We start from the raw sequence: 72089 nt of genomic DNA on the forward strand, positions 1-72089 counted from the left end.
AGCGGGAGTGCGCGCAGCTGGCCGGGGGAGGTCAGCTTCAGAGCGCGCGGCCAAGGGACGCTGGCTCGGGTCGGTTCCGCCCGCTGGCTTGCGCGGACGGTGAAATATTGCGCGGGTGGCGGCCGTCGGGGAGTCACCTCGTGGGCGACCCTCAGCCCCCGAGGGGCCGTGGTGGGGTGGGAATCGGAAGGAAAGTTCTGTGCCGGAACCGCGCGCAGCCAGGCGTTGGAGGCCCGCTGGCTCCGCAGGCGCCAGGTTGCAGGCTTTGAAAACTTTCTGAACCGCGGTGATAAAGAACTTTAGTATCCCAAACCACCCAACTTCAAACGCGGGGCAAGAATTCAGCAGGGTGCGCCGCCTCTTGACTCAACTTTCCGCAGCAACCGGTTATGGTTTCCTGGGAGTTCGGCTCCTCTGTCCCTACCCCAGACGAGCCACTTTGCGGAAAAGAAGAGGCGAGATCAGCTTTGGATGGATTTGGACAATGAAGTAAGTGTAACTGAGTGATCGATCTGCTTCACGTTGACGTTTGATTTCAAAAAATCGGTAGCCAGAAAGTGCAACTGATAATTATAGTAACGGGTTAACGACCAAACTCTTTCCTAAAATGACGGTGAATGTGGCTTTAATAGTTATTCAAAGAAAAAAGGAAAGACAGAAAGAACATTTTCTTAAACCTAACGTCCTCAACTCATATTCATATTCAAAATGACTTTCGCACTCACTTTTCGTCCAGGAAACTTTTCCCTAGCCTCCCTCTCCTTGTTTCTTTCTCCTTTCGCTCCCCTGACCTTTCTCCAGTTATTTGGGAAGCAGGAAAGATTCTTCCTAAGGACAGTTTACACCGATCCCAACTCCCCCGCAGACCGAGAGAAATCAACTCCGGGCAAGGAATAAAAAAGAAACACTTAAAAAAAAAAAAAGTTGATAATGATTTCCAAACATGCTTTCTCCCAAACTTCCTAAACCGGTTCCTGTCCTGGAAGGGCTCCCCTGCGAGTTTCTGGTGGGCTCCGGGGCTGTACGCATCTGTCTAGACTCTGGGTCTTCCAACTTCCCACCACACGCGCGCGCGCACACTCACACACACACGCGCGCGCGCACACACATTACAAGTTCTCCCGCACAACCTCTGAATGGGAACTCAGGGCTTGCTATCTGGGCAACCTCAGCCAAAACTGGCCTCCGGGGAGTGAGTACGGAAATGCGCGCGCGGGTGACCGAGCGCCACACTTGCTGGGGTCGGACCTCTCCCAGCACTGGGTCACTACAGCATCCTTATCGCCATCTGCTCCTGTCACCAGCCGCCGGCTCCTCCCCCCTGAGCCCACCCCTAGAACTTCGCCCAATAAAAACTCAGGACCGCTCTCCACCGCCCCGAACCCTTTCCACACCCCCACGTTCCGGGAGCCGGTTGGTTGCTGAACCCTTAGCTAAGCGCTGGCATTTGCATGATGCTCCCGTTTTCTGGTAGGTGGAGCGACCCGTCACTCCGGAAGGCCGGGCCCGCCCACCCCACCTCGGGCCGCGGCGCTCTTCCTGCGCAGTTCTCCCTCGCAGCCTCCGCGGGGAAGTGCCAAGGCTGCTCTCTCCAGGCTCCGCTCTCCACTGCGCGGAGGCAGTCCCGGCGAGCGGCGGTGCGCCCCGTCTAGCGTGGCCAGGGCGCGGAGCGCAGCCTTCTCCTGGCGCCGCGCAGGTCGCCCCCCCGGAGGAGTCGTCTCTTGGCCCGCAGTTGCCGCCGCCCCGACTTTCCGTTCTAGTTGCAGCTCCTCCCGGGCAACATGTCAAAAGCCGCCTCCTCTACAGCTGCGGCCTCCACCTGGGGAAGAGCAGCCGCGGCGGCGGCCGCGGCCGCCCAGGGCCAATAAACCGAACCATCCAGGCGTCCAGCGGGCTAGGGACCTCTCGGCGCTCCCTGCCGCGGCGGGGCCCGCCATGTGCTGAGACATGCCCCTCGCCGCGCCCGCCCGCCGCGCATGGGGCAGCGCCTGAGCGGCGACCGATCCAGTCTCGATGTCCCGGGTCGGCTCCTGCCGCAGCAGCCGCCGCCCACGCCAGCGGTGAGGAGGAAGCTCGCGCTGCTCTTCGCCATGCTCTGCGTCTGGCTCTACATGTTCCTGTACTCGTGCGCCGGCTCGTGCGCCGCGGCGCCGGGGCTGCTGCTGCTGGGCTCGGGGTCCCGCACCGCCCACGCGTCGCCGGCCCTGGCCCCCGGCTCGGAGGGGACTCCTCCTAGGCTGCCGTTCCAAGCCGCGCCAGCCGCCACCTTGGCGGAGGGTAAGGAGGCGGCGGAGGGCGCCGCGAGTCTGGAGGAGCAAAGTCCCGAGGCGCCGGACTCCCCCAGCCCCATCTCTAGCTTCTTTAGTGGGTCTGGGAGCAAACAGCTGCCGCAGGCCATCATCATCGGCGTGAAGAAGGGCGGCACGCGGGCGCTGCTCGAGTTCCTGCGCGTGCACCCCGACGTGCGCGCCGTGGGCGCGGAACCCCACTTCTTCGACCGCAGCTACGACAAGGGCCTCGCCTGGTACCGGTGAGTTTCCCCTCCGTAGCCAGGGGCACGGGTCCCCGCCGCCGTCCGGACCGCGGGAGGACGGGGGCTTGGCATGTGCTGAGAAGTGCAGGGGGTGCAGCCCAGGACCGCCGGGCCGGGGAGGGGCGGAGGAGCCGGCGCGCGGAGGTTCCTGGCTAGCGGAGCCCAGGATCCCGCCCCGGCGCTGTGCTAGGTGCGCGCAGCTTCTCTCGCGCCACGGCCCATAGAAACATTTCGAGGAGCTCTGGCGCGAACGTGGACCACGGTGGCACTTGAATTAATCGAGCAAGTTCTCCTTAACGAAGGGGGTCAGCGAGCGGGACTGGGGCGGTGCTCAGGGAAACGCAGGACCCTTTCTCTTAACTGTGGCCACGTCCCGAAAGTATCAGATTTTCCTTTTGCAGCCCGGGACGTTCTGCGCCTGGTTGGTCGCGGTCTCAGCGCTAGACCAACTCACAGAACAGCTTCTGGTCCCCAGATGGGGATGGGGGGTGGGAGCGCCGGCGTCTCGCCCATGCCGCGGGGAGGCTGCTAAGTTTTGGGGAACAGCCCTCCTTTTCCTGGAGCGGGAGGAGGCTCAGAACGACTTCCCTAGCAATTAGTTTGGGTCCTGGAGTGTGCGCTGGGCGGGTGGCCCGGCGCCTCGGTCTGGCCGGCGGGCGCGCGGAGCGTGGAGCGGTGCTGGTCCCTGTCGGGCAAAGGCGCGCACTGCAGCCGGCAGGAGCGGCTCGACGCTTTGAAGGCTTCTCTGCGCCCGGGGCGCGGCCCTCCGGTTTCCGCCTTCCAGACCTGGGTGCGGGAAGAGCGAGGGCCAGGAACGCCTGTTTCCACCGGCTCTTTGCACGTTGGGGCCCAGAGACCATTGGGCCCGTTGATTGAGAAATGCAGGTTGGGGCTTTCGGAAACTCGGTTCTTGGGTCGGTGTGTGAGTCCCGGTGCAAAGGGTCTACGCCTTCGGGGTCATAATCACGACTTCTGGCCAAGATTTCCCTGGTGGCCTTTGGGGTGAAATGTTGGTTGACCAAACTTGGCGTGAATGGCTGGTGGGCTGGGAGTCCTGACTCTGGCATTGTGGAAACTGGGGCAGGCCACCGACTCCCCTGCGTTCCCTCCTGTCACCCCACCACCACCTCCAGAATGACTTCCTCAAGTCCCTCATCCAGGCCTAGTTAGCCTCCAAGGGGCTGAAGACTTAAGAAAACAAAAGCAGCGGAGAGTGGAACCGAATCCCTCTCCCTGCCCCCCTTCCACCCCACCCCCTTTTGGGACTGGAGAGGGTGGAAGGTAAAAGGGGACAGCCCCAGCGGATTGAAACCGCTTGCTTCTCAGCCTCCCTCCCCCCCTCCCCTTTGTCCTTAATGTTTTCATTGTCAGGAGTCGCCCGAGTCTCTAGGTTTAGCCAGCGGCGACAGACACTCTCCCCAAAGTTCCCCATCGCAGACACCGGTTTTTAAGAACCGGGGCTCTGAAGGCTGAGCAGTAGACTCGCCTTCTGGCTCTGGCAGCTGACTCGCTGGGACCTCGGTGCTTCCATCTGTGCAGTGGGGTGGTGTGGGTCTTTGCTGGGCGGAGAGAAAGAACGTGCTGGTGTGGCCAGGTGCCTGGCAGGCACGTGGGGCGTCCCTAATTGTCACCATTGTCATCCGTTGTATTGTTATTACTTCTGCCACCACCCCTCCTCTTCCTGGATGGTTCCGGGGCCCAGATGGCAGGCTCTAACCAGCGCCCTTCTAGGTGCAACTCACCAGAGGCCGGAGGCAGCCGGGATTTTCTGAGATCAGACACACTAGGGGCCGGGCTGGGAGGAACTGGCAGGAAAATAACTGAATCCTTAATGTCGGGCGGTTTTAGAAGCGCCTGGGGCTGGCGGTGGAAATCCCCACAGGAAGATTCACGCAGTCTTTTAGGCGGCTGCCCTCCACCTGCCACGTTCTTTTTGATCGACTCAGAAACACAGAATAACCAAGTGGCCCTGGAAAGCCTCCCCGCGCGCCTGCTGCGGGGGGGGGGGGGGGGGGCGCAGCCCGGGAGCTTCGGGCGGGACAGGCTCCAGGAGACCCTTTGCCAGCGGCCGCTCCGGGGACGGACTGGACTTGGGGGTCGCAGGGGGGTAGCTGGGGAGTGCGGAGCGGAAACCTGGTCATTCTCCAGAGCCTCGTCCCTAAACTGAAGAGCGGGCTGTGGGGCCTGGAGGCCCAGGACCCGCGCAGTGACCCGGCCGGCCGACCCCGCGATGGAGGAGCAGACTGCAAACCCCGCAGCTTGCCCCGCGCGGAGTTCCCGGGCGGCTGCTGCAGCGCCGGGCGTGGCCTCATAGTTAGTAGGTATTTTGAAGGGGGCAAAAAAAAAAAAAAAACCTCTTTCAAATGCCATCTGTTTAAAAAATTTTAATTAATGAGGAATATTCTGGATGTCTGGGCAAATTATGGACTTTATTATTTTGAAGGTGGTCATTTTAACTTTAAACAAACCACACCGGGACATGACTAACCCTGAATGCTCTTCCCTAAATCTGGCGCCTCGGGTACACCCTTCGCCCAGGCTGGAGCTCTCACCCGCTCACCTAAGCCTGCTGCCAGAGATGTGCTCCATGCTTATCTTCCGCCCCATGCGTGCAATCTGGCAGCAGTTTGCAGAAGGGTATAAATAATAATTAACCAGAGAATTACAGTTCAGAAACGTGGTTAAAACAGGTCCTTAAAACTAGAAGATCGGAGAGAGGAGGCTTTTTGAAGGCATTTCGGCCTTTTGAAAACATTTTTAAAAATGTTTTCAAGTCACGCATGGTTGACTTGAGAGTCAGCATGGTAATCGGCTGGAGAATGAGATATTGGCCATCTGAGCAAGTGGTTAATGGGTTCAATCGGTTGAGACACTCCTGCTAGTGGCCAACCAGTAGCCCAGGGCCTGGATGAATTTGCATGATGTCCCGGAATTTTATTGTAGTTCTTTCATTTGGCAGAATTAGACACTGTCTGCCTTAACCCTGGAGATCTTGGTGGGACCCAGCCCATCCGAGTGGCCAAGCGGAGCTGACCTCCCAACAGCGGGGAGAGCAGATTTTCTGCTGCCTTATCTGCAGTGAAAAATCAAATGTGCTAATATTAAATGTTCCCCATCTGCCCTGAACCTGAGTTTGGTTTAGCCTGTGATTAAGGCTCTTGTAGGTTTACTTTTCTAGTTCATTATCCAGCTCCCTCTCAAGTCAGGTCTCCCCAACTTGGCAGGTGCTTGTGAGGACCCCACAAAGTGACTTAACAGAACTTTTGGTGAAACTGGCCTTTCTGTTCTGTGGGTTGATGGGCTTGGCTGTCACCGAGAAACTTCAACGTGCTAAAGTGGAGGAAGCACCCATCCCATCCATGTGGGCTCTGATTTAAACTTTAAATGGTGGAAAATCAAATATATACATACTCTCATAAGAGAATGTATTTTTTGCTTTGGCTAAAATTTGGTATTTTCATGAATTTTAATGACTTCGGTGAACCAAATATTGTGATTTTTATTTTTATATAGAAATGTTCCTTAGACTTTACAGTGCCAGGAACAACTCCCCCATCTTGACCCTTCTCCCCATTGTTGGATGTATACGCTGACACTGTACTGATGTCACCACATAAAAAAAAATTGTGTGTGGTTTAATAATGTTGGTAGCTAGCAGTTCCTGAAACTTTTCCCTATGTATCAGAAACTGTTTCAAGTTGTACAGGATTAGCAAATTTAATCCTCATTATAATCCTACAAAGTAGGTAGTTTTACAGATGAGGAACCACAGGCAGAGAAGAGGTTTACCAACTTACCTCACGGTCTCACTTTCTAGTGGCAAAGCTAAAATACCAACCCAGGCAGTTCTGATGGAGAGGTTGCTCTGTGCATGCTCCTTCCCTTAAGTGGGCAGAATATGAGGTTGGTCACAGACCATGAGTTCCAAACTGGTCTTCCTTTAAAAGAGTTTGAATTTTCTGATGTACAGATAGCTTGGAAACTGGAGTGAGGACAATTACACCACCACAGCAGAGGCAGTTTTATTTCTCTGTTGTACGGGACACTTAAGAGGCAAAGGAGTCAAAGTATTTCTCAGGTAAAAAGGCTGAGAACACATCGGGAGTGTCCCTGCTGAGAACAGATTTGCTCTTTCATTGCCCTTTTGAAGGTTGGGAAGGGTGTTGGGGTGGGGGGGCGTAGAGGGGTGGAGGGAGAACACAGGTTATGTGAGATGTTCCAGAACTTATTAGGATTCATGAATGTATTCATTTAAAACAACTACAGTCCCCCCAAATTAAAATTGAGAATTTGTGCTTAGTAACCAAAAAATAATCATAACTAACTCTTGAGCAGTTTTCTTTAGAATTCGATCTGAAGACCAAGTAACTGGAAATTGCTCAAAAGCTTCAAAGTAGGATATAATGAGCTTCCCTCCATTTTTAATTTAACAAATGCAGAGACCACGAACTTCTTCCCTATTTTCCTACTCTATTTCTAAAAAAAAAAAAAAAAAAAAAAATGTGGTGGCAAAGATAGCTTCTGTCTTTACTGCAGGAAGTTTAAGATAAGATCTGATTGGGGCTAATCCTTTTTGAAGTAATTGCACTTTCTTAGTCCCGGAGTTTAAACCAAGTATGTAGCTTGCTTCTGGCTGCTAGGTGAAGATCAGAAATCTACATTTATATGCAACAATTTGAAATACAAACCATCATGTTACAAAGCTGTCAAGATTTATTAGCAAGACAGTGTAGCATGTGTTGAGCTCTGTTTTTAATTAGGCACCTAAATTAGACCATAAAATGGTTGATTAATCTTTTACAAGTTGAGGAGAAAATATAACATAAATTAACCTAATCATAAGTGTTTTCCCAGATGCTCTGAGTTAATAAAATAGCCAATATTTAATAGTAATCTACTTGTTTTAGATAAATAAAATTTGAAATATATGAGTTAAATTGAACTTATTATCTTCCAAATGATATGATATTGTTGAATAGGTTTCTAAAATTCAGATTACAGCCCATGTCTTAAAAAATATTTATCAAAATGGAATATTACAATTAGGAATTAAATCTGACTACTGCAATTAGGAATTAAGAACTGACTAAATTAGATTTTGCCTATTTAATGGAGCCTGATCATTAAACATTTATAATTTAACATAGACTATAATTATAAAGACATTTTTCCCAGCTAAAGTTGTATTGTTTGAAATTTTAAAGTGACAACCTCCCCCCTCCCCCTTTGGTGTTTTATTTTGTTTGAAGAAAAACCTTTAATTTTTTTCCACGATTCAGTATCTCACAAAACCTCATTCCAACTATGTCAGATTTTTTACCTTTTTGTTTAAAACATTGCAGGACATAAGGTTTTCTAATTATATAAGATAACCCTCTGAATCACTGAAATTATTTATAATTAAAAGTACGCTGGGAGCTCAAAAAGGAAACCAAACCCACTGGTCAGCTAATGTTATGAATCAGGGAACTGGCATTTATTTAAAGTTCCAGGACTGAAATACGTGACTAAGTCTGACGGCTTTCTATGTCAGTAGTTTTTGAATACTTTATGTTCTCACTCTATGAACATGGAAATTAAGTTGATTGACAGAAACACAAAATGTCCACTCTAAAGGCAGAGCATAATGAGCATTTCTTTTGCTGTGAATGGAGTTAGTTTCCAAATAGGGCGCTACCTCTCTCATTTAAACAGTCCACGGTTTCAGACAGTAAGGGAAATTTCAGTCCTAGGCTGTTGAACTAGTCAGGAATCCCAGCAAAATGAATTCCCCAAATATGTGGCGTATTTTCAAGAGTAATGAGTACAATATGCTGCCTACCTCAAATGAAAACATTTACCATGACGGAAAAGAAATGAGATACTGGTATCTTTGAAAACTACTTGTAAGTAGAGCATGGAACTTTTAAAAAATATTTAAAACATTACCTTGTTAGAATTCTCATATAAGTAACATCGAATAAAACTGACATTAGTATATATTGATCTTTCTTTCTAATTTTAGATTTGGAGGAAAGTTAGGATGTGAGGAGCAATTGCCAGCATAATAACATGGCAATAATTTTCACTGCAGCAAGGGACTATGCGTTAAAATATTCCTAATGCTAATAAAACCCACCATTCATTTTCTATGCACCTAGAGGATTTTCCTTATATTTATATCTTAAATTCCTTTATATATACATTTCTGTGACTTGAAAAATATTAAAAACAGCAAAAGTTACGAGATCATTCAAAAAATTGACTTCTCACTGTGTTGATGAAACATATTTAAATAGAAAAGCAATTCAGCAGTTTTGTTCACCTCCAAAAGAGCTGTTTTGTTTGTTTTAAGGACTGATTCTGTGAGACAGGGATTCTTAAAGAGTCCTTTCAGAGAGAAATTTATATTTTCCACCTGTACCAAAATATTAAGTATGTGCATATGCATACCCACACATATATTCACTGTGACTTAAGTTGATGCATGTTAAAGCACAGATAAACTCTGGAATAAAATATTTTCTAAGTCCATCAAATGTGTTAAAATAAGACTGTGGTATAACATTAAGTTGCTTGTATTTCAGCTCAGCCTGTTTCTTGCCTAGAAGGTTAAAACTTTCAAACACCTTTGACTAGAATGTGAACATTACCAGTTGAGTTACCAATACATCAACCTGGGGAGGGGGCATTTGATTCAGAATCCCAAATCTTTGCTCCGCATTACTTAACAGGGTTACTTACACCTGCTTAGAAACTCAAAAGATACTGAAAGATTGTTCTGGGCAATATGAGACATGGGCAACAAATGGAGTGGAAAAAAAAATAACATTGGGAAGAGAAGTGGTAAGAAGCAGATTTTTCACACACACGTTGTAGTGAATGGGGGGCAAGAGGGAAGGTCTGATGACAGAAGTGTCCAATAAGGCCCCCGGGCAGGGCATGGCCGCTGCCACGTGTCTGCTCCCCTCTGGCAGCTGAAGGGGCATTCTCATAGACCTTCCCTCCTGGAACGGTGGCCGAGAAAATGGCTCCGCGGCCGGTCAGGCTCGGGGATCAGTCAGTACGGTCCCTGCGTCGCGTGGGATCAAGCATCTGGTCGGATGACCGCTGAGCTCCGGGGACAGATGGCAGCGCTTCCCCGAGTTGAGGGCGGGGCCGGCGGCCTGGCCGGGGGCTGCCCCTGCACCCTGCGGGTCGCGGGCCGAAGCCACGTGACCAGCCCCGGCGCGGAGCCGGGTCCTCACCTGTTGGGTTGAGCCTGCAGGAGCTGAGCTCAGTCGCCCAAGTTCGCAGTGGGCGGAGCCGGCGGGCCCAGGCCCCATGATGATTGGTCGGAGGGGCTACCTAGCGACCAATGGCGTCCCGCCCACGCGACGGCCCCGCCCAGAGGGGCGGGCGGAGGAGGAGCGGCCCGCCCCCGCGAGGGCCGGCTGGCTGGCCGCGCTGCTCCGCTCCCACCCCGGGAGTTGAATTGGTGCTGAACCGCCGCAGCTTTCAGATTAGAGCTTATCAGCTGATCTATTGTGCGTCCTTCCTTTCTTTTCTCTCGCTTTCTCTTTTCTAAACCCTCTAGCACAACTTGCTCTGCCCTTCGGAGGGGAGCTGTCTCTTCCCGGCGTGTGCCTCTGTTGGGCTAGAGCAGGGTGGTGTTGGGGGCCTGGGGCAGGCAGGGCTTGCACACGAGGGCCTGAGTCAGTTTCAACTTTAACGTTTCTTTTTACTTCACTTCTCCCCACTCTTGCCTCTACGGGGAAAAGAAGTAGAAAATCTTCAGTCACCCTCCTTTGAAAACGCGACTCAGCACATCGAGTTGTGAAGGAAAATAACTTCATTTCTATTAGGTGGTACTTTAAATGGCAGGATGAAAAGAAAAAGTGGGGAAGACTCAGAGGGAGAGAAGGGGGAAGTAATTCTCAAGTCTCCTTCCAATTCCTGAATCTCCACTGGACTGAGATCAAGTGGCCTGACCACCCCCCCACCCCCAGGCCTGCCCCTCTGCTCCCTAAGTAGCCCTGGAGGACACCCCTTCCCTGGTCACTCTCCTGCGCTCCGTGCCACTGTCTGCAGCTGTTCTGCTTACCTCTGCCCCCCTAGGGGAGGGATGATTCCTTTTGGACTATCTGGAAGTCATCTTTCTGCTCCTTCAGCTGTAGGGGAGGGGTCTTCCTCCTCCTGTGCTGTGGAAGTTGGACTCACGGCTAAAAAAACCATCCCCTCAGGATGGGGTTTACACTGCACACTGAGAAGTCATTCTGCTGTGGATGTGTGTGAGGCAATTGTGTCTTGTGGAAGTTTTTGTGGCCGTGCAGATGACATGTGTTAAAAGGGCAGGAAGCTCATATATAATATTGCTCCTTGTGCAGGAGATGCTGAAGAAATGCAGGATTTGGTCCATATGTTCACTGAGCCAACAATGGGAGAATAGTCATTCAGTCTCCAGATCATTCCTGGTGCCTTCCCCCTTGAAAGGCCTCTCTGGCTGGGAGCTAGTCCTGGCTCAGCCCAGCCATTCCTCTTGATGTGTGCTGTTCTTAGGGTCCCTGGTGCCCTCCTGTCTGATTGTTCCAGAGTCTCCAGGCACTTAGCATATGCTAGTGCTGCCAGTTAACACACATACACAAAGAAGTAAACATCCTGTTCCCAGCGAAGAGCTTTTACAGAAGCCCCAAGTGGGTGAGTGGATGTGCATGGGGAGGGGTTGGGGAGGGAATGGTAAGGTAGGGGAAGCTGATCTCCACTTTGGCCTTGACTTACAATACTTAATGGAGGAAGCAAAAGGTGATCATTTTAAGTCTTTTTTTATAGTACATGAATAATACATTCTTATAAATCATGTTGACATATTTTTTTTCACTTAGCAAGGATTTATTGAGCACTTATACTTTAAAAAATATGTGGACTCTTTTTTAGAGCAGTTTTAGGTTCACAGCAAAGTTGATCACAAAGACAGCGTTCCCAAATAATTCCTGCCCGTGTGCAGGCAGCATTCCTGACTTCCCCTCCGTATCACCATCCCCCCTCAAGAATAGTACATTTGCTCCCATTTGTGAACTTACATTGACACGTCATAATTATCCAAAATCCATGGTTTACTTTGGGTTCACTCTTGATGTTGTGTATTTCACGCCTTTTGACAAATGTATATTGACATGTACCCAACGTTATAGTTTCTTGCAGAGTACTTTTACTGCTCTAAAAATGCCCTGTTTAGCACTTAACTCTTATCAAGTGCTGGTAACACTTAAAGTACTTAGTACAGAAATATGAACTTGAACTTGCCCTTGAGGGGCCTTTTCCAGTTAGTGAACGAAAATCCATCGCCTGGGAGAGATCGCAGAGCAATTTGAACAATGGGTTTTGTTTAAAAAAAAATTAGTACTTCCAAATCACTAATAAATCTAAACATATTAAGGAGAAGGGGGAACATGCGATAAATTAGTACACACAAAGAAATATGATTTTGTATTTTACTTTCCCAGGAGTTTTCTAAAGACAGCAAAGGAGGGAATAAGGAGAGGGATTGTCAGTTACTATGTGATGTAACAGGAAACAAATACTTCAGCCTTAGAGAGCGAGAGCCCGCTGTGTGCAGGCAAATGGCCGGTGCTTATTTAATATTAGCAGTGATACTTCCTGAGTGATTTCCTGCATTTTGCAGAGGAGAAAGGGAAAGTCACAGAGGTTGCCTAAGGTCAGACAGCTGTATATTAGGTGGCTCAGCCTCCACAACCCAAGCAAGAAGGAAATACCTCTCTGACGGTCCTTCCAACGTGAAGTTCTATACACAGCTGAGCTTCTATGTGATGTTCCTTGTGGACAAGTTCAGCAATCTCTATTGTGGTATTTTCTCTCCAAAGATACAAACTTTTCTGCATGAAAGAACCCGTAAGACTAAAAATTTTTCTCTCCTTTTCTATTCATGTACCCACATTTTCTTTTGTCTCCTACACTCACTCCCCAGCACCTCTGGTTGCAAGGACATCTGCACTGAGAGTGGCAGTTCATGCATGTACCCAAGCACCAACTTGTCACTTTCCCAACATCCCTGTTGCCCAGGTTCCAATGCTAAAATTGTGAACTTGACACCCCTTTTATGACTGCAGCTTCCTCTCTTTCCCCAGCCCACCTCTTCTCTTTCACCTGGACCTGGGAGCTGCTTATTGGGATCTTGGGTCTTGGGCGCTTAATTGTCAAGATCACATGGAAACTCACCCTACTTACCCCTGGGACCAGTTGCTCCCCTGCTGAGTTATCTGACACCCGCCTGTGTGGATGTCCTATTTCGTGCTGCACAGAAGCGATGTAGGAGAAGCTTTTATCACAGAACAGACCCGGTGCTCCCTAGTTATGTTTTCACTCAAGAACTTGATCCAGGCTCTACAAGTGGCTGGTCCTGCTGGTCACCATGCCTTTCCCAGGCTGACATCCACATGCACGCTGCTCCTCTCCCTTCAAGCACCTGCACACATACCTCCCTCCACACCGGGAGAAACTCAAGAGAGATGGCAGCTCTGCAGAATCCCACTCGCTTAGCCCTTCTCAACATGGCTTCTCTTCTGCTTTCTCCAAGACTTCCCTCTGTCATTTCTAGGAAGTGCCATGCACTCTCTTTTCTGAATCATTAAAAGAAAATCCCATATATCATATTATTTTACCTATAAACCTAGCCTATGGTTTTTGGTGTGGTTTTTTTTTTTTTGTTCTTGTTGTTGTTGCAATTTTTAAATTCCTATACCTATACAAAAAATGTCCAGGGCCTCCCCAGTGGCACAGTGGGTTGAGCACAGTGCTGTGAAGCTGTCCGCAGCCTCTGCAATGCGGGTTCAATCCCGGCCGGCTGGTGAGAATCCCACAGGGTGCAGTAGACCTCTTCTGTCTCGCCCGCTGCTCCCTTCACCAGTGTATTTCGTCATTCTGCCTGTTCTGTTCCCCGCTCTGTCTCTGGTGAATCCTCTCTCACCCTCCCGTGCCTCTGACTATACCCCAGTTCTTGTATAAATAAATCTTGAAAAAAAAAAAGTCCAGATTAGAAGTGTACCGCCTGACAAATTTTCACAAAGTGAACTCAATACAGGACACCAATTCAGAACCCCAAATCCATCCTCATGTTCTCTTCTGTTCACTACCCTTGGTCCCCAAAATAACCACTATCCTATCTATCACTTCCACAGATTAGTTTTGCCTTTTGTTGAACTTGATGCAAATGAAATCCTAGAGTGAATATTTGCAGGTTTTCAGAACATGTAAATTCACTGCCAATGTTGACAGATTGGGAGATTTCACATACAAATGCAGATTTTCTCCTTTTACAAAGCATCTAACAGTACTAGGTCTGCATTTCTCTTAGTGACAACTGTCTGGAGCTGGAGAGCAGCTGCTCCTGTAGACAGGGGACCTAGGCCCCACTGCTCCTTATTGTCTCACTCTTGGCCAGCTTGACTCGTTTGTCACCTGTCTGGTTCCAGGTCAAGGTTTAAAGCCAGACAGAGCAGTCAGCTACAGACTAGTTCCTCTCTTTTTAGATATGCACTATTCCAGAGTTGAATTTCCTCAGTCTAGTTTATCATGGACATTCTGGTTAGGTTTCACCATTCGCTCTTTTTCGAATTGCCTTAGTTTTAATTTTACACCTCTGTGGGGATCCTGGGAGAGGCTGCATGGAGGTCTGCTAGCTGGTTGCCATTTAAAATCAGAATCAGTGGGGCCTCCCTGGTGGTGCAAGGAGTTAAGACATAACCTAAGAAGCTATCCGCAGCCACTGCAGCACGAGTTCTATCCCCGGCCAGGGAGCTACCCACATGGCGCAGCAGACCTCCCCTATCTCGCCTGCTGCTCCCCTCAGCAGTGTATTTAAGTCATTCTGCCTGTTCTCTTCCCTGCTCTGTCTCTGATGAGTCTTCTCACCCCCCATACCTCTGGCCTGTACCCCAGTTCTTGTATGCATAAATAATCTTAAAAAAATAAAATAAAATGAGAATCACCATCATATAATCATCTTTGGTGACACGCTTCTCCTATCAAAGATATTTTTTGGTTCTTTAACTGGTTATTCTTCCATATGCCTCCTTCCACCCCATTGGCAACCCTTAGAGTGAGCCCTTTTTTATGGATACTTTATCACCTTCAGCAAGTCATTGCATCTCTTTCCTGTCAGTATCCCCACTAGTGCAATGAAGTGGACCTAGTCTAGTGCTCAACAGACTCTGGTGTGGGCCACGTTTTCCCCCAATCTACATGCACCTCACCATGTGTGACTAGCTGCCTCACCATGTGTGACTAGTGCAGTGCCTCTTGCCAGGAGATCTGCAACCTCCTCACTGCTCTACCCCTGTGCAGTGAGTACCTTGGTCAGGGCCTTGGATACTGCACAACGTCAAATGATTTATAATAGCTCTAAGTGATTACGCTCACTCTTTGTATTTATCTCCTGGAGGACAGTTTGCAGGTAGACCACACTTCATTCAGTGAACAGAGGATCTTGAAAGGCTTAATGGGTGATGTGTCTGATGATCCCCCACATTTAGCCAAGATCAAACAAAACAAAAATCGGTTCAACTTCAGTGAACTTAGCATTTCCTCTTGAGCACAGTCTCCTCTTTCACTCAATACCTACAACTATCACGAGGAGTGGTATTCATTCCCGGCCAGCAGGTGCACATGGAGCAGGCAAGGTCTCCAGGATCTCAGGCAGTTCAATTTGTCCCTGGACCTGGTACTCTCTGTCCACCTTGCCCCCAGGAACAGAGCACTCCTTGTGGCCCGAGTCTACCCTTCTCCCACGTGCGACGGCGCCTCCTAACTGATGGGCCTGCACCCCCTTTGCTCCTGGATGAAGAGTGAGAACAAGAAGGGGAGTCACAGTAAATCAGGAACCCTGGACAGAAAGTTTCTGAACTGAGGTGGGGAAGGAGACCGGCTGCTGGGATTCAAGTCTGGTCTTGCCACAGGCAGGCTCCCTTGCTAGGCCTTCCCTCGCTGCTGCTCTTCCGTAAGCAGCCTAATTGCTGGTTCAGCTTTCCTCCAAGAAGCTTGTGTCTGTTTTCAGAGGTATGTGCTCTGTCTCCAGGGTGTTTACAGAGCAAGGTGTGTGATGGTGTTGGTTTGGGGAGGCTTTTTTCCACCCTGCCTGGCACAGCAGGGCCTGGTGGTGTGTGTGTTTAATCACAGTGCAGGGATGATTGTTCACCCCTGGACCGAAGGCCGAGGTCTCCGTAAAGTAACATGAATGCCACATACAAACATTGGCAGGCTGGAGCTGGAAACAAAGCCAGTCACTTTCCTGGTAAGCATGCATTTTCCCTTTTGGTGTCTGGGGCCAAGGGGGAACACTTAAAGTCTCTTTAGTCACGCAGCACCGGAAATGAAGGCACGTTTCAGATTAGGTGTCACTGGGAAAGGAGTCGAGTGGAACTTTCACAGAGGGAGGCGGGGGATTAATTTACCTGTTTGCACTAAACTTAAGTTACAAGAATATCTAGATTTCCCCTCCAAGCTCTCTAAATGTGCCATAATGGCCTTGCTATCTCCTGATACACTTCCTACAGACGCCTCGTATTGGGTGAAACGCTCACACCTGTTTAGATGTCCGCTCCCCTCTGCCCTGTGCTCTGGCTTACGGGAGGGGTTTGGGAAGGGCGCATCCGGGGGCCTGGAGTGAACCGTTTCACACCAGAGTGGGGTCCTCTCTTGCATGTACCTGACTAGCCTCTCATTCTTATCGCACTTCCCCACCTATAAAGTTACGTATCTTTTACGGGCTATTTAATACCGTCCTTCTCTTTCTACAGAGCCTTGTGAAAATCGAGCCATAACGACACTGCCCTATTGCCAAGTCATGACCGGAGCGTCTAGATGGCATGACTGATGGAATAAGGTGGTGTCTACCCATGACTCATGATAGGATTTCACCCACCAGATAGTTGGGGAATGCTTTGAATGGGTGAAGCAGTCGGAAAGTATTTGGGAAAATAGAAAGTTAAGCTCTTGTCAGGGGCCTTAAAGAGCTCGTGACGTTGGTGATGACAGATAATACAAAACAAAGTGAGAAATGCTGTGGGAGCAGAAAAAGAGGCCCAAAGGACAGGCCACCGCTGAGTTGGATTTGATGTATGGATAGGAGTTTGCCATTTTATTTGTTCCAGAAAACAGATAAAAGGGTGCAGGATAGAGCAGCACTGTGGGAAAGGCCCAGAAAGAGTTGTGGTCCACCCTGGGGCATTGAGTGGAGCAGAGGGAGCGGCAGAGGTTAGGGGCAGGGCTGGGAGGCTGACTCAGAAATGGATTGCTGCCTTGAGGGGGAGGACTTCATCTCACGGCCAAAGGGGTTTTCAGGCCACGAGAGCTGCCCCTAGGAAAAAAAGTCACAGACTTTGAGTGAATTATGCATTTGATTATTTTAACATATTTTTGAGGAAAAAGAAGGGATTCAGCAGAGAAAGCAAGAACATGTATAGGTGGTTTTCTAAGAAGAACAGCACTTCGAGCTGCTGGCTGATTGTGTGTGGGTCTCTGAGTTCCCAGAACAAGCATTTGCTGCCGCCTGTGTTCAGGAGAAGGGTCTCTCATTACAAAATTCACACGTCCCTCTCCCCGTTGCCTCTCTGGAAAACTTGTAGGACTGTCCCAAAGGACCTTCCCTTTGTGGTGTGAAGTTTTTGGGAAGAGATCCATCCTTCCCCAACTCCTGACTCAGTTCCAAGCACCAGCCTCTTCGGCCTGCAGCTGTGCCCTAAGGTGGAGAAGCAGATGGTCAGTAAACCTGCAGCCGGCCCTGCCCGCCCCCTCCTGTCCTAACCAGTTCTGCTACTGGAGACCCGTCACTCACAGGAGCATGTTCTGAGCAAGAAGAGAAAGCAGGGGTGGCCACCGCGCTCCAGTGCAGCAGGGCAGGGCTGTGGCGAAACTTCGCCTGCTGGCTGGCTCAGAATCCAGAACAAGTAGAGTGACATCAGGCCTGGTTCCTGGTTGGCAGCTTTCCCTAGGTGATCTAGTCCTCTTCCCATCACTCACAGTGGAGGAACTCCATTGTCTGGGAACCTTCTGTGTTAACGTACAAACAACATTGCAGTTGTTGATCAGATCTGGTTTAGACGTGCATCTCCCTGTCCCAGAGTCTATTTCTGTTTTGAAGAGAGACTGGAATCTGAGAGGTGGGCTCAGGAGAGCAGAGCCAGGGGCTCTTGGTTAAGGGGCTGCCAGCCTGAGTGGGGTGGCCCCTGTGTGCAGCCCCTGTGTCCTCCCCACCTGTCTCTTCTGATTGACTGATTAGTCATTCACAGTTATTTTTAGGACTGAGATTTTTTCCCCCAAACCCCAGCTGGAAGCAAAGGATAAGACAGGCTCATGACTTATTTTCTGTAGAAAGAGCATTTGTCAGGAGAACATAAGCTGGTTTCCTCAAGACTTAGCTTTCATTCATTTTGGGGACTTTGATCAGATTTACCTCATCTCACCCAGATCATAGTGTCTTTTGGGGATGTCAGTTTGAGGGGATGGGAAGTTCAGGAAAGGAGCTTGTCATCTAGGGGTATACTGTCTTCTGTAGTTGCTCAGCCCACATCCTCCCTGCCATAGCCGTGTGGCTAATGGATAGTAGTTTCTGGAAGCTCAAGGTGTGTGGGTGGATCTAGCACTTACAGACAGCAGCTGTCTGGCTATATGTAAAGACACTGCCCACGTAATTGTATCTTTTAAGTTTAGCGCTTATATTTAACATGTGACTGTCTTAAAGGACTTGTCAGCTATTGGTTGCTTGTCAGTTACATTCTAATTTGGACTTGGTGCCGTGTTATCCCAGTTGTAGGATCCTCTGGCTTCCCTGCTCAGTGGAATGTGTTGAGGGGGTGGTGGGGAGGAAGCCAGCATTAGGCGATTATGTTCACTGGATACCAGCAAAGGGGGCAGAGAACTGGGGAGGAAGTGGTTGATTTCACGTAACTCGTTTCTGTACTCCAAAGTCCGCGATGTCAGTTTAACTCCTTATAGATGCCTATCTATTTTATCAACTTACTGAGTATCTATTCTGTGTAGGGCTCTGACGATGCACAGATTTACTCATTTCAGGAATATAATTGAGGCCCTGTTTTACTAGCACTGATCTTGCCCTCATCTAGCTTCTATTCCAGTAGGGAGGTGGGCAGGAAACAAATAAACTAATAACAATGGGTCACTTGGTGATAAGACCCATGAAGAGAAATAGAACAGTGAGAGGATGGAGAATCATAGGCGAGAGGATGATGGGAAAGGGTTATTTTAGGTGGGGGATCTTTTCAGAGGTGATAGTGAGTAGAGGCTTAAATGAAGAGAAAGGATATCTGGGGCCCAGGGGGTGGTAATATGTCTCCCTAGAAGGCATTATGGCCAGAGTGAAGAGATCAAAGGAAGAGCAAGAGGGGAGAGGAAGCTCTTTGTATTCTTAGTGTGTTCCTAGTGTAGACTAGGCCAGTGGGGGGCTCTGTGGAGGGAGGGACAAGGCCTGACCTAGTGGAGACTGACTGTAGAGAGTGACAGTAAAGGCAGGAGGTGAGATGGCTAAATACAGGGTCATGACAAAAGCAGAAACAGAAGGATGTGCAAGCACAGAAATCCTGCAGAGGATAGAGTGATTCAATCTGTCTAGGGAGGGAAGAATCTTCCCTGGGAAGACCTCAGAGAAGAGGTGACACTCTCAAGATTCTGACGAATGAATTGTTCATGTGCAGACCAAGTGGGGAAGGAAGTCTTGGCAGAAGGAATACCTGTGGACAGGCAGGAGGGTGGTGTAGGGTAAGTAAATGATATTAGGCTTTTCTGCCCTCCTGCCACTAGGATAGATGATGGATCCTTGTGGTCCTGAATGCATGCCTGATGGCGGGCGCCTGGAGTAGGGTGTGGGCATGAGTAGATGGGACTCACCTGGGCTGAGAGACTGGGCTTATACGGGCGGTGTCATGGGGACGCTAGCAGAACCACGAGAGAAGCAGAGAGAATATGAGAGAAGGCCAGAGAGCCCAGAAAGAGTGAAGACTTGCTGGGGGCTGGAAGGCCTGCCAGCCTCCCGGCCCCCCAGCACCCCTGCCTGCCGTGTGCCTGGTAAATCCCAGTAAAAGCCTGCAAAAGCCACTGAGGGCTCCAGGACTCTCTCTTCCTTTACCCCGTCTGCTCATGTCATGGAGAACCTGCTCTGTGTCCTCCTGCCCCTACTGGGGGGTCTACATGAAGAAGTGTGATGGATATAGAGGAGAAATGGAGACCAGGGAGGGCACAGAGGGAAGGAGTTGATGTCTTTTGTGAGCTTTAAGTCATGACTTCAAAGGGTAACTAGTATGGTTTTCCTTGTATTTTCTTTTTTCTCCTCTCAAGTATTTCAGCTTGGAAGTGGGATTTATGGGATGCTGCTGCACAGCTTTAAACAGGAATTGCTCTTGCTGGTGAACAGAAAAGCAGCCACCCAGGAAAAACAAGGAGCAGGGGCCTCCCTGGTGGCACAAGGGTTAAGATGCCACCTATGAAGCTATTCGCAGCCACTGTAGCACAAGTTTGATCTCCGGCCAGGGGGCTACCCACATGGCACAGCAGACCTCTGCTGACTCGCCTGCTGTTCCACTCAGCCGTGTATTTCAGTCCATCTGCCTCTTCTGCTCCCCACTCTGTCTCTGGTGAATCCTCTCACCCCCCACACACACCTCTGGCCTGCACCCAGGTTCTTGTATGCATAAATAAATAAATCTTTAAAAAAAAAACAGGGAAGCACTAAAGACCTTCTCAGGAGGTGTTCCGGGACCCATGTCCTCTAAGCTGGTTGCTTTTTGCTTGCCTGGATGGAACCTTTCATTAGGGGAAAGTCTAAAGCCATGTAATTAGAAATTCCACTTCTCAGCTCTTCGGACCTACAGCAGGAACATCCCCGTGGACCCTTGATTCAACATTCTTAGAAGCTGAGCAAGGGCCAGCCTGCCTGTGCCAGATGCCCAACCTGGTAATTAGGCGGTGGCTTTGCAGGCACACACCTGTTCCGAGGTGCAATTAGTGCCTGCTGCCCCTCTAACTGGGGCTTACCCCTCTGCACACACCATTTGTGGGGGTGTTAGGGTGTAGGTATGTGCTTATTCCTCCCGCCCCCCCCTTCTTGTTTTTTTTCCTTGAATGTTAAATTTCTGACCTTCAAGCCTCATGAAGCCATCTCTTTAGTTATCTTACCACGAGTAACCCTGGTTTCCTGTGCTTTTATCTGAAGGGCAAAGAAGTCTTGCTCCTTTTGCTACTTCCTACCCCCCCCCCCCCACTTATTGTTTAGAAGAGAAGTTGCAAAGAAGGGACCAGACTGGATGGAGGGAGAGAGGATGGCGTTTGTGAGGGAGGCGCAGGACAGCTCATGAGGTGCTCTCTGCTCTGCATTCCCGGTTTATAGCCAGGCTAATTCAATTTCCAGCTGAGAGGCTACTCCCCATATGATGGTAATCTCAGATAGTTAATGAGCTAGAAGAGGAGGCAGCCTATGGGATGGATTCTGGAGCTCGGCTGAGTGCCTTTGCAGTGCTAATTTATTAGCCTGTTTGTTTCTTGGGTCGAGAGGCTGGTTCACCCTGCCACAGCTCCCTGTTTCTCCCTTCTTCTGAAGCAGGAGTAAGCCGTGACTTCTGGCCCCTGGACATTCAGAGCTAGTTCATTTTTCCTTCGACTCACCTGGCTTATTTATTTAAAGGGGAGAAGGAGAGTAGAGGGAAGAGCTGCAGGTCAGTTCCTCTGCCCACGTAAAGTACATTGTGAAATCTGATTTTCTCCTGCGCTCCGGCTGAGTGCACAGCCTTCTGAGCCAGCTGCATCGGGCAATCCTGCTCTGTAAATCTTGCTCTTAGGACTTGTTTTCCTCCCCTAGAATATTGACACCATCCAAATAATAAATAAATAAAATAAGGCTAAAGTATGCGATACAGCATAGGAAGAGTGACAGCAGAATTAAGGCCGTGGTTGGGGAAGCTAATCTGATTATTTTCAGTTTTGTGATCATTTGTTTCGGGAGGGTTCAGTGAAAAATGGACTCTTAAAGGCCTAAGGGCAGAAGTGCAGGGTGCCAGTAAGATTTCACTCCCACTTTTTAAATTAATCTCTCTGTCTCTTTCTTTACACAACCCCACCCCGCCCCATACATACTCAGGTAAGTATGTTTCTTTCATTATAATTTATACCCCTTATCATTCCCAAAAAATAGACAACCAAACCTTTGCTTTTTTTGTTGTCAGAAGGGATGAGGAAAGCTCTGTAGGAAGGTAACAGTAAGTGGGTTCCATGGGTCTGGAGGGAAGTTACTGCATTTATGCATGTTAATGATGGAGGTTCTTAGCAATGAAAAGAGGATGAGCATGAAATTCAGAGTGGAACAGTCTGGAGTCCAGGTCCTTGCTTGCCAGTTGCCCAGTATCTGATTTGGAACAACTCTGCCTAATCTCCATCGGTCTCACGCCTCCATCTCTAAAATGGAGCAGACAGCCCTTGAGGAGGTTGTTACAATGAGCCAGCGGGAACGTGGACGCCCAATACTTTCTCATGGATAAAGTGTTAGGGGGCTTAGAATTGACCTCATTATGGCCAAGCAAGACAGAGCCAGCTTCTGGTAGAAAGGAGGCACAATGAGTCTTCCCTATAGGAGGACTTATTTTCCTTTTGCACGAATTTTGAGTATTCTGACGTGCACCATCTTTGTGGCTTTTATAAGACCATATACAGACCGGTTATTATGTTGGTTCATCTTGTCCGTGCTTACTAAAGTGTAGAGGCAGTTCAAGCAGAGTATTTGGGGTGAGCACAGCTCCTGGGGCCTAAATGGGGTGTTGACCTTGTACATGGACAGGGAAGGCCATGCCGACTCTGCTCTGTGCCTTGACCTAAGACACCATCTCAGCCAGGCTTCGGGCCAGAGGGTACCTGACTCACAGTTGGTGGATTGCAACTGGACTGCTTTAATGGCTCTTAGCCTGGGCACGCGGATGGACCTTTGGGGGGGAGGGTGTGGGGGGTCTGTATGTCCCAGAAACTGAGTACTGAAGTATATGCATATGTTGTGTGCTGCTGCACAGACAGCTCATCCCTTTTCTTAAATTCTCTGCAACTCCTTAAAGTGGAAGAGCCCTGCTCCCGGGCGCTGCTCGGTGGGATTTGCAGGGCTGTTTTGCTGCCAGCTAGGGTAACAAGCCCCATTCCCATGCTGAATAAGAGGAGAACCATTTCTCTATATAGAGGAAGAGCGGCCCAGGAAAGGGTTTTCTTCCTTCAACAGACACCATATTTGTCTCATAAAGAAATCTCAGCATTTGGGGCCTCCCTGGTGGTTCAAGGGGTTACGTATCAGCGCTGTGAAGCTATCGGCAGCCACTGCAGCATAAGCTTGATTCCCGGCCAGGGAGCTACCCACATGCGCAGCAGACCTCCCCTGTCTCACCCACTGCTCCCCTCAGCAGTGTATTTCAGTAGATCTGCCTGTTCTGCTCCCACTCTCGTTAATCCTCTCACCCCCACCCGCACCTCTGGCCTACACCCAGCTCCCAGCTCTTGTATGCATAAATAAATAAAATAAATCTTTAAATCCTCTCACCTCCATACCTCTGGCTTACACCCCAGCGCTCAGCTCTTGTATACATAAATAAATAAAAAAAAAATCTTTAAAAAAAAAAAAAAGCTCAGCATTCAGTGTCATGGGTGCCTTAGGATGGTTAGGACACCAGTTTTAGGGCATCTTCTTACAGTCAATTGATTCTATCCTCCGTCCGTCTTTCCTCCCGGCTTCCAAGTGACAAGTTAATCTATGTGCATTTAGCAAGCCAGGAAAACAGTGTCCTTGGAGAGGTTTGAGCTTGATTAATTTCTCAAACGTGCTAATGGGGCAGGAGAGAGAGTGTCTCTTGTTCTCTCCTGTAGGCGGTGTTTGCTCATGGGCTTAGTGCTGTGTGTTCCCATCCTTGGGATTTGGAAGTGGATTCATTTGGGAAAGTAGCTGTTTGAAAGTGATTATCTGGTTTTGTCAGCAAATGGAGAGCATTTAGGTAGAGGTGCCCCACCGCTGGCCACTGGAGACGCCCAGCCCAGCCCAGCCCGGCTGACCTGTCAGCCCAGAACTGGCCTTTCTGCACCCAGGGTAACTTATGGCTTAGAATCTGAGGTCATACTCACTTCTCAATTTCTATCTTTTATTTTTTTGGTGCATGGACATAAGACTCTAAATTCTCATTTGTTTATAAAATTTCCTGGATGAGCACCGAAATTCTGTTGCTAAGGGCCATTGGGAAGTTACAACTCAAGGGGCAGATTCAAACACATTAGTCACTCCCTCCATCAGGCTTGCTTAAAAACAGAAGGTGACACTTCAGTAGATGTAGGTGACCCTAATTCCTTCATCATCGCTAACCTGTTACCAGTTTTTCTTTTTTCCTTCTTTGACAGTGTTTCTTATTTTGCTGCCTTTTCTTTTTCATTCTCACCATCTTCTTCCCATTCAAATCTACAGAATTTCATTTATTTTATATCCAACTTTTTGAAAACATAACTTATGATTTTTTTGAATGATGCATCAAAGGTCACAAACACATCAAATATATGAGGAAGTAAAAGAGACTCTTAGTGGGACCATGATGTGGGGCCAGGAACTCACCTAAGAAATGACTCCCCCACAGCGAAGCACTTGGTCCGTGACTTGCAACTGTCCTTCATCAAATCACAAAACGCACACACATCACCGAAGCAAGCTGTTTGCTCGCATGTGGCTGGTCTTGGTGCTAAGATGGGAGCTTTGCATAATGAAGATGCTGTGGGGTAACAGACATGGACAGGGCAGTCCCCTTATGAGGAACACACAGGTAATTTAGCATTTTTGGGTAAAGGGGAAATTTCTAAAACAAAAGGAAAATCAGACTTTCATCCAGATAAAATCCTAAGGATTATTATTCCTAATGATCACATTAGGGATTTTGTTTCACTCATTATTAACAGGAGAACCTGGCAGATGTCACCATTGATTCAAAGGAGAAGTCAGAAGAACACAGGCTTACCAAAAATATGAAGAGAGACTCCCGTGTTCACTGCAGCACTATTTACAGCACCAGGAGATGGGAAGCACCTGACAGTCCGCTGACAGATGATTGGTAGGGAGGATGTGGCAATAGTACAGTGGAGTAGTACTTGGCTGGAAAAAAAAAAAGACAAAAGATGCCATTTGCAACCACATGGACAGACCTGGAGGGGATTATGCTAAGTGAAGTAAGCCAGATGGAGAACAAATACCACTTGATTTCACTCATATGTGGCACATAATGAAACAAAGCAACGAACTAAATAAAACAAAAACAAACGTTTAGACTAGAAGACCAAATCAGTGGTTACCCAAAGGGAAAGAGGAGAGGGCCCGAGTAGAAGGGTAAATTGTATGATGAGAGAACTGGACTTTTATTTTTTATTTTTTTATTAAAGTTTTTTTAATTTATATATTTTTTTATTTTTTAAACAATATTTGCTTCCACCCACCCCCTCAGGTGTAGTCCCCATAGAGTTTCCTTCCCCAAGGCACCTGTGCACCATCACCTCAGTCCCCTGTGCTCCTCCCTCCCTCCCTCTGATCCTTCTCCCTCCTCCTCCCCTGCAGGATGTCTCTGATTTGTAATTGTCTGTTTTTGCTTTGTTGTGTTTTGTACTGTTGTTATTTTTTTTTACACTGATGTCTTATTTGGTTCCCCTGTATTCCTGCTATAAGTGAAGCCATGCAATATTTTTCTTTTTCCTTCTGGCTTATTTCACTGAGCATAATTCCTTCTAGCTCGCTCCACGTTGCTGCGAATGGCATAAGTTTATCTTTTTTGATTGCTGAATAATATTCCATTGTGTATATATGCCACATCTTCTTGATCCAGTCATCTATTTTTGGGTTTGGGTTGCTTCCAGGTTTTACCTATTGTAAATAGTGTTGCAATAAACATAGGGGTACAGGTGAGTTTTTGAATCATTGTTTTTGTGTCCTTTGGGTAGATCCCTAATAGTGGAATTGCCAGATCATATGGTAGCTCCATTTTTGGTACACTGAGGAACCTCAAGAACTGGACTTTTAGTGGTGAATATAACTCAGTATATACATGTACAGACACTGGCTTATAATGATGCCTACCTGAAACTTACCTAATGTTATCATATAATGCTACTTCAATAAAAAGTTTAAAAGTAAATTAAAAACAAAACACACATTTACTTGGAATAAAGGAATGTTGAGAGAATTTACAAGTAGGCGGGAAGCTGACTTTTTCCATGTGCTGGCACATGGAGAGGGAGGTCCAGAAAATGTCCACCCGAAAGGATTTATTCTGTGCTTATGATCAAGAATTATAGTGTCTACACTGTACAGAGTTGCAAAATGCCACAAAGACAATAAAAGCTAGAGTTGTATAACCAGAGGGTGTGCCCTGCACAATGCTTGCTGTTCCCATGGAGACAGCCTCTCATCTTTTTTGCTTATTCCACATTTCACTCCATTTTCTTCTGTCAGTATTCAATGGACTGGAGTTCATACCTAGCTAAAATCCCCTGTCTGACTCTCCCCACTCCTAATACATTTTCATGCCATTCATCTACAGTTGATGTGACTTCTTTCTCACTGTCTCACAGATCAAATCCCAGTTCTGTCTGGCACGAATTCATTAACCCATTTACCTTTCGTTCATCGAACAGACTTGTATTTTCACTACAGTGCAGAAAAGACACGGTTCAGTCTTCACACCCATTGCTGACTGTAACACCAGATAAAGGTTATGCTCTGTGTGTGTGTGTGTCTGTGCCTTTGCAGGAAGGAATAGGAGGGAGGGTGGATGAGAAAGAAGTGCTAGCCCACGTCAGGGAAGGAAGAGCGTCATAGAAATTCATCAGAAGAAGGAAGACTGGGAAGAATATTCCAGAAAGTGGAAAGTTTCCCAGAGGGGCAAGAAACTTCATGGCCATGACTTGTAGGTGGTTGCCCTTAGCTGGGGTGAAGCTGAGTTGGGTGGGGCAGTGAGAACAGGAGGTAGATAACTTAGAATTCTGGAAAAAGGAGGTGCGCCTGGCAGGGAGCTTAATACTCAGCATTATTAGAAGAGGTGAAGTTTTCTAGATTTGCCTTTTGGAAAGATGTATGGGAAGCAGTGGGCAGAGGGACATGCAGGATAAATAGGGGGCAATCCCAGCCTGTTTTCCAATTTATCCTTCTAACCTCATTTCTCACCATTCCTCAAAAAAAAAAAAAAAATTCTTCAGTTCAGAATGTCTTATGTTCCTAAAGTTAGGAATCTTTTGTCTGACTTCTTCATGTCCACCCTAGAGTTTCGCACAAGGGAGTGTCAGATGTTCCTAAGGATACAACTGCTAGGTGCTGTTCGCTTGCATTTCTCATTGTGAGTCAAGTATAGATGATCAATTGGTAAACTTCCCCCCAAATACAGTCAGCCCCTGGAGGACAAGAATCATCCCATAAACTTTTCATCCCTGCCCTATCATTTATTCCGTAATCACCCATGATAAATATTACACTTGCATTGCTGTTCTGCTTTCTTCTGGCTACCTAGGATGGAGACATTGGAGTATCTCAACCCACTGACATTGGATGAGTGTGTGGGAATGCAAACAAATTTTAATAATAGTTAAAATAAAATAATAAGTGAAATAACAATATAATCTGCTAATGAGAGCCATTTTCCCCTCATTGTTATTAACTGTAACCACTTATTAGTTAGAAGCTTTTATTACCGGCCACCAGAGGTGGGGCAGCTGGGGTTCACCAGTGAGGTGTGTCAGGGCTTACTTCGGTCCCGCAGGTGAAATAAGGAAGAGTGATCTGCCAGCACACTTGTTCTTTGCTTTAGCTTAACGTTCAAGTTTAAGACCTTTTTATGTGGACAGGCTCTTAATGTAATTGTGTCACTTAATGTAATGGATATGATGGTACATAAATGTTGCTCTGAAATTAACTTCTTTGGGCAGCAGAATACTGAGATCATCACCATTTTCAAACCCGTCTTACGTGGTAATTTATTATTTCAGGTTACCCCCAATTCTCTTTACGTATTTGCCCTGTGACCTTTAGTCATTAGCTTTAAGCACTGCTAACTCATCCCTTTTTGCTCATTCATTTATGTGTTCATTCAGCAAATATTTTCTAGTGCTTCCTGTGCCTGGTGTTTTGCTGTTTAGCCTATATTTCTTTGAAGACAAAAATCTTTAATATTCACAATCCAAACCAATACAAAACAAAACATGGACGGCAGTAAGATTCAACCAGACATTTTGTTCTTAGAAATAGGCAGGCTTAAAAATAGTTACAGGGTTAGCTTTTCACTCAGGCTAATGCAGGGTAAAAGGCTAATCTCACTTGTAATTATTAGTAGCTCTCTCCCTAGTCATTTGGTTATTTGATCCCCTTAGTGCTTCCAGTTTTGTTCTCTTGTGGGAGTTGTGGGGTGGGAGGGGGGACAGCTTTGTCTCAAGCATGGAAGAATTGTTGGAAATTTTGTTGTAGACTCACTTGTCTGGCAGCATCATCTACCAAAAGTTCTCATAGAAAGTAAAAAGTAATGATGGGACCTGCTTAGATAATACAGGGTATTTGAACACAGCTTCAGCCACCAACATTGTGCATGACTCCTGTCAAGGCAAGTGGGACCCTGAGTACTGATCTGTTGCAGATCTGTTGAGTTTTTAGAAGAAATGGTTGACCATCACAATCAATGAATGAGAATCTGGGGAGATTGGATTTACTTTCTCCTGCTGATAATTGACTCTGGGAAGCTTCCATATTTTCCAAGCTGAGTACTCCAAATGGGTGGGGAAGGAGGATTTGATGGGTGTCCAATTAGACTCACCTTTGGGATTCCCATGTCACTTCTTTTCTTGAGATACATTTGGTCAGCTTTAAGCAGGAGGTCAAGCACTGCGTAGAAGAAAGTAGTGATGATGTTAAGGAGAACAAGATAAGAAATAGCAGTTGTTCCTTTGTTAGCAGTTTATCCAAGTGTTTACACTCCTTTGGATGTTATCTCTGAGTAAAAAGTACTTCTTTTCTTCTGAAAGTGTTCTTGAGATATTTCAAACCTATGATAGGGGAGGTGTATGTGCACTAAGTTTTATTTTAGCTTAATTCAAGCTTATGTGTCAGATTTTTTATTAACCTAATTTACTTTATACTGTTCATTTGCTAGCCATAAAATTGGGTTCTGTTTGTTGATAGAAAGGAAGCAGAGAGCAGAAGAGAGCCATGATCTTGGACTTAAATCAAAAGTTGACTGGGATTTCTCATCCCACACTTACATCAAATCTTCACTATGTAGAGCTGGTTTTAGCAGTTGGGTTGTTTCTTTTCATCAACCTGAAATGGACCCCTCATCAGCTCCCAAACTGGCTGATTTGTTCCATGTAAACCTCATTCTCTGCCATGTTAAAGAATCAAAGAGTCTTCCAGAGCAGGTTGTGTCTGTGTTAAGAGCTGCCTCATTTCCTGTTCATCCTTGCTTGGAGCATCATGTTTGTTTAGTGATGGCAACCCAAGAAATGGAGTTCAGTTTTCCTTTGCCTCCAGCATCCTAACGGGGTACTAACAACAAAGGTTCAAAAATGGGATCTTTCATAGCACCAGTGAAGAATTACAGGAAATCAGGATTCTTTCAAATACTTGTTTTTACATAAACCTTTGAATTTAAGGTTCAATTTGGTGTTTCATTTTCCTCAGCAGTATTTCCTTAGAAATATCCCAAGTATCAAGAACCAATATGCCAAAAGAGGTGATAAGGAAGGACTGTGAATACCTTACCCTTGGGTAGGGTTTGCTGCTTTCAGAGCATACTCCCCTACAAAGTGCATTTGAGTGCTGGAAAGAAAAAAAAAAGTTAACTAAGCAGGACAAATATTTCTGTTTTACAGATGAGGAAAGACAGCTCAGCAATGTTAGGCAACCTACCTGAGGCCACATAGCCTGATCTCAAATCCCACTTTCCCTTCTCTTTCACCAGGCTGCCTGGTGAAAAAGGAGGTACCTCGTTTAGGGTACACTTGACAATGACGTCTATCTAAATACACTCTTTGAGTTGATCTATACTGATGTCCCTAAGGTACATTTTCTACATGTTCCATCTTTACATATTTACGAAGGTTTTATTTTACCCCTGCCAACTTGTGCCAACCTACTCCTGACTGGAGGAGAGAATGGAATAGGAGTGGGGTGAGAGAGATGGAGATTGTAAAGATCATTTTATAGGATTGTAGAGTCAAAGAATACCCTTTAAAGCCAATTCATTAATTTTCATACATAGAGAAACTGAACCCAAAGCTTTGAGTGCTTTGTCCAAGGTCTTAATGAGGCTCTTGTCTGGAACCGTAACACACGGTGTGATGTGCCTAGTGTCCACTCTTCTTTTACTATCAGGGACTTCCCTTCCCCCTGCCCTGTACGTTTTCTCCCAACTTCCCTGGTTGGGGGATGGGGGGAGTGTGGGGTGGGGAGTGATTTCATCCTCTCTGGGTTGACTGGCCATTACTGAGTGGTTCAGAAGTTCTGGGTGAAGACATGTTTACGAATGTTTGCCCCTAGTTTACCAAGAGCACAGGGAAGATAGCTTTTCTTGGGATGAAGAAAGGATCTGGGAGAGGATTTACAGAAGCCTGTGAAAAATACAAGTGAATACAACTTCCTGCTCTAGGGTTGGCTTTTTGTTATCAAGGAAGACATCCACATAGAACTGGGGCTCTCGCCCAGGGATAAGGAGAGATTGTTCCAGGCAGGGGGAAGCCCACACTGACCAGAGACAAAATGCCAGCCAACTCTAGGAAGAGAAGAATCTGTCCAGGCAGGCCAGGACTGCGTCAGCTTGTCCTCACCATCTGGACTCTGGTGCCCTGCTCTGCTTACTGGGTCCTCTACTCTGCCCTGCCTCTGCCCAACAGCAGGGCTGATTTTACTTTCTGAAAAGTCTGCTTCCCAGAAAACTTTTTTCTGTCTTTCTAATGATCAGAAAAAAAGAAAAAAAAGTTTTGTTTTGTTTTGTTTTCTTTCAGGAAACGGGGCACAGATTACTCTGATTTCACATGATTTGTCCCGGCACACAGTGAGGTCCAATAAACACGAGCAATGCCCCAGAGAGCTCATGCACAAAAGGCTATTAGCTTTTAATTGAAACCCTCCCTCCACTCCCCAACCCCCCAGCCCCTTCCAGGAACAGGAACTCAGGCCTTTGTGAAGCAGGGTCTATAACAGAGGATTCTGCCAAAATGAAAGGAATCTTGAGTTGACCCAGAGGAGCAAGATGCTCTTTTGCACCCCACCCCCTTATGGCATTCAAAGGCTTTTCATTTTCTGAGCAGTATTGAAATTCTAGGACAATGAAGGCCAAATCCTAGTGGTGGGGGTTGGGGGTGGCTAGTGGAGAAAGGAGAGAGGTCTGGAAGAGGAGGAGGCCTCGGGGAGTCGGCCTTTGTTATTTCTCTTCTTTCCTACCCATTACCTTTAAAAATAAAAGGAAAGAAAAAAGACCCAGTAAACTTTTTAATGAATAATGACATCACTTCCGGTAGCCCCACTGATCCAACTTCAAATCCAGAAATTGAGAACAACAGACTATTTACAATTTCATTTTAAATTATTTTAAGTCCTCCCAAAGGAGTTCTTTGATATGCAAACATCTTCCCCAAATGGAGATAATTATTTATGGAGATGTAGCCCTTTGAAAGGCAGCTCGAACTGGTGGGCTTGGAGACTTCCTATGAAAGGAAGAAGGTTCCAGATAAAGAGTGGCTGAGCTGATAGTATCTTCCTCCCACCCCTCCTCCCTGCCTCCCCTGGGAAGAACTCTGTTTTAAAGAAAAAAACTTCAGAGAGTTACAACTTACAGTCAGAGATATAACTCTCTGGAGCAGGCTGGTGCCTTCTCAGTTATTGGCCACTGTCAAGCTTTCCAGAAAAAATTCATTTCTCAACCCTGGATGTCTCATCTTTCTGTTGGAGTTGAGAGAATAGTTTTTAGCTATTGTCTTTTCCACTCCTGAAGTCCACTGTCATTTATAAGGTCATGAATTAGAAAGATACCAGGGAGTTTTCTGGGTGCCGATTGGGGTAGATATTTGGAATTGGGAGCTAGGCCTTTAGAGCAGATGAGCATAGCTTGAGCCATACCTGCTTTAGAAATGCCTGTGGCTTGGACTGTAATTGTTGTAGAGCAACCCCGATACAAAACGGGGTGCCTGACTGTGGGTCCTCACCCGCGCGCTTAAAAGGACTTATCAATGCTCTACTGCAGGCACACGTGAAAGGTTAATAAAAGGTTTATTTACAAGGGAAGGGGAAATGAGGAAATATACAGCTCTGGGAGAAAAGCGGGAGACAAAGTTTTAAATGAGTCCTACCCGATCCGCCGATCTGGAACCCCAAAATGGCGCTCTGAGAGCTGGCCGCCAGCCAGGAGCGGTGAAGCCGGGAGGCGAGCGATCGCGAGCCAGAGAGAGCCCTAGGCCCACGTGTTTGGTTTTTTATATCCAACCTGGCTGCCCAACTCCACCCTCAGGTCCCAGCCACCCTCCCCTTGGTGGTGATGGGATTTGTCTTCCCCAATGTCCTGATGGTTTTAGTCTGGAGTGGGGGTGGAGTCCACAAAGCCTGTATGGGATTAACTCAGGACATCACTTCCCCCTAACATAATGACTATGGGCCCTACTGTTTATCTTCCCACTGGTTGTTCTTTGGAAAATGCTGTAATGCTTTGGCCTAGAGTATCAAGTGCCTATGGAAACTTGGGGAAATACCTACCCTCCCCAATCGAGTGTGCATCTCTCACACACACACACACACACACACACACACACACAGAGAAACTCCTCGTCTGCTGGAGGACTTGTCTGGCAGCCTTGAAGTTTGGTTCCCACCCCTGCCCAGGTGTCCTTTCAGGTTGCCCAACTGAGGGCCTCCTTGATCTCTCTGTGAGGAGGAGCTTGAGGCAGTCAGCTATTGCTGAGCCTAAAGATATGCCCTTGACTTCCACTCCACAGGTTCCTCCACTTCCTTACCTAGGGAGCATTGGGGTGGACATTAGGTCCCCTGAGTCAAGGAGGAGAGGCCGAGGGAGGGACCTGGGCAGCCCCAGCTCAGCAAGAGGATGCCTGGCAGCAGGATTCCAGTAACCCAAGGCGTTCTTTCATAAGCTGACTCCCCCCAGCCCAGCAGATATTTCCAAGGCAGAAAGTTTGCTATTTAGTCCCTTATCTTGCATGTTTTAGGTTAAGAAATGTTATCTTTTGCAAATCTCAGTTGACCAAAGAAGGAAAGGGGTTTTCTTTTTTCCTGAATGGTTTTGTGGGTGAAGGAATCAGTGTGGGTGAAACAAAGCTGCTGTATTCCTTAAAGGTGGGGTTAGGGGGAGCCTCGAGTCCGAGGACCATGAGTGTTAGGAGGTGATGGAGTTGAGAATGGCATTCCATGGTGGTGGCCCCTGTTAGGGTGTCAGGGTGTGAGACCTCATCTTCCCCAAGGGAAAAATCATAACTCACAGGAAAGAAAGTAAGAGGAGATGAATCCTCAATACTGCTGTTGTTTTAAAGGGTTCATTGTTAATTGTTTTAGCTTCACAGCAAAATTGAGCAGAAACCAGAGACATTTCCCCGTACCCTCTATACCAATGCAGGCACAGCTGCCCCCATTATCAACATCCCACCAGAGTGGTGCCTTCGTTATAACTGAGGACCCCACACTGACATATGATAGTGACCCAGAGCTTAGTTTACCCTAGGGGTCACTCTTGGTGTCATCACTCAAATGTTCTTGGATTTGGACAAATGTATAATGACATGTATCTTCCATTGTGGTATCATACAGAGGACTTTCCCTGCCCTAAAAGTCATTGTGCTCTCCCCTAATCCCTGGAGTTCTAGTGTTTTTGAGTTTAGCTATTGGTATTTATGGGCTTATTGGGTCTTTATAACATAACCCTCTATTTGTTTTTACCCCCTTTAAGAAAAAAATCCTTATTTTCCCGATGGTGTTGGGATTTTGCAGATATTAAGAAAGACATTTGAGGTTGGTGGTGGTGGTCTGGGACAGAGAAGTAATCTCCCTAGAAATCTTGTTTCTGTTGGTAAAGGTTTCTCCTTATGGTACTTTTATTTTTTGAATTCTCAGAGACTGGACATGGACTTCATAGAAAAGCTAAAGATGATGTGATTCCAGTTCATTGGCCTGTGCCCTTGGGACTGTGGTCAGAGCAGCATATCCAAATGGGCTAAACTGCCAAGTTTACAGATCTGGAAGCTGAGGGAGAAACCCACAAGTCAAGAATGTGGCCGGGGGCACCTACCCACACTAGGAGCAGAAGTAGGAGATTCACAGTGACCTTCATGAAAATAACTTATCCTCTTTTTTTCCTAAGCAGCGTGAACTATATCTGTTGTGTCAAATTTTTCCCGTTTGTATTGACTGTTTTCTCATCTCAGTATTTTCTTTAAAACAAGGGCTTGGGCAGCCTCGGGGCATTTGTAAACAGTCTTGCTTTGAGGTCTTTATTGGAAATTGGCAGCATGGGAGAAAGATTTTGGAGTGATGATGTTGTATCCTGTCTTGATAATGGAGGTGGGAGGTGGGTCTACCCTACCACACCCAGCCTGGTGTGCAGCTTCCTCTCTCTGTAGTTCATTCACTTCTTCATCTGTTTTGCATGTCTGACATCTGTTTGGCTGCAGTGAGTTCAGTCATACCCATCTCCATTGTCTTCCTTTTTTATTGTCTTGTCATTTGCCAGTTCAAACAATAAGTTCAGTTCCTGGGCCATGGGGAGCATGTGTGTCACCCAAGGAAAGAAAGAAGTAGACAAATTAAATCAGGGCAACATCTGCTACTGGAAAAAGGAAGAATAAAGGACTTTTTAGAACTTCTTTGATACATTCTCATTTCCTGCTCCTTTAGGTGTGACAGTTTGTTTTGAATAGTCAGGTTCTAACAATAACTCCTAAAAGCCCTGGGGAGGCTGGGGATGTTCAGTTGTCAAGTCTGGGCTTCTCCAAATCCACGTGAGAACCCATCCCCAGGGGAAGTTGACCACCAGGTCCATGGCTCACCTGCTCAGCTGCTTCCTCCAGTCTGGGAAAGGCCCAGGTAGAGGTGAGTCTTGGATCTGTGCCTGAGCTTCTCAGTCCTCAACCTGATTGTGGGCCTCCTCCTCACCCACCTGCCTCCAGAAGATGGAAGAGAAGGACCCCAGAGGTCCTTCCTGACATGATTTTAATCTTAGTTTCCTGGGATTGTTTTTAAATAGAGAATTTTGTTCTATTTTTCAGCTACAAACTTTGGCAAAAGCATTCATCAGATAATCTAGTGCTGGTGCTGCTCTTTACCTGTTTGTTTTCCTTTCTTCTGTTTATGCTGATAATATCTGACCTTTGATGATGAAAGAATTAGATGCGTCTGTTAGACTTTCTTTATCACAAGATTAGACATGGCCTTATCTTTCTTCTGGTGGCTTTCAGTTTGTCTTATTTTGTTTTACTAGTGGTAGTTTGATTTGTATTTGATTACTCTGTGTGGGAGGGGTGGGGAGAAGAGATGTTTAGGTGTAAAAAAAAAAAGCCTTTTCTTCTCTTTGAATTAAGCCTGCCTCCTGTATTTTATTTTTATGATAGTTTTTACATGTTCTTTATAGTTTTGCATATCACTAGACATGACTCTCCCTCACCCTGGGAACTGTTCTTTTAGCTAAGATAGGATGACTCTTGGTTCTCGAGACTTCTCTAGACGTTTTCGACTCAAATAAGACATCTGGATTCCCAGTACTGTGCAAAAATGAACCAATATAAGAAAATATTTTTAAAAAAGAAAAAAAAAAAGAAATCTGGATTAGCTGAACTCATTTAGTTCTAGCCACACCACACTATTGTTTTCTTTGTTTTCTTATTTTTATCCCCCACGGTAGCCCTCTATACCCACACCGTCTCTTTACATGGATATCAGTGGAATAAATGCCTGAAGCCCATGGCAGTTTCCAGGCCCACAGACACCACAGAAAGACAATTTCCTCATTAGAATCATCTAAAAAGACTCCTTTGTCGGAGCCCAACTCATAGAGCGCCTGGTTTTGTTGGTCAGGGCTGGGGCCGGGCCTAAGTTCAAAGCACCCTGGGTGACTCTAAAATGCAACGAGGGATGAACCAACCGCCTCAGAGAAAGAATCACTTTCCTGCAAATGTTCCTGAATGTGCTGAAAACTTTTGATTCCCCTGCAAACCCCTCCTGCTTTTGTGGCCCACCCCTTGGAGCCCAGTGGTCTTCCTAGAAGGTCCTGTGCTTTTGCCAGCCCTCAGTGGGGCGACCACTGATCTCAGCCGTTAGGTGTCAACGGGGAAGAGGAATCTTTCCGTCATGAGTGTCACCCTTCATTGCTGGTTCTGCATTACTAGGCTTGTCCCAGGGGTCATTTGTCATAGACATGAGCTTGTCTTCCTCAGACTTGCACTAGGGATACTGCCCAGTCCCATCGGCTTCACAAACATCCATGGTAATGGGTGCCAGGTGCCAGCAAGTGCCCCTTCCCACCCTGCCTGAGGGGAGGACTGCCTGGAGAGGGAACTGGGGGGGGGTGTCCCCATGTTGGTGATATTCCACCATAGGGTGCTCCTAAAAGATCTGTTGTTTCAAAATCTGAATTCTGTTTGAATGATTATGATTGCAGCCACCTGATTCTAGCACCAAACTACCTAGTATCAAGATCCTAATCTATGAACAAGAACAAAAATCCAAGTATCTGCTTAAAGAGAGAACAGGTGTGTGTGGCTCTGCGCTCGTCGTCACATTCAGAGAAAACAAAGGTCGAGAGGGAGATGGTCTGGTGAGGAATGGAAGGAGAAGCATTAGGGGGGTGATAAGTCCCAACTCTTGACCCACAGATTGGCGACACACCTCCAAGGGAATCACCCTCACTCCTGTGGCTCCATTTTCTCGTTAGTAAATTGGAGATTGCAATACCTACCTCAAAGACTTGTTGTGAGGGATTAAATCAGATAGTGCCTGTGAAAGTTTCTCTGCAAGCTCCAAAGCACTATATAATTATTAGTTCTGACTATTAGTTTGAGAAACTGGCTTTCATAATGAGCAGCCCAATTAACCTGCGACCTCCCTGCCAGCATTGGAGGCCGGCCTGGGGCTGGAGGGGCTGCTGGAGCTGCTGGGATGGGCATGCCAGGCCCAGCCCTCGGCCACATCCTCGGCCTTTCTCTTCCGAGCCTCTGTTGCTCCTGAGTGTTAGGATTGGAGAGCTTGACCAGGGAGGGGAGAGGAATGAGGAAGGAGGCCCAGGAAGTGAATGCAAAGCGCTTTGCTCCAGGACCAGATGGAGGGGGTGGTAGAGAAGCGCAATTGAAAGGGAAAGAGAGGATTTGCTTGTAACTGCCTGGAAGGGTCTATGCCAGGCGCTCTTCATACACTTTTCAGATTGTGCTGTGTTCTCTACTCGGTGGGCCCACAGGGGTGTGCTGGAGAGCTGCCCGGCTCCATTGGAGCCCAGTGCTGGCCACAGAAGTGGCATGGATACCAGCCAAGCGGACCCAGTAGGCATTTACCGAAATGATGGTGCACCCAGTTGTGGAACTCGTCCATCAGCCACTCACCGTCTGCAACCGAGCACACCAAGGGGATGCGACCGCTGGGCAAGGACTGAAGTGTCTTTGCCATGTCCCCTGCCTGTTATTTTAAACAGGTCAATCCAGCTTTAGCTTAAGCTGGGGATGGCAACAAGGGTCTTGCTCAAGGGAAAACCGTTCTTCCTTTAAGTCGTTGTGAAGAAGGTGCTCTCCACAGGGAGTGGTCCTTCTGGCTCCTGTGATAGAGTTTATATCAAAGAAAGTGCTGAAGCTACTTGAGTGTTTTCTGACATATGTGTTCATACTCTAGACTGTCTTGGGCAGAGGGTTCCCCTGGAACTGGTACCCCAGAATGCCTTGGGTGACCAGCAGGGCATCAAGCCCAGGAAATTTGCCCACAGCTCAGGAAATCTTAATTATGGTTAAGGCAGCTTTGCCTTTGGTATAGTGAGGCTCTCCCATTTCCTTTTTAGTATTCCTACTGTGTGCTTTATTCACGATTGCCTATTTAGCCACACTGTTCAGTCACCAGCAGGCCCTTCTTTAGAGACAGTGAGGAAGCATGGCAGCAGAGATGCAGAGGCAACTGAGAGTAGAATCTAGTGTTCTGGCACCTGTGCCTCTGGCAGGAGCCAAGCCTTCCCCATTTTCTCCTTTGTGGGCAGAGGCAAGTGAGTGAGTGACCAGTCTCCTGCATGTATACCTTGCTTCCTACATCCCTGCCAAGCTCCTGTCAAGGAAGGTAATTGATAAGATTTGCTTGGCACCTGTGAGCTACAAGGCTTAATATAAGGTTAACTTTTATAGTCTTCTCAAAAACCATAGGTGGTGGACATCATCATTTTTCTCAGGATTTATATGAGAAAACAGAGGCCTGGACACGCTAAGTGACCTTTCCAGGGTCACACACCTCCATCAATGGGGAAGCCGTGTGTCAGCCACTGGCCTGACTTCAAGTCTGTGATAGGTCAGATGGAGCCTCTGCAGTGACCCTGAAGAGCTCTAGGGGTTGAATTTCCCTCGATTGTGATTGATGCTTTGATTCTGAATAGCAAATTCTTGTAGCTGGTCCAGTTGCTAATGGCTTAACATGGGGGAAAAAAAATGGATTTTCTCTGACTCAACCTGCTTTTCAGTGAAATGCAAAATAAGTTGAGTTGGGATTCTCTTTAATCCTAGATCACATTAGCCTGATGACGCTGCTACATTCATCTAAGCGGTTAATGGGCAAAGTGGGTCAATCCAGCTTTAACTTAAGCTGGGGATGGCAACAAGGGTCTTGCTCCAGGGAAAACCTTTCTTCCTTTAAGTCGCTGTGAAGAAGGTGCTCTCCACAGGGAGCGGTCCTTCTGGCTCCTGTGATAGAGTTTATATTATCATTTCTATTAAACGTACTTAATGCAGGAATTGGTAGATTAGGGATGACTTGAAGCCAGAAGTTTAGAATGTTCTGCGAAGAGGTAAATGTTTGGTCAAAATAATGTGGATATTGTCTTTCCGAAATTCCTGGACTCACATGGGATTCAATTAGAAATTTCCATCCCATAGCTAATGGAAGATTTTACATCGATGGCCAAAACTTGGTGTCCAAATATTTTAACACGTTGGAGAATACACATACGTGTGCACACACATTCAACTTTTGTCCTAATATATGCCACACACTATATACCTACCACTATAATACAGTAGTAGTTATTATAGATCAAGCAACTTCTGTGTATTAGGTATGTTCTAAGCATATTGTGATTATTAATTTATTATAATCTTCATTAAACTCCCATGAGGTAATTCTTATCATCTCCATTTTTGTAGATGAAGAAAAGACACTTAGAAAAGTTAAATTGTTCTTAGTAACACAAGTGGTGTTCTGGATAACCTAAGTGGTAGAGTTAGGATTTGAACTGAGGCAGCTGACTTTCAAGTCACATTCCTTGACTGTTAGACTAAACTACTTCATCTTTACAAACCTCTTAACAACTGAGTGAAGTAGGTGCAGATATTCCCATTTCACATATTAGGATGTCAAATCTCAGGGAGCAAATAAGTCTCCCATCTCCGACTCATGTTATTTTTTTGTGCTAACTGCCACCACAAAACTGTTTTCTGGTCCATGTATCATAGCCTGTATCTCCTGTAGTTTATACCAATTTTGTCTACATACTTTCATTGAAGTTATGTGATAGATGTCGTACATATTAATAGAATCTCCAATATTTTTGGAAGCTTCTAGATTACTTGGGGAATTTCCTCTTGGCATATTTGGATCAGATTTCACCTGACTTTTTGACTTGTTGCCTTCAGGTCTCCTCTTTGGAGAGAAGGCATTTTGTCAGTGATTACTGTGATGTAGGCAGTACAGCCGGCTGAGCTGGGGCATTTTCCTTCCATGCCCACCACACATTTGCCCAGGTGTGGAGCTCCTGAAGGCAGCACCTAGCAATGAAATATCTGGGTGCTGTTACTTATTAGGTATGTTCTAAGCATATTGTGATTATTACTTTATTTTAATCTTCATTAAACTCCCATCAGCTCCATTTTTGTAGATGAAGAAAAGACACTTAGAAAAGTTAAATTGTTCTTGGTAACACAAGTGTTGTTCTGGATAACGTTAAGTGGTAGAGTCAGGATTTGAACACAGGCAGCTGACTGACTTTGTGTGCTGGCATTAGATGGGGGTGCAGTCTAAAAGCTGGATCTCCTGGGCATTAGGAAGAGGTGACTTTTCACGGAGTTTCCTAGATCAATGAACACCTTTCTCTTTCGACCTTGCTTGAAGTTGCTTTCAGATTACATAAGATCTGACCTGCAAACTTCAGATGGGATGTTAATGTGCCTTTCACTGTGAATTCTGCTTGCGTTTTTTAAATGACTGCACAGCTCTTTTTCATAATAAGAGGGAGCTGGGAATAAAAGTGTCCACAATGAGAGTATGTTCAGAGAGGTGTCACCTTCTGACAGGAGTTTTGATCTTTTTGCTCTTCTCAGGGACCTGATGCCCAGAACCCTGGACGGCCAGATCACCATGGAGAAGACGCCCAGTTACTTTGTGACCCGGGAAGCGCCCGCGCGCATCTCGGCCATGTCCAAGGACACCAAGCTCATCGTGGTGGTGCGCGACCCGGTGACCAGGGCCATCTCGGACTACACGCAGACGCTCTCCAAGCGGCCCGACATCCCCACCTTCGAGAGCTTGACGTTCAAAAACCGAACTACGGGCCTCATCGACACGTCGTGGAGCGCCATCCAGATCGGCATCTACGCCAAGCACCTGGAGCACTGGCTGCGGCACTTCCCGCTCGGCCAGATGCTCTTCGTCAGCGGGGAGCGGCTCATCAGCGACCCCGCCGGCGAGCTGGGCCGCGTGCAGGACTTCCTGGGCCTCAAGCGCATCATCACCGACAAGCACTTCTACTTCAACAAGACCAAGGGCTTCCCCTGCCTGAAGAAGGCCGAGGGCAGCAGCAAACCCCACTGCCTGGGCAAAACCAAGGGCAGGACCCACCCCGAGATCGACCGCGAGGTGGTGCAGAGACTGCGGGAGTTCTACCGGCCCTTCAACCTGAAGTTCTACCAGATGACCGGGCACGACTTTGGCTGGGATTGAACGCACTCCAAGGTGCAGCTTTCCCCCTTGGCTTATATATCGAGAGAGATTATATGTATGTAAAATGTACAGAAATCTATTTTATAATAATTTATTTTTAATTCATAAGCAATTAATTCACTAAGCTGCCTAGCCACACTCTTTAGAGAGTTAGCTTCATAATCTGTTAACATTCCAAAGTGTTTAACGCTAATATTTTGGGTTTTTACCCCTCACAATGGATGGTGCTTCCGTTTTTTTTTTTCCCCCCTCACCCACTCTATTTAAAAAGAAAAGCACAACTTGAGATTTTTGTTGTTACGGGTATTCAGCCTTTGATCGCCGCCTCCTCCTTGTGTCTTGGGTCGTGTAGTCCACCTCCATTTCTCTCCCTGCCTGTGTACCTCAAATGAGCACTGAGCTGCCTCTACATGCAATCTGAAGGTCAGAGCTGTTGCCGCAGCTTCCTCATGGACATGATGCCATTTCTGAGGACATAGATGCCACCATGCTAGGTTTTCCCCGAAGTCCTCTCAGCACAAGAGGGAATACTACCTTTGCAGGGACATCTGCATCCTTTTAGAGTTTGCATGCCAGGGTCCATTTACTTCAGCTTTTGATTTTGAAGGATGGCCCTACCTCCTTTTCCACCCCAGTCCCTGGTTCATTAACCAGCTTGAAGTATATGCAAATCTTAGCCCCCTCATTCCCAGGTCATGTGTATGAGATGCTTGGGTGCTGCTTTAGAAATAGACTGTGTCTTCTAATTTGCATGAGAGCACACCACGCTCCAACCTCCAGGGAGACAGTTCTGCTCTGACACACCAAAGAATCCCCTAGGCTGGCAGAACTACCTGCACAAACCCAGGGTGCTGGGTGTCAAGCCCGAGGGGTCACGTGCATCCCATCTGGTCAGTGTCTACCAAGGTGCTGCTGGGTACAGAGCCAGCCCATGTTGGGCACATCCCAGTAGGCCGACAGTTTTGATGGGGAGAAAAGACCAAGACCCCCCAGAAGGGTAGGTGGCCTGATGGAAGAAGGGAATCTCTTGGGCCCCCTCTGCTTGAACTCCCCTTTTTGGAATTCCTGGCTCATCTCAGACTGACAGGGTGTTCTGTAGCCAACAGCTAATGGTGAGGATCAGAAGTAGTTCTTGTCAAGACAGACTGGGAAAGCTGGCCCCGGCATGGCCGTCAGCACATGAGTCTGATACTTGTGGAACTGTTTTAGCCAGGGCCTGCATGAAGGCTTGACAACATTTTTGCTGCTGATGCGAAATGCTGTCCCCGTATCTCTGCGCCGAGAGAGCAACTGACATCATTTCTGATGACAAGCTAGTGGAAGCGGGTAACCACATAGCAATATCACAAAATGACACATTCACTTTATCTTTGATTCTTTAAACCAGGATGCTTTTGCCATAAAAGAAGTGGTATTTGAGTTACACTTTCATCAAGGAATATGGGGCAAAGTATACATAATGTCCCATGGTTGGGTTGTGATACTTACAAAGGCTGCTTCTGTAACTCACGTGATTAGAGGGAGAAAACTTGTGTGAAGAGAGAGGGAGAAAACAATCATCTTTAGAAACTGGTCGAGATGTCCCTGGTCTTTATGTAATGTCTGGTTGGTCATCAGGCTTGTATTTGCCCACGGGTTTAGCCAGGGCTCACTAGCTTACACTGAGCAGGAAACTACCCTCGTGTAGGTGTGTGTTGGAGGAAGTGTGTAGGAACTCTGTGCATTCCTCAGATGCTAGCTTCCATTCACAGCATTTTTACTGCTTCTACCACATAGAACACACACTTAGGGAAACGCTGTGATTCTCCCTTCTTGCTGCTTGGGTGTCAAAGACACCTGCGTCAGGGTGCTAACTGGCGGTGCATCTCTCTGATCAGAAGGTTCATTTGAAATAAAACAGAGGACACCTCTTTGTAGCTACAGCTGAACACTGCTGCATATAAGGGAGTGTTGCTGTCCTCACCTGGTCCCGCCCCGGCCCTGCGCTGGCTGCTCGTGTTCTGTGGAATCCCCAGAACGTCAGAGAAGGTTAGTGGCTCCAAAGCGGCAGTAAAACAGGCAGGGGCTTTCCCTTCCCCTTCAGGTCCATGCTGTCTTTCCCAGCTGGGTAAGTTTTGATTAAGTTGTTTATTCCCTGCCTTAACAAAAATAAAAACTGGAAACAGGGAATTCTCAGATAGGAGGAGGGTCATTTAGTCACGAACACTGAAGTGGGTCAAGATTCTATTCTGGGTCAAATCCTTGAATCCAAACAGATGTCGATAATTAGCTCTGATGCACCAGAGCAAGTTTTTATATGTAAGACAAATAAATCAAACTTCCTGTGCATCTCTGCCTAGCGGTCTGGTAGCTTGTACTCCCCGACTGATCTGCACACAGCATCTGCCCCAAGTTTACACCCCATCACGTGATGGTTATTCCAGGGCCGGAGCCTGCATGTCTTCCTCCCGGAGAAGTTAGGCAACACGTAAAGTTAAGCCTTGGATTTCTTCCTGCTCTAGCAATCTGCAAGGCCACCAATTTCACTTTTAGCTGCTAGAAGACAAACACCATTTCATGTTTTGGCAATTTGTCCTAGCACATGTTTTGGGTCTCTTCCAATTTATAGGAAAAGCTCTGATAGTCGTTGGAGTGCTTTATTCCTCTGTTTTGTTTTTCTCATTAAAACAAACAAAAAAAAAGGTCAATAAAAAATCGGAGGGTTTGATTGTTCCTCTCTCTCCCATGCTGTCTTTGAGGTGTTTGTACAATAGTCTGTTAACTTGGTAGGTGGTACCGGAAAGGTATTTTGGTCTAGTGACTGCATAATTAATACTTAATTGGAGGATGGAAGCTGAGAACTTGTCTTCTTCGTGGGATTCTCTTTGAAAGTCATTTTGAGTGACAGATACATTCTAGACCTTCTGAGAAACACAGTTTCGGATCCCACCAGGATATTTCCATAAAAAAAGAAAATGGGAGGTTCCAATAAACTAGAAACACTTAGTGTGTATGTAAAATGCTGACACAGAAGTCAATGTCACTTTTCTTTCCAGTTTATCAAGAAGGATGGTCAATAAATCTTAAAGGTGTGGTTAGATTTTTTTTCACTTTTGTAACATTAATTTATGACTGAGTTTCATTCAGCCCAGTAATCTGAAATACCGTGCAAATTCTAGCAGTGTGTCTTCTATAACCTGGATCTTAGCATAGCCAATATGTACAAAAAAATTAAATCAAGTATTTTGTCCTATGTATAACACAAATTAATTTTACACAGAGAAAGATGTTTCTAGGAAAATGAAATTCTGGTAATTCATACTATTGCTTTGTATGAACAAATAAAATATATTTTACCAACTTGCGTGTACTTTTGTGTTTTATTATGGTCAATAAATCTTAAAGATGGGGTTAGGATTTTCTCACTTTTGTAATATCATGACTGAGTTTTATGAATCCCAGTTATCTGAAATACCATGTAAATTCTAGCAGTGTCTACTACTCTGCCTTGCACATGGATGGGGAAGAGTTATTTTATTCAGTAACTAATCACACACACACACACACACACACACACACACACACAGTTATCCTGAAGGCAAGTTGGTCTTTTTAGATTTTAAAAAGGATCCGATCCAAAATCCAACTAATGCATAAATATTCGGGGTGGATTTTTTGGTAACTGACTGACAGAGTGGGTGAGAGGGCTTCTGTCCCCAGGAGAGGGGTGCCTCCCCTGAGGAAGTGTGTCTGTGACTCTGGCTTCCAAGGGCACCTCCGCTTCGGAGTTGGCTGCCTCAGGCAGGGCATCATCCACTCAGGCACGATGTAAACAGAACTCTGGTGGTTGGGTCATCAGATAATGTAGCATGGCCTCCTCCCGCCTGCAGAGTCTTCTCATGCCAGTTATCTGGAGATGCTTATCTGTGGGGCAGAGGCAGGAAAAAGTTTGGACAAGAGACATTTCTGTTTCTTTAACCTGAAGCAAACAATCTTCTGTTTTCTTTTGACATAGCATACCATAGATATTATTCACTATTTTAAATATTTGATTCATTCCTTGTTTTACTTAACTTTTTCAGTTTTCAATTGAGATTTAATTTGGTACATGCCTCGTTTTGTTTTGTTTTTTGTGTGTGCGTTTTTCCTTTTTTAGAGAAAGAATCAGAGGGAGAGATAACTGGTTGGGTTTTGAAGTAACTGACACTAAGTTGATAAATTTAGACTCAGACTCCAAAGTTGCAACTTTTTTTTAATTCACTTTATTGAGGTATGGTTGCCATACAAAAAGCTGTGCATGTTTTGTGTATACACCTTGATGAAATTGGAGATGAGCGTACGTGAATAAAGCCATCACCACAAATCAATGCCATGAATATAACCATCTCTTCCAAAAGTTTCCTCTTCTACCCTTTTTTGTAAAATTTTAAGTATACAATTTAGCATTTTTAACTCTAGGCACCATTGTGTACGATTGCTGTCTAAACTTTATTTTGCATAACTGTAACTTATTTTACTTAATCTGAAAAGGAATGTATTATAGGCTTCATTGAAAAGCTCTAGCTCTTGCCATAAAGAGGAAATAATCATAAAAATAAAATATAAATACATTGTGTATATGTACCACATCTTCTTGGGACGAGGAAAAAGACTAATTATGATAAAGTAAAAATCAAAATCAACAAGCAACTATAAACCAGAGGCACACTACGGGGCAGGGGATCGGGAGGAGAAGGGAGTAGGATCAAAACAAGGGTGGTTGGTGGGAATTGTATGGGGACTATAACCAAGATGAAAATGCATACTTGTGCAAAGATGAAAAATGATGTAAAAATATATAAAATGAAAAAAAAAAACAAACAATGAAAACAAAGCAATGCTAGTAATTTCTAGCTAGAGGGACTTAAGCCATGTTTGCCGCGGGCTCACTCACTGTTCCTGGCAAAGGTCACTCCTGCCAAAGACCAGCGCTTAACCCAGGCTCCATCTTGCCCTGAGGATGGATGAGAATTGAAGAGGGAAGGACTCTCTGTGTTAGTGTTCAGTCCACAAATGCCTACAATATGAGTACCCCCAAACCCTCCCCGGTGGTTCTCTGGGTTTTCTCACACTTTGGGAAGCACCGCTTCACACTGAGAAAAGGCTTGTGAGAGAGACACAGCATTGGGGGTCAGCTTAGCATTCTGGGAAGCAGTGAAAAGACCACCCTTCCCAAGAGTGGGACACTGGGTGTCCAGTCTTCCCTGCCACTGGGCTTTCAAATGCTGGTGTAGCACAGACAGTCCCTTCCAACCTAGGAGTGTGCTGCTGGCTGAACTATGTGTGGGCCTTGAATGCTGACCTGACTCTGCACCCCATGCCATCAATTTTATGTTTTGTTTTGTTTTGTTTTGTTTTTTTTCCCACAGAAAGGTAATAAAACATCCTACAGTACTCATTAACCTGATGGCACTGTTGAGAGCAGTAGTTCTCAAGCTTGGGCAAATATCCGAATGACCCGGAGAGGTCTTAAAAATAAGGAATACTAACACACCTGAGCCGGATTCCATTAGAATCTCTAGGGAGTGAGGCCTCAACATTGGTATATTTAGAAAGCTCCCCGAGCATGAACCTTGAGGACATTATATTAAGTGAAACAACTCAGAGAAAGATAAATACTGCATGATCTCACATGTGGATTCTAAAAAAAGACAAACTCGGAGAGACAGAGTAGTGTGGTAGTTACCAGAGAGTCAAAGGGCACTAACTTTCGGTTGTGAGATGAACAAGTTTGGGGATCTAATATACATGGCGATGTTACCTAATAATATTGTATCATATATTTGAAAGTTGCTAAGAGAGTAACCTTAAATATTCTCACCACAAAAAAGAAATGGTAATTACGGGACCGTAATTACTCATAATGGTAATTATGGGATGGAGGTGGTAGCTAATAATACTACGGTGGTAATCAGTTTGCAATTTACAAATGTATCAAATCAACACATTATATACCTTAAAGTTACACAAGGTTGTGTATTCATTATATCTCAATGAAGTTTGAAAAAGTCAAGAAATAAAACAAAATTGAACGCCCCTTAAGAGATTCTAACTTGTAGCCAAGTTTGAGATCTGAGGTTCTACAAGTGGTTCTCAGATCACACTGGCATCACCTGGGAACCTGCTAGACACTCCAGTGCTCAGGCCCCACCTATGCCTCTGAATCACAAGGTTTAACAAGGCCTCCAGCTGATTCTGATTCCTGGTTATGATTCTTATAAAGTGTGTAAAGTATTCCTATAAAGCATGGCTTGATAGTGCAGACTTCTCGTCAATTTAAACCTAGAGACTTTGGAGTTCTCATCAAGTACATCTCTTCTGTACCACAATTACTGAGCAGTTGCCTTTATAACTTTTAGACCACTCTCATGGCAGTCCAGATAATGGCCACATCTGCCAAGCCTCCCTCATCTTCTTGGGCCCTCTTTTGTCAGGAAGTCACCAAGTTGTCTTCTATAATGTGTTTCTGGAAGTAGAACAAGAGATTTATAAAGATTTTTTTTTTAAAAGAGGGTTAAATCCTTTAAATACATAATTTCCTTTTACCACCTAGATTTCAATCTTCAGCAGTATATTTCCAGCATTTTGTGTAGCGTTTCAAGAGGAACTTAGTTGCCACTTTGCAGTGGGAATGCAATGAGGGACATAGTGGTTGTGGAGCAGGTTTGCAAGGCAAGACTGCTACTTGCGCAGAAGTTCTTGTGCCATTTATTGAAATCACACAGGCTAGTAACAGCTGATCATGAGACAATAGTATGAGGAATAAAGTCCAGAGGGTAAGATAGGAATGGGGGACAAAATTTTACGAGGAACAGGGAAGAGGACATCGTGACCATACATCAAGAGACATTTGTGTCAGCAAAGTATGATGTTATCACAGGCAGAGTCATCCCGAGACCGCCATGGAGATAGTCATGTAATCAGGTCAACAGCGGCCCAAGCGTCCCCAGGCCTGCCTTGTGATTGAGCTATGCTCCGTAGGTAGTCAAGGAATGCTTTGCTATGACTTGCAGAAAAATAGGTCACAGTTGCCCATGAGTGGCCAGCTAGAAGCTAGCGCGTAGGAACCCACAGTGTATGATTGATAATTATTTCTTTTTCTCCTTTTCAACTGAATACACACAACTGACCCCTGAATCCACTAAGGGCCACTCAGGGCCAAAGATTCCAGCTAACCGTCTTGGTCTCAATTATAAAACACACTCCTCTAAACTTAGAGTTCCTGTCATTAGAATGTAGCTTCATTTTTCCATTCTCATCTTTATTATTACTAGGTGTGAAAGTGATAGATTAAAAATAGTCATGTTATTGTACAAAACCTCCTGTGGCAACATATCAGTAGGCTCAAAACTAGCATTCCTCATTTGGGAGTATGGGATTCAACAGTGTGTGTGTGTGTGTGTGTGTGTGTGTGCGTGCTAAAACTGGAAAAAAGGGCTATAGCATACGTGAATTAATCAGGCTTTTACACCACTAGCCTCTGTGGCTAACACCTGTGGCCTTGATCATGTTAATGCAGAGGGAGCTTGCGAGCTCTGCCTGATTGTGGACACCTGGAGTGTGGGTGCGTGCACATGTGTGAGTATGCACACCTGAACCTAGAGGCTAGGCTAAAAGCAGAGGAGGAAGAGCAGCAGAACTACAGAAGAGGCTAGACGAGACCACGAGAAAGAGGATGCTGGAGAGAGCCCAGGGGAAGAGCAGAAAGATTCATGGGGTGCTGGGGGCTCGGTTGCCTGTCTGCCTCCCAGACTCCCAGTAGGGACTGTGCCTGCCTCCTTGCATGCCAGCCTCCCTGCCTGGTGTGCCTGTGTACCTGGTTCCCTGAGAGAATTAAAGCCTGAAAAATCCACCAAGAACTCTAGGACTGTCCTCATCCATCTGCCTGAATCCATAGTGAAACTGCCCTCTGCTTGTTGGCACTAGAAGGACCAGGTTCATAGTTTCCTGAGAGATGAAAATCAAGCCTGGAGGACCCAGGCCCTGCCTGACTTATGTGAGGGTGTGTTTCCCCTTCAGGTCCCTGTGGCCCCCTCACTGGGTAGAACCTTTCATAGTTGCTCATGGAATTCTAACCTCAAAATACCTAGACCTGGGGTATTTTCTCTTTTGATATAATTTAGCACCAGAGTATAGATAACAGAGGATACCAAGTCTCTGTTGGAAGCAGTGAACAGCAGGAAGGCTCCCGAGCTTCCTGAGGACAGTCATCTGATGTCAGAGATGCTTGGAAACTAAACTCAAGATATGACATTTCATAGGAACTGGAGTGCGAAGGGGCTGGAGTCAGAGATTGGATCCTTCATCTGATAACAATTGAGTCCCTGTCACTACTGGAGACACAACTCTAAACAAGACACCCTTCCTGATTCAAGGAATTCATATCCATGGGGAGCTGAAGTTGAAACCCAGATGTAGTGTGACGAGAACCACGATGAGGTGCAGTGGGAACCAGCACACGAGGACCTAACTTCTGAAACAGGTAAGGTGAGCATCGAATCTACAAATTGTGTAGGATGTAACCAGATAATCAGAGGGCGGGAGGTAGGGAGGCCGAGGAAGGGAGTCTAGAAATGTCATAAACTGCGGCCTGTGGGACCTGCTGGCCATTTTATACCCTGTCTTCTCTGGTCCCCATGCTCCAGGCACAATAGCCTTTCATTTCCTGGAAGGAGCCAAGTTCTCTCTGTCGCTACCATTCAACTCTTACTGCTTATGCTCATCTTTCAAATCTCAACCACCCAGTCCAATGAATCCCCCACTTGGTCTTTTCTAACTGCCTGTCTTTTCCAACTAAGGTAGACAATTATGCCATAAAACACACCTGATATTTGCACCTGTGGGTATCCCTCTCCCATCTTGCCGCAGTGCTGGACCTATGACTGCTCCACTCAACAGAATATTGTAGAAGCAGGGCTGTGCCCTTTTCAGCACAAGCCCTGAGTTGGCTTGGCACTTCTGCATCCCCTCTCTCAGAACATTCGCTCTTGGGATGCTTCCACTGGGAACCCAGCTGAGTGCTAAGAAGAGCCCAAAATACACAGAGAGACTAAGTGTCAGCATTTTGGTCAGCCTCAGGGGAGCTCCCAGCATCTAACTAGATTAAGCTCCCGGCCTACTAGTCTGTTATGTTGGCTGTTTCTTGAGCACTCAGCTACAGTAGATAACACGGAACAGAAGAACCACCCATTTGAGCCCAATCAATGCACAAAATGGGGAGGAATCATGACAGTTTTTTCTCTTAAGCCACTACATTTGGGAGCAGTTTACTTTTCAATAATAGATAATTCACACAGTCACCAATCTAAGTCCACTTAGCTCCTACTTTAGCTCGTGAAATCCAGTTCCTTCCCATCACAGCATTTGTGATTCTGTGCACCTGTGTATGTATTTGCACTTGCTTGTTGCCTTCCTCCACTGCTAGGCTGCTGTCTCCATGACAGTGGAGTCTATGACTTGTTATTCACCAACAAAGGATCTTCAAGACATCTAAGAGTTACAAAATTGTCTGATGAATGAGAGAATAAGAGGTTTAGATTATACCCTGAGGATAAAAAGATATGAATTTTAAACAGGTGAATGACAACATAATTTTATGAAGAAAAGAGGTGGTGTTTTAAAAGCTAGCTTTTAATGAGGGCAGAATACTTCTTAGAGGGCTTGTCTTACAGGTAAGAAATAATAAAGACTTCGTGTTTAAGAAGAAAAGACGTTGGCTTTAGTTTGGGGAAAAGGATGAGAGGATAAACATTACTGAAAAATAATGTAAAAGGTGACCTCTGTGGGCAGAGAATTTTTTTTTTTTTTTCCCAAGAGGAAGAGAGTCACTTCGGAAGAAAGGAACCTGGTGGTGGGTGGGGGTAATACATGGAAATGAATGGCTTCGAGAGAGTTCTCTAGGGACATGAAGAGAGGCCAGGTTCCTTGGGAGAGTTGTACAGATTCTCTAAGATGGAGCTAGGAGCAGTTAGGTTTATGTAATAGCTTCTTGTGGCTGCTGTAACAAAGAACCACAAACTGTGTGCCTTTAAACAATGAAATTATTGCCTCCTCGTTCTGCAGGACAGATACTTGAAATAAAGATGTTGGCCGGACCATTCTTCCTCTTCTTTATGGGAGGATCTTTCTTCTTCCAGCTTCTGGTAGCTCCAGGCCTTCTTTGATTCATGAGAGCAAAACTATAATCTCTTCCTTGCTTTCACATGACTGTCAGTCTTCTCAGTCTGTCTTCCTAGGACTTTCCTTCTGTTTGTATCTGTATATAGATTTCCCTAGTCTTGTGCGGGCAGCAGTCACATTGAATTAAGCCTCATCATGGCCTAATTGAGGCCACATCATAACTTGATTATATTTGCAAAACCCTATTTCTAAGTATGGTCAGATTCACAAGTACTGGGAGCTGGGACATCCACGTGATTTTTGGGGTGATAAAACTCAAACCCATAACAACCTGCTACCTAACTTCTTGGGAGCACTAGTTGCTCCAATGTGCAATCCCAAAGCCTTTCTAAATCACTATAAAGTTTGTGAATCTTTAAAATTGTGGAGACTTGCTCTGCCTTTGGGAATAAAGGGAGGATTTGTGGAACTGAATAAAAGGGAGAAGGGGTATAACTCAATGGAAACGCCCAGGATATGTGAGCCTCAAATATAAAAGACAAGAGCATGGACTTCCTGCAGTTATGTTCTAGCTATTTTATTGGGCTATGAAAGAAAAGTGTGAAGAACTTGGGAGAAATTCAAGTGACAATCAAAGTAGAGAATTGATGCTGGCTGCAGAAGGATGGGGAGAATTAAGAACAGGGGCCAAGGAGTTTGTTAGGGGCTGTTGCAGTAACACAGATGATGGTAATGGATCAGAGTCTACTAGAGGGAAATCCATGGGGAAAATAGAGTCCATGGAAGGAACTTAGGGGGTGAGGAGGCATTAAGGATGGCAAACAAATTTATGGCTTAAACACCTGGGTGGATGTCAATGCTCATGGTAGTCTAAGAAGGAGGAACACATGAGTGCAGTGTTGTAGACATACAATGAGGGCCGACATGGGGTGGTGGCTGGTAAGGGTTCTGACTTTCTGACTAATCCCTGCTTTTCCAGTTGGCTGGCTTCCCTAAATGTCACAATATGGGAACTGTCAGATTGAGTAAGCTCCTTAAATATCTGGGAGCCTGGAAGGACAGGTTGAACTGTTAGAAGTCAGAGAGAATATTTTAACTGAAGACTCTGGGGAAAATTCTATTATCTCACTGAGGTTTTTTTTTTTTTTTTAAGATTTATTTATTTATGTATGCAAGAGCTGGGGTACAGGCCAGAGGTGTGGGGTGGGGGTAAGAGGATTCACCAGAGACAGAACAGGGAACAGAACAGGCAGATTGAAGTATAATGCTGAGGGGAGCAATGGGCGAGTCAGGAGAGGTCTGCTGCGCCATGTGGGTTGCTGGCTGGTTGGGGATTGAACTCGTGCTGCAGAGGCTGAGGACAGCTTCACAGGCTGCGTCTTAACCCCTTTCGTCACCATGGAGGCCCTATCTCACTGAGTTTTTAATAAAAGTTGTTTATTGCTTATAGGATTTTATACTCTATGATAACCTAGCTTTATTTTAATGATCCATAGATAGGAATATATTCCCACTGATAACTTGTTAATAATAGTCACTTGTTAATAATAGTCACAGAATATTCTTACCTTAAGTGTTTGTTCAAGGCTTCTTGGGCTCTGAAGGATCCAGACATTTGCACAGCTTCAAACAAATATGTGATATGAAGTGTCCAGTGATAGTGCTTTGAATTGGATTGGTAACTTGGTTTAGTGGATTATATCATTAAATTAACCCTTTTTATAACATGGGAGCCTATAGTATTTAGTTGATAACCATTAAATTCTGACAAGCTCATCCAATGGAATAGACTTTGTGTGTGTGTGTGTGTGTGTGTGTGTGTGTGAGAGAGAGAGAGAGAGAGAGAGAGAGAGAGAGAGAGAGAGAGATGAATGGGCTCTATTGGAAGCCTGCAAATGCCATTTAATGATCCTGAATGTGAGTATCCATTTGGGTCTTTGTCTCCTGCCCAAATGACCATTTACTCATATCTTGCTGGGGTCTACCCACTGGTTCTCTGAGGAGCCAGGAGAAGAGGAACCTGCAGGCTCGTGAGGATGAGGTGATGCCATCTCAGAAGATCAAAGACTTCTTGCCTCAGTTCCCCTAGCTTGAGTTTCCTAACACCCTCTCCCTACAATCTCAGCACATTCCACTTAGGATTTGGAGCTCTGCACCACCACTTATTAGCTCTGTTGCCTCGGGAAAATTACTAAACCGCTCTGAAGAGAAGATTCCCTAATAGCAGATAAGAGCCCATGAGACAGGCCTGGCAGGTTTATGAGGATTAAGAGATTACATTCACAAAAGTTATCACACCATGTGGCACACATAATATTTGATAATTTTTTCACTCTACCCTTGTGAGTTACTTTTGATCAGGGTGGGATAAATTGCTAAAGCCTCAGGTTCATTTTTGGGGGGCACCAGGCAACAATTCCATTTATATAAAGTACTTGCTTGTCCAGGATAAGTCCTTCAGACTGCAGTGGCCTCAGAGCTAAGGCAGTCCCTCCTGCATTTGGCCCATTGGTCTAATGATGTGAATGCTCAGGATTGTCTATTTCTTCTGCAGTTAGAATGTGCTCCGGACTCCAGTCTGTTTGGCCCTTAGTGCCCTGAGTACTTCTCCACTCAGCTCTTGTCCCTTTTCCTCGCCATCAGAACTTGAGCTCAGCACTGATTGGGGGGTGGGGGGGGGCGGGTCGGATGCAGTGTGTATTCTGGAACCCCAATCTGCTGCCTGATGGCTTTTTGCATCCTAGGGCCTCTGTTCCTCAAGCAGTGCCCCCTTGGGGATCCCCCATGTGAGTTCCCACCCCATAGCAGCCTCTCCCACCTCGTGCCTCCCCACCCCACTCTTGCTCTCACCTCCCACCACTGACAGCCCAGGGGATATTGAAGGCAGGAAGGTGTGAAGAGACGGTGCGACTCAATCTGTGCCTGTGAAGGTGGGACGATAGGTGTTAAATCCCAGGCCCAAGAGGAAAAGCTGTGGACCTAAGTGACGAAAAGGCAGCACCCTGCAAAAGGAAATACTTCCAGCTGGCTTCTCCGTCACCCCTCCTTCATGTGCCATTCCCTCCGAGCAGTCTCTGCCTGGAACCCCGATCTCCCCACCTTTCTCCTGGCCCTTCCTATTTTGGAGCCCAGCTCAAACTCTTCTTGTTTGAACCCATTTTTGAAGATGCAAGTGCACGAGCTGCCATTTCCTTTCCTTGAACACCTGCTGTACATTGTCCCCACAATACACTCTTGTGTAACGCTGTCCGCTTGCCTTTTCTCGAATTGCACCCGTTAGTTTACTGTCTCAGGCGGTTTCATCTTCTCAGGGCTTTGCAGCCCTCCCTGCCAACACCACATCCTCTTGCCATGATTATAGGGAGAATCTTTTTGCAGCTCTTTCTGCCTTGGTGTCCCTTTTGCCTCAGTCCACCCTCCGCAGAGCGCCTGGTGGCAGAGTGGGATTTGCTGTCAGAAACTGTCTTGAGTAGTTTCCACATTTTCCGGAGCCACCAACATTTTGTGTTGGCTCTGTTTGTCCGGATCTGGCCCCACCTGCCTCTCTTCCCTCGCTCCATCAGCCTCCCCCTCTGCTCACGGTGTGTGCTCTGCTATCTTTTGTTTCGTTATCTTTTGTTTCTCAGAAGAGAGAGAGGGGCTTTTCAGCTCCTTGCCTGGTGTGAGCGATCTCTTCCTCCTGTCTGCACTTCCATTCTCTGCTCACCTCCACTCTTTCCTTTTCCTGCATTTGAAAATTTGTGGCATAATTCTGCAGACAAATACATAAAACACTTCCCAGGTGATGTATTGACCCTGATTCCACCTCCAGGGCACCACCCTGCATTTCCCTTTTCCTCCCCCCAGAGCTTACCAAGTCCTAGCAATTGGCATCTTCTCATAGCTTTCTTGAGTTCTGTCTTAGTGAATACAGATCCCTAAGCACTAAGGATTACTTTCCCCTATTTTCTACCTCACGCAGCAGGAATCATGCTCTTCGGTACCTGCGCCCTTCCCATGGTGTCGTCCATGCTGTGCTAGGCGGCTGTCACGCTTTCTTATTCTCTCCTGTATCACAAGCCCTGTCATGAACATGCCACATTCAATTGATCCATATTATTGTCAGTAGACGTTTGAAATTTTTTCTCCTTGTTTTATTCTTTTCCAAGGTCTTCTCTGCTACTTCTTTTCCAAGCCCTTTCCAAGGGCTTCTCTGCTACTTAGTGCACCATTCAACATTCAGCTTCTCTCAGTCAAATGTAAACAATACAAGAGCAAGGTTTTTTTTTATTTAACGTTGGATTTCCAGCCCTGTACAGTGCCCAGGATACAGTATGCAATTAAAATATGTATTGAATATATGATTATTTACTGAACAAACACTTCTTGGTTCTTTTTTAAAACATTGTATTATTTTTATTGAGCTATCATTGGTTTACAACATTGTAAATGGGTACAGGATCTAGGGGTACAGGGTCACACCTCTTCAGATGTATGTTATCACACAACCCCCAACACCAAAATACCCATAATCTCACCATAGTCTAAGAACCCCCCCCACCCCCACTTGGCTCCTCACCCCCTCACTTCCCCCAGGGGTAGTGTCACTTCTACAGTGAGATTTCTAGAAATCCTTCCTGGTCCTTGTTCCTCAGACAGTTCCTCTTGTCTGAAGGCCTCATCAACTTGTAGGCAGGCTTTCATGTAACAGCAGCGGGAATGATAACTCACTGTTGAGAGCTCACTGTGTGTTTGGCAGTGTAAAAAAACCCACGCTTCATCTCACTTAATCCTCCAAACTGCGCTAAGTAGTCTTATTACCCCCATTCTATGAAGGCAGGCATTGCAGCTTAAGAAAGCTAAGTGCCCTGCCCAGGTCAAATGATTCAGGAGGCAAGGATCACACTAGTGATTGATTTCCAAGGCCAGGTTCTTATTCCCAACAGCACACTGATGCCCACTGGATTAATTTTGTCCATAGATGTGTTCAGTTTGATCCACCAGGGTTTTTACATTAAAAACCAACATCAATTGCTAATACTGTAGAAAGTGGAGATTTTCTCACTGGGCTGCTTTAAGAATTTTTTTTTTTTTTTTTAAGATTTAATTATTTATGTATACACGAACTGGGGTACAGGCCAGAGGTGCAGGGGGTGAGAGGATTCACCAGAACATAGTGGGAAACAGAATAGGCAGACTGACTGAAATACACTGCTGAGGGGGGCAGCAGGTGAGACAGGCGAGGTCTGCTGCACAATGTGGGTATCTCCTTGGCCGGCAGGGGATTGAACTCATGCTGCAGTGGCTACAGATAGCTTCATGTACTGCAACTTAACCTTGTGCCACAGGGAGGCCCTTAAGAAATCTTATGACCATATTGCAGGTGAACTTGCTCTCAGAAGTGAAGTATAATGTTTGAAGGAGCTACACAGCTTCCAGTAACTGAGCCAGGCTTTATACTCCAACCTGACTCTCAAGTCTGTTTTTTTCCAGAGGATATTTGGTCCCACTTTGTAAAGCAAGTGTGAACAGGAAGAAAAAATCCCTGGGTCCAAGAGCCACTTCTTCCTCTGTGGGCAGCTCCCCTTTCTCTGTTCCCCCTTTCTGTCCCATGGCCTTGTGAGCTGGCTGCTACTTTGAAGCTTCACCACAGTCTAGGAAATCTATTCAAACTCTTCATGGGCCATTAACATCTTTTATTTTTGCCTGGTGTTCTGTGAATGGACTGTGCTATTTTTTTTTTTTTAGAAAAAAGAAACATAAATATGTCCCTGAGAAAAAATTCTTGACCTGGAAGAGTTTGTAAAATTTAATTCTTTGTCATCTTGATCATCTCCAGCCCCTAAGTTGGTGAAATAACGTTTCAAAATGTCATTAAAAAATTGGCCTGAATCGACATGATTGATCTGGAGGGCTTGACAGCTGCAGTACTTAGCTTGAATTTATGAATCAAAAGCTTTAAAACCTAGCACAAGAAAGTTTTTTTAAGTACTACTATTTCCATCTAATTAACGACTGTCATACAAATATGATTTATTTAGTTATCACTCAGGTATAGAGTTGAATTATCTAAATTTTAAAAGAAATTTCTAATGACTTTTGTGCATTAACTCCATCAAGGAACTGTATAAAAATATTATCTTTCTCCTTCTGGGTAAAGAAATTTATGACTACTTATGTAAAATTTAGAAACTGTAGAATAATGTAACGAGAAAATAAAAATCTCTTATCCTACCACCTAGAAATAACTTGGTGAACACTTACAGAATAATTTAAATGTTTTTCTGTATAGTTATATATTATTTACATATGTATGTTATAAAACTAGATGACTATATATACATTTTTTTGCTTTATTTACTTCATGTTATATTTTTATTCATTCATTCAATGAATAAAATTGTTACAGAACAATTTTTGGTGATTTCTAAGTAGTTTATCTTGCAGACTTGCAGATTTCTTTAGCCTTTTTGCTATTAGAAATTTTGCTTGTTACTGATTTCTTTCATTTATAAATAATGCTTTAAAGTAAAAATCTTGTACATCAAAGCTCTTCCATTTTGAATTATTTTCTTAGTTTAGATATAAATAGAGTAACTAAGATACAGAATCAAAGGTTATGATCTTTGTATCCACTTCAAGAAGTTGCTTTCTCTCTTTACTGTGATAATTAGATGAGAAAAATGGTTCTATAGTATCAGGTGAAAAAATTAGAATACATAATTATATCTCCATTATCTCAGTTATTTTAAACACATTAAAAATATCTGCTATTTAAGAAAGATATGTAATGGGGATTACCTCTGAGTAGTGAATTGTCTTTTTCTCTTCATTTGAACTTTAAACAGAGAGGAAGCCTATGACCCTGTGGACAGCCTTCCTTCCTCTGGCTTCCACAACACTTTTGGGGGGCACTTTAGTATGCTGTGATCCTCTCTCTGCTTGCACTGGTTCCCCTAATTTTTCAATCTTTTTTTTTTAGATCTTTTTAAAATCAAAGTCCCACATGCCAATTAATTCTTTAAGACTTCTACCCCAAATGACATCCCCTGTGCTGTCTGTCCACTCCCCAACTCTCAGAAGGCGCAGTTTCAACTCATTTTATGGACTTTGTGCATTTTATTTCCTTCAAAGTCTTCCGATGCCAAATTACTCTCCAATCCCATTTTATTCATGGCCACACAATTAGTGCTGAAGTCTCAAAGCTTAAATATTAGTCATGTCAAAAAAAAAAAAAGTTCAAGATAAGTTAAAATGAGCTTTTCTTAGACTGACTTCATGGCTAGGATTAGATCAGCTCATGATTAAGAACCTAGAGCCAGTGACACTGCCATCCCTTAGCCATTCAATTCTTGGTTTCTCAGTGTGGCATCTAATTATTGGCTTCACTCTTCCCCACGGCTGACCTTGGGGAGTGAAGGTGTGATGCGTGTGTTTATTAGTGGGGAGGGAATGGTGTGTAGATGAGGCTTCCAGAGTGAAGAACTTTGTGATATGAACAGAAATCAGAGGACTCTTCCCTGCCAATTCTCACTAAAATAAAAATTCTTGGGAAGAATCTAATTTATCTAGCTTAGGTAACAAACACTTCCTGGTATCATATTAGGTGGGTAAAAATGTGCATTAGCAATGCAAGGTTGGTGGAGATTTCCTAATAGAATTTGGTCACTCTGCCTGTGCAGACAAAATGAGATGTGTTCTATGTCTACCTATCATTGGGATGGGGTGTCTTTTTTTCTTTTTTTTTTTTTAGATTTATTTATGCATACAAGAACTGGGGTATAGGTCAGACATGTGGGGGTGAGAGGATTCACCAGAGACAGAGTGGGGAGCAGAACAGGTGAATCCACTGAAATCCACTGCTGAAGGGGCAGTGGGAGAGACAGGAGAGGTCTGTGGTGCCACGTGAGTCAGCTCCCTGGCTGGGGATGGAACTCGTGCTGCAGTGGCTGCCCATAGCTCCACAGCACTGTGTCTTAACCCCTTGCGCCATCAGGTCGGCCTTGGGATGTCTTTTAATACCTTTCATGGCCATTTTTAGTTTACCTTTTGCGAGCTGCCTATTCAGATATTTTGTTCTTGAAAATGTTTTATCACAGCAAGGTTTTTACAGAGTCATACACTGATTACCTCCTACTGCCTGACCGTACAGCTTTCACACAGTGACAGATCTGAAAACCAGTGCACTTGAACAAGGCATCTGACTGTTTCTTAGTCTCAAGAGAATTCATACATGACCTATGAGGATATTATGGTAAAGATCTCAAGGGGCAACATGGCTGAGATCTCCTTAGCCTGCAGCTAAGGACAGAGATAGTCTTCTCTAGCTAAAGGCAGAGAGTAAATTACAGCTATCCAAGTCACAGGCTAGAAAGTCTAAGCTATACACATGGAAGTCACCAGCAACGGCTTTCTGAGTCTTCTCAGAAGAAAATTAAGGTAGTGTGGTGGGAGGAGATGATTAGTGCCCATGAAGTGCGGGAAAAACCTGTAGAGGAAGCAGGCTTTGAGATTGCCTGTAAAAACCAGGGATCTATTTATTATATGTGACTAAGAATCCCGATGCTACAGGTACTAGTTATGTGATTTTTAGGAAATCACTAAATGTTTAAAACCTCAGTCTCCCCATCTACAAAATGACTATGATAAACATATTGACTTTGCAGTTGACATAAGGTATGGGCTAACTTAATGCTGTTCATTTTCTTGTCACCTGGAGAGGGTCTAGATTTTAGTTTGGATGCTCAAAACATTCATATCCACAACAAAATTCTTTGAGAAATGATCTGTCTCTTACTGGAAGGGAATCATTGCACTTTGTGTGCTGCACCAAGAGCCCACACTAGTTTGGAGATCATGGAACCTGGCAGAATGAAAAAGTTTTTTCAGAATTGCTGTCTTGCTGATGTGTGTGTCATCACAACACAGCCACCGTGATATTTCTCAAACAATAGAATCACGTCACTCTTTGCCTTAATGCATTTCAGTGGCCACTCATTGCACGGGGAATCAAATGTAAACCTTGCTTCTGGACGCCTGTGGCCCCTTGAACTGCACTTTCTACCACCCTCCCTCCTGCTCACTCATCTCTTCTCATAGTCTTAACAATTAGGCAGATCAGATTTTGCACTTTCCCTGGATTCTCTTTGGATGGGTTCCTCCCCACTCCCCCCAACCTCGCCCATGGAGGCCATATTTCCATTCTCTGGGTCCCTAAAGGGGCCTCCTGTGGAGGAACAGTGAGGAGCAACCTGTGAGCCAGTGGGTGGTACTCACAGCCCACTCCAGTGGTACAAGGTGGAGCTCTCTAGACTCCACCCCCTGACTCCTGAATGGGGGCTGTCAGGACCAGGGTCAGAGCACTGCTGCCATGCTGGTCTTTAAAAGATTGAGTTGTTTCCAGGTTTTGCCTATTGTAAATAGTGCTGCAATAAACATAGGGGTACAGGTGGTCTTTTGAATCAGTGTTTTTGTGTCCTTTGGGTAGATCCCTAGGAGTGGAATTGCCGGGTCATATGTTTATTCCATTTTTAGTAGACTGAGGAAACTCCAGACAGCTTTCCATAGTGGTTGGACCAGTTTGCACTCCCACCAGCAATGTAGGAGAGTTCCTTTTTCACCACATCCTCACCAACATTTGTTGTTGCTTGTTTTTTTGATAATTTGCCATTCTTACTGGTGTAAGGTGGTAACTGGATCAAGAAGATGTGGCATATATACACAATGGAATATTATTCAGCAATCAAAAAAAGGTAAACTCATGCCATTCACAGCAATGTGGATGGAACTAGAAGGAATTACGCTCAGTGAAATAAGCCAGAAGGAAAAAGAAAAATACCGAATGGTTTCATTTCTAGCAGGAATATAGGGGAACCAAATAAGACATCAGTGCAAAAAAATAACAGTACAAAACACAACAAAGCAAAAATGGACAATTAAAAACCAGAGACATCCTGCAGGGGGGGAGGAGGGAGAGGGATCAGAGGGAGGGAGGGAGGAGCACAGGGGACTGAGGTGATGGTGCACGGGTGCCTTGGGGAAGGAAACTCTATGGGGACTACACCTGAGGGGGTGGGGGGGAGCAAATATTGTTTAAAAATGAACAATGATGTGAAAAAGAAAAAAGATTGAGCACGTGCAGGCCAATCTCCTCTTGGCTTCCACTTGCCTCCTGGGCTCTGCTCAGCTGATGCTGTCTGCTGGCAGGACAGACAGCAGCCTGCCACGTGCTGACCAATTCACTTTCTCCTCCTCTCTCTTAGCTCTCCATTTTCTCACTCCCAATGGGAATGTGCTTTTGGGTCTTGTCCTATTCTTGAACACATGGGTGAGGATGTACATACTGGGACTTTCCTTTGCTCTACCTCCACCCCCCATTTTCCTGGTGACGCTCCCCAACTCCATTTGAATGAGGTTCCTTCCTTACCACCCACTTTAATATCCCTCAAGTAAGCTCTTGGTTCATGTTAGTTCAAATGGGGACTGCCTGAGTGCAATGGGAAGGCTACAATTTTTGACTTGTTTTCTAGATTTGTTTCAATTTTCTATTTCCTCCCCTTGAACAGTTGAGTTGCTTCTGCCTTTGGGCTATTGTGAACCAAGCTCTTATGAAACTGGGTATATAAATAGCTGAATCTGTGCCTTCAACTTTGGGGATGAATACCCTTAAAGTTTCTTCAGTATGGGCTCACAATGGGAAAATTCCCCCCCCCCGCCCCCCAGAGAAGGGTCACAGTCATGTTGCTCTCCCTTCCCAATTCCCAAGCTGGAGGGGGCGTGGCTCACATTGAGATGGACAACCCGGGATTTGTATGATTGTTTCACTCCCCTCCCCTTGTAGGTACAGGCAGCAGGAGAACCTTTCCCCAATGACTCTCAAGGATGCCTACTAGTATGATCTCTAGAACAGTAATGAGAATTTTGGGCTGAATGTTATGGTTGACCTCTGCCATCAACCCCCACCTAAATGGTTGTAAAAATGAGGGCGTGTGTGGGTGAGGGATTATTGTTACCTTAATTATTTTTGAGTCTTGAGAAATTAATCAGTGTCCCAATGATTGTTTACTCTAGGCTATACAAGAACCAATCCTAGCATAGTCAGCCTTTCCAGCTGTTCACAGATGTTGAAAGGGGCCATCAAGAAAATCTAGGCAGCTTATGAAGAGTGGAACTGAGGATATTTTCCTAATGGTGTGTAACTAGTAAAAAATGAACTATTTGATTTCTTCTCCAAATTTAGTTTGGTTCATGACCTTTATTCAGAAAGGGGGAAGTTTGAAAATGTACTGTGACTGCTAAACCCGTTTGAAAATGGTGGCTTGTTTTCTGGATGAAATTAACATTTTTTCATTAGCTAAAAAATATGACTACAAGACAAAGGCCTGAATTTTGGGGTGCCTGTTTTATTTGACAATGTGAATAGCTTGTAAATAGCATCAAATTGTTCTATGAAAATAACGATGCACATTTGTCCTTATATTTTTTACTAATGCCTCTCACAGGCTTGTTCATATCACTAATTCATACTTTTCATAAGAGTTTACCTCACACTGTTAACCTTGGATTAACCGCTGTAAAAATGTATTCATTTATTTATCCATTCAACAAATATTTATTGAAAATCTATGAGCCAAGTGTCTCCATTCTATTCACTCCAAAGGAGAGCCTGAGGTAAGGGTTTGGGGTGGGTGGCTTATTTGTGTGATAACCCTAGAAAGTGGGAGTGAAGGAAGGGGCAAGTGAAGTAGGGAAGGAAAGAGCCAGACAAGGGCAAGTGAAGAGTGGGACTCAGTCATCCTGTGGATGCCAGAGAAACCAGATGGTGCAACAAAATCTTGTCCATGATTAGGATAGGGGTCCTGGGTCTTTTCATTCCTATCCCTTACTGGTTGAGAGTTATCCTTTGGGGGGCGGGGAAGGATTCACTTGCCTACACACCTCTGCAGACTCATAAGTAGAAAGAAGCAGATTTTTAAGATGGGAAGCAGGCATATTTCAGTTTGCAGGAAACTAGGTACTCAAAGGTTCGCCTAGCTGATATAGGACCTGCCATTGTTGATGTCTGCTGTAATACCTCGGGCTAGTGCAAGGGGTATAGTGACTCATAAAGCAAATACCTTCTCTGTGCTTATTCATGAGAGAACACAGACTTTAAACAAACACACACACAAGTGATGGTTATAATTGTGATAAATGCCCTAAAGGAAAAGTCCAGCAAGTAAGTGCATCCTGGGGAGCCTGACTTTATGTACAAATTAAAGATTATTGCAAATTCCAATTAAATGGACACTTAGTATGATTTATTAATAATTAAATAATTTGCCATAAGAATTTTAAATTTGGTGTAATGAATTATTCCTACCAATGTTAGTGGTCATTCTCAGAACTATAAAGGTACATAGCATAGCAGGTAAACAGATTAACTCTGGAAACTTTAAGAGGTCCCTATAGCCTGACTGAGGTTAGATTGTTATGCTTGGACTGATTGAGCAGCTACATTGAAATGGTTTACACATGGATACATTAAAAAAATTATTTTCTAATTACAAGAATGTTTCTTGAATGAAATTACAAGATTTAGTAAAACACGAGGAAATATATAGAGATTGTATACACCCCCCCAAAGAAAATCATTAAAACATTAATGAAGGAAAATTTTTTTATAATATTCTTTATTTACATATATTTGATTTGATGAGTTTCCCTTATCCTTGGATGAACATAAAAATCCACTGCACATGGCAAGTTATAAAACTTCAGTGGTGAGGATTCGAAGCATATACTATGAATGAATCTATCTAGTCAATTACTGAGCAGGCACATTTGATGAGAAAGTTTGTATTTTCTGGTGGTCATTCCAAGTCTGGGCATATACAAAAATTTCCAGTTCTCTTTCATGAATATCATAGGTGTATTGTCAATGAATGTCAAGATCAGGAGAATGTGTGCATATATATGCATTTCTTGTATATCTTGTTGAAATGACATCAAATATGCAGTTTTAGATTATATGTTAGTTTGAGCATTGTTTTTTCATCATGGTAATTTTGAGGGCTGAGCATTCTCTAGCATGAATATATCATAAGTTTTTTTAAATTTCCAATCCTGTTATTCGAATATGTTTCAGGTTTGTATTTTCATAATAAACACTTCAGTGAATATCTTTAGCATTAACTTCTGTCTGAATTTTGAAAAACTTCTTGGTATATATTTTTAAAATTGTAATTTCTGAGTCAAAGAGAATAAACTTTTTTTTAGGAGAAATCTATAGGCTGCTTGTATTTATATAAAGTTCAAATATATGCCAAAAGATAGTATATTATTAAGGGATACATACACATGTAAGGAAATTGAAGGAGTGAAAGGAAGAAAATGTTAAATATGAATTTCATTAGGGTGGTTATCTTTGGGAGGGAGGAAGATGGAATTGAGCATGATACAAAGAGAAAAATGGTATTTTTTAGATTTTAAACTAATGTCAGATTATTTTCCAGAAGAAAATGAAGTATGAATATAAATTTTCAAAAAATTAAATCTTGAATTACACTGCTTAACCTGTTTTTTTCAAAATCAATCTGATTCTGTAGCCAGAGTTTTTAGATGCTCATATTTTTATTATAAAAGTAACAGGAATTCTTTAAATGATGTTGGGAGAGAATAAAAATCACTTTATCTCAACCATACCAGATACACCATCAATGTATTATATGTAGATTTAACTAAAAAACAGTTTTAAAGCACTTTTGTTTCTTTTATTTTTATAGATTTTACTATTTGTGAGTCTAGATAGGAAAACCTACTGATATGTGTGGGTGTGGGTGTTAATGTAATGTTAGATATTTCCTCTGTTTACCTCCACAATTGGTATATTTTCTTTGATTATTTTTTTTTAAAACCAGGAATTCAGAGGTGGTTTCAGAATGACCTATTTATATCCTCACTGAGATAATTTTTAGAGGCTCACCATACCACCCAAAGTGTGGCTACCTTTAGTGAGGAATTTGTTTTTGTTTTCTGAAACTTTTCCAGAATGTTTCAAAAACTCCAAAGAAAGTTCAGTGGGAGAACTTGTTTCCTCAAAAATGTTTCTCCTGATGAAGCAAAGACTGCCTCTGGACAGCACAAGTCTGAAAATGTGGGTTTCCTTGACAGCAATTTCTCTCCCTCACAGACCAGCCGCGTTGTGGCAAGGACAGGGACCTTGAACCTCTCTGCACTCTTGTCTGTTTACCTAATTCTATCAGATTGACCATTGGAACCAATGAGTCGATTAGGTCAAATGGTTGACCAATGCAAGTTAAACAAGTGACTGGCTTAAAAACAATAAAAGCAACTTTTCCCCCTTTTTAACCACTCAGCTGACCCAATGAAATTCTCTGCCTCCTTCCCTCTCATGCTATGTGTGTGTGGTGTTGATGACCAGTTGAGGTGGCCGGGACAGAGTGGTGACTAGGACAAAAGAGCATGATAACACTTGAAGTTCTGGCCGACAGAGGGGTCAGAGGCCAGAAAAGCAAAGCAAGATCAAGGGACACAGATAAGTGGGGGCAAAACCCGAGCAAACATGGGGGCCCAGGCTGGCCCGGGCTGCTCTGCACGGGTGGCTGCGGGTGGAGGCAGCTGCTGGCTGGCCAGCTGCTCCATCTCCCCTTTCACCCCTTGAGCGCTGCCCTCCTTGAGCGCTGCCTGTAGGTGCTGAAAACTGAAAGCAGCTGGCAGGTAGATGCAGGACAGAGCGAGTGCAGCCCTTCAGGGAGGTGGTGGTTTGTTGGGAGCCTTGTTGCTTCTTATTCGGGCCTTCTTGTGCTTGAGGGCCAGTTTGATTTCTCCCTACTGGAAGGTATAGGGTGCTGGGAGTGTTTTGTGAGAGGCTGCTTATTCACACATTTGACCAAATCTGAGACGAATCAACAAAAGAAAAAAAAAATTGAGTAGGTGAAGAGGGTCAAGAGGCACAAACGTCCAGTTATAAAATAAACCAGTCTTGGGACGTGGCGTGCAGCATTGCAGCTGCAGTTAGCAGTACTAAGAAACCACTGGAAAGTTTCTAAGAGTAAATCTTGAAAGTTCTCATCGCAGGAAAACTTTTTGTGACTGTATAGGGGCATAGATGTTAATTAAATTATTCTGGCAGTTGTTTTGCAATCGAATAGCCCCCTCCTTATCTGCGGGGGTGCGTTCCAAGACCTCCAGTGATGCCTGAAACCACAGGAATACCAAAGCCTATCCATGGTTTTTCTTAGGCATATACACACCTACGATAATGATAACGTTTAATTTATAATGTAGACATTGTCACAATTTAACAGCAGTAACCAATAATAAAATAGAACAATTATAACAATGTACTGTAATAAAAGTTAAGAGAACCTGATCTTTCTCTCTCCCCAAATATCTGTGCAACATTTTCAGACTGCAGTTGACTGCTGGAAGCTTAAACTGCAAAAAGTGAAAACACAGATGGGGGGGGCTACCGTCCCTACAAATATCAAATCGCTATGTGTACACCTGAAACTATTGTCATGTTACATGTCAATTAGACAGACTTTGTGCAGTAGGTTATTTGGGAGGTGAGCCTCGGAAACACCAGGAGGTAAGTGAGAAATTGAGACGAAACCATTAAATTACCACTGTGGGCAAGTGGGCTTAAGCAAACTCCCTGGAAAACCCTGAGAGAGTCTAGAGCAAATGCCAGCTATCCCGCTCATGGAGAGAAGGAGCTGAGCTCTTCAACTGGCAGCTCTGGCAGTCATTGCTTCAGGATTTCCCCCAAGATGCTGCCCTCCTGGCTTGACCTCCCCTGGGTGAGTGGTCTCCTGGGGCCACAGAGAGGTCACAGGCAAAGACTCAGTTAGGAGTAGCACAAGCCATACCCATCAGTGTTGATGGCAATGGTGGGGATACTGGTGCCGGCAGAGCTCCAGGAGTGTCTGTGATGAACAGTAAATGTGCTCAGTCGTTGAGAAAACTCACCTTCCCCTCACAGAGGCAGTCAACATTCTGCCAGGACTGTCCTTACTTACTTCCCTCCCAGTGATCATTCTGTCAGTTTCATTGATCAAAAGAGGCGAGAATGCTTTCCTCTGGTAGCCTGGCCAGCAGCCCCTCCATCCTTTTGGGTGGTTTTTGTTGCAAACCTCAGGAATGCTTCAAGTAATGAGTTTCTTTTTCATATTAATCACCCCTTTGTATGTGTCTAGGATTATAATGCAATGCAGTATGAATTATAACAACTTCTAAGGCAGCAAAAATCTGGGTAGAGCAAGGGAAAGAACTCGTTGGAGGGCCATGGAACCACACATATCTCTTTGCCAAGTTCATAATTTGTGAGATAGCAGCCTTCTGACAATTTTGATTTATGTTTCACATAATCATCTATTATCTTAATTTGTAACATTTCTTTTAAACCTACCTCAGGGCATGTTCTTTCAGAAGCTCAATTATGTGCAGTTAGTTGTTTGACAACACTTTTGGCAAATGGTTATTATGAGAGTAGGATCTGTGTGTTTGACAGGCAGGACATTGCAAGGTTTCTCACCAGAGGCATAGAGGGGGGCATGAGAGAACCCGCTTGCAAGTGTCCCACAAAGTGTAATGTGTCGATGAGCATAGAGCACCTAGATGGAAGTCCTGGCTTCTTACTAATATGATATATACCCAACAAGCAGGGGGAAGGGGCATGTCAGTCAACATTTAATGAGCATTTAGTATGTGCTAAACCAGTGATTCTTTTGGTTTCAGAGCATTTTACACTCTTGAAAATTATCAAAGACCACAAAGTGCTTTTATTTATGTGGGTTATACCTGTGGAGATTTATCATTTTAACAGCTAAAACAGAAAAATGTTAAAAATTTATTACTAGATCATCAAAAAATCATAATAAATCTGTTACGTGTTAACATAGGTAACATAGGTAACATTTTTTATGGTAAATAACTATATATTACAAAATGAAAAAATATATAACAGGAAGAATTTCATTACATTTTTATAAATCTCTTTTATGTCTGACTGGATCAAAGACAGTGGATTTTCATCTCTGCTTCTGCATTCAATTTGTTTTAATATGTTGTTTTGGTTGAAGTATATGAGTAAAATCTGGCCTCACACAGATATATAGAAGAGTATTTTAATAGTCTTAGGAAAGAAGGCTAGGAGTATTTCAATAGCCTTTCAGATAATGGAATATTTGTCTTTGATGTAATACCTAAAATGACAAATGGCAGCTTTTTTTCTTTTTCTTTTGTACCATTTTAAGCATATAGTTCAGGGCCTCCCTGGTGGTGCAGGGGTTAAAGACAGTGCTATCAAGCAATTGACACAATCCCCTGCTGGCCAGGGAGCTAACCCACATGGCACAGCAGACCTTCCCTGTCTAGCCCGATGCTCCCCTCAGCAGTGTATTTCAGTAGATCTGCCTGGTCTGCTTCTCACTATCTCTGGTGAATCATCTCACCCCCCTATACCTCTGGCCTGTACCCCAGTTCTTCTATGCATAAATAAATCTTTAAAAAAAAGCATATAGTTCTGTAGCATTAATCATTCACATGGTTGCATTGTTGGTCAGCCATCACCACCATCCTTCTGTAGAGGTTTTTTCTTGCAAAACTTACCTGTACCCAGTAAACAATGACTCCCCAGTCCGCTTTGTTTCTATGAATTGAGTTGGTTAGATATCTCATGTACATGGACTCCTGCAGTCTTTGTCCTTCCATGTCTTGCTTACTTCTTTTAGCATAATGACACCAAGGTTCATCCATGAAATAGCATGTGTCAGAAATTTCTTCCTTTATTGAGGCTGAATACTATTCCATAGAATGCATATAACCAATTTTGTTTATTCATTCATCTGTTGATGGAAGCTTAAGCTTTGGTTGTTTCCCTCTATTGGTCATTGTGAATAATGCTGCTATGAACACAGGGACACAATTCTGCTTGAGTCCCTGCTTTTGAATTGCTGAATTGCAAGGTTATCTAAATCTATTCTCAATATTTTAAGGAACTGCCATACTGTTTCTTAAAAGTTAATCACAATGTGGAATTTGAAACCATATCAATGAACTTTTTGTAATCTGTTCCAATTTATTAGTCTGTCTTGCATTTTGAATGGATCTTTAATTCAAGCACTGTTCTTAATATGCAGGTATCCCTTGGAAAATATTGGTTCAGTAAGTTATGCAGATTCATTTTTACTGATTCATTTTTAATACAGTATAAAACAACTCCATTCACTAATATCACTGGTGATAATCAACAGAAAAGTCTTGAAAGAATTACAAAGCTGTTAAATTCTGGTGACAGATTTTCTAAAATTCTAATTTTCACTTTGTGTTTTGTCATTGACAATCAGTTCTGTCAGTTGTTATTCTTGACATGACAAGCTCCCTTTGTCCATTTTCAAACACAAGTCTGTCAGGTCTCCAACTCTGAATCACTAGAGCCTATCATTTTTCAAGTACTAACAATGTTCCATGGGGAGGGCTAGTTCAGTTCAGTGGGAATTTCAGGCTATTGCCCAAGTACTTTTCTTCCAGAAAACTGCTGTCCTTTGGTATGCAGAAGTGTTTTATGTGTGCTTTCCATTTTGTTACATAGTGTATTAAAAAACACAGGTATTCAGGGCCTCCCTTGTGGCTCAAGGGATTAAGCACAGCACTATGAAGCTATATGCAGCCACTGGCCAGCCAGGCAGCTGACCCTCATGGCACAGCAGACCTCTCCTGTCTCACCCACTCCTTCCCTCAGCAGTGTATTTCAGTAGATCTGCCAGTTCTGTTCCTCACTCTGTCTCTGGTGAATCCTCTCACTCCCTGCACCTCTGGCCTGTACCCCAGTTCTTGTATGCATAAATAAATAAATCTTTTAAAAAACACAGGTATTCAAAGATCAATCAAGACTTAGTAAAATCGATCATTCCTATTTATCATTCCTATTTATCAAAGACACTGTCAAGTGACTATTATTTTACTGCTCCTATGTTGGCAGTAAATTAGAATGTAATAGAAAAATAGAAAGTTTGCTAATCAAGTTTAGCTACTGCTTCTCCTGGTGTTAACATTCCAGAAGGTTTACCCATCAGTGCAAATATTACCACAGTGAAACAAGCAAACAACACTTTAGTATGTTTGGAGAATAGTTTGGATTTCACAGACTTCCTGAAAGTTGTCCCTGGGACATTCCAGGGCGTGCTGCTGACCTTTAAGTATACCAAGCGAAGTACAATGCTGCTTGGCTGAAAATTCAAGTTGGTAACTAAACACATTTGTGTAGTATGTGCTTTATTTAATGGTTCAAAATTTTTATTTTTGCTTTTCAGAACATCCCAAATCTATAATTAGAAAATTAAAGCAAATATGTGACAATAAAAATCACTAGCAACCTCATCATTCACAAAACTACAAATACTTGGCTCTCTGTGGTTTCAGATAAATCCCATTATCTATGTGGATTTAAAATAATAGCTTTAAAAAAGGAGTCCTATTAACAAACCATTACATAACCTACTTTGTATAATAACATGACATGAATATTTTTCAATCTCATTAAACATTCTTAAACAAAAACAAAGTACAAATACAAAACCATAGGTTGGTATTACATCTTGTGGCAACATCAAAATTTTATTTTAACCATACCCAGTTGTTGCAATGTGACTTGTTACTATTGTTTTGCTTATATAGAAAGAATCTTTATCTACCATTCCTATTCCTGAAGGGTTAAATACACACATTTTCTTTCTTCCTACAAATTGTACTGATAATTGCTAGATCTTGGAATCTCCAGGTTTTAAAATAAAAATGGATTATGTCCTCCAAAGAGTTATATCAGCTCATTTTCCTGTGGGTCTGTAGGGGAATGCATGGCTGCCACACACTGTTCTTTGAACTATGGTCTCTAGTCTACAGCCTTGTCCTGTATTGTATTTGTCTTTGCCGATATTTAACGGGGGAGAGTCTGCTCACATTGCTTTTGACTTTGACCCATTTGCTGTCCAACTGTGTAACACTCCAGACCATCCAACATATACACACGTGTGCACGTGCACACACACACACACACACACACACACGCTATTCCTTGGTGTGAAGAGAGGGCAAAGCAACCTGCTGGGCTCACTTATTCACTCTGTGTTGCTAAAGTGTAATCTTTACTTGCAATGTCTGAGCTCTGATACTCCAATCTGATGAAAGACACAGATGACCAGAATTTCCAGCAGACCTAGCTTTGGTATCTTTTCCTCTTTCCACACCATGAACACAGTTTCTGTGCCCCTTTTTTCAGCTCACTGCAAGGCCTTGATCTGGCAGAGTAGTAATTTGCTATATCAGATGGTAAATTTTATGTTCTCTACTATGTTATACATTTTACCACAATAAAAAAAATACTATAAAGGGGGCAGGGACTGGACTTTAGGGATCTTTCTTGTTCCCCTCATCCCCTTGATCCCCTTTCTTCTCTCCCTCTGAGAAGTGAACTCATTTTACTCGAAGAAAGTTTAGCCCAAACTAATATTTTCTTTTTTTAAAATTTTTAAAATTTTTAAAATTTTAAAAAATATTTATTTATACAAGAGCTGGGGTACAGGCCAGAGGCTTGGGAGGGTGAGAAGATTCAACAGAGACAGAGCTGGGAGCAGAACAAGCAGATTTTCCGAAAGCACTGCTGAGGGGAGCAGTGGGCGGCACAGGAGAGGTCTGCTGCGCCATGTGGGTATCTTCCTGTCCGGCCAGGAATCGAACCCATTGCTGCAGAGGCTGCGGACAGCTTCACGGCGCTGCACTCAACTCACTGTGCCACCGGGGAGGCCAAAGCTAATATTTTCAGGCTCGAATATTTGATTGCATTTCAAATTTTCAGACAGAATGGAGTACATTATGGCCTACTGATTCTTTTTAAAAATATTTTTAGTGTGGTAAAAATATACATATTTTACCATTTGAACCATTTTTTAGGCCTACAGTTCAGTGGTGTTGGGTGTCTCCCCACTGTCATGTGATCCCTGGGCCCTTCTTCTCTAGGACTTTGCATCTTCCCCAACAGAATCGCTGTACCTGCTAACAATATCTCCTGTTCCCTCCTCTTCCAGCCCCTGGCAGTCATTATCTACTTTCTGTCTCCATGAATTTGAGTATTCTAGACACCTTCTATAAGTGGAATCCTACAGAGAAATAACTGGCTTATTTCATTCCGTGTAATTGCCTGCTGAGTTTGACAGCCTGTGTTTATGAACCCCTCGTAGACAGCACCAGGATGGTTTGATTTGAGTG

General features: G+C 44.7%; 1 protein-coding gene across 1 annotated transcript; it reads left to right on the forward strand.

Moving 5' to 3' along the window:
* Positions 1–1976: 1976 nt before the first annotated feature.
* LOC311173456 (heparan sulfate glucosamine 3-O-sulfotransferase 3B1) lies at positions 1977–40706 on the forward strand (the record flags this gene model as incomplete). Its single annotated transcript, XM_084237439.1, has 2 exons — positions 1977–2530; positions 40088–40706. 2 exons carry the CDS (start codon positions 1977–1979, stop codon positions 40704–40706), a joined length of 1173 nt encoding a protein of 390 aa, XP_084093565.1.
* Between the last annotated feature and the right edge of the window lie 31383 nt (positions 40707–72089).

The sequence above is a fragment of the Talpa europaea genome, assembly GCF_964194135.1.
Source record: "Talpa europaea genome assembly, chromosome: 7".
Lineage (NCBI taxonomy): Eukaryota > Metazoa > Chordata > Mammalia > Eulipotyphla > Talpidae > Talpa > Talpa europaea.